The 71,738-nt window shown below is 40.2% G+C and overlaps 2 protein-coding genes and 1 long non-coding RNA gene across 4 annotated transcripts; all 3 read left to right on the forward strand.

The window, feature by feature from the left end:
- The first annotated feature begins 952 nt into the window (after positions 1-952).
- RETREG1 (reticulophagy regulator 1) lies at positions 953-30,853 on the forward strand. 2 transcript variants are annotated; one of them, XM_057428830.1, is made up of 7 exons: positions 953-1,014; positions 19,556-19,682; positions 20,833-20,917; positions 22,289-22,426; positions 24,363-24,427; positions 25,585-25,711; positions 28,573-30,853. In XM_057428830.1, exons 2-7 carry the CDS (start codon positions 19,623-19,625, stop codon positions 29,082-29,084), a joined length of 987 nt encoding a protein of 328 aa, XP_057284813.1. In that variant the 5' UTR covers positions 953-1,014; positions 19,556-19,622; the 3' UTR covers positions 29,085-30,853. The 2 variants fall into 2 exon arrangements, with proteins under 2 accessions (XP_057284813.1, XP_057284812.1); XM_057428829.1 differs by lacking the exon at positions 953-1,014 and adding an exon at positions 7,295-7,527.
- Positions 30,854-36,614: 5,761 nt separating this feature from the next.
- On the forward strand, positions 36,615-43,513 carry ZNF622 (zinc finger protein 622). Its single transcript, XM_057428824.1, has 6 exons — positions 36,615-37,241; positions 39,061-39,315; positions 39,969-40,131; positions 40,925-41,037; positions 41,915-42,058; positions 42,680-43,513. Exons 1-6 carry the CDS (start codon positions 36,635-36,637, stop codon positions 42,805-42,807), a joined length of 1,410 nt encoding a protein of 469 aa, XP_057284807.1. The 5' UTR covers positions 36,615-36,634; the 3' UTR covers positions 42,808-43,513.
- Positions 43,514-45,736: 2,223 nt separating this feature from the next.
- Positions 45,737-46,652, forward strand: LOC130609641 (uncharacterized). The gene is made up of 2 exons (XR_008974834.1): positions 45,737-45,876; positions 45,908-46,652. It is a non-coding gene; the product is annotated as an uncharacterized LOC130609641 (long non-coding RNA).
- Positions 46,653-71,738: the final 25,086 nt, after the last annotated feature.

Consider the following 71,738-nt stretch of genomic DNA (forward strand, 5'->3'; position numbering starts at 1 on the left):
ATTCATCCTTAAGCTTCTAATTCAGAACCGGTGACCTGGACTTAAATCTAGTTATGGCTTGTGATTGCACTAAGCACTCTCTGGTGAGATTTTCTTACACTGCACCAAAGAATAAATTATATGATTAGACAGAAAACTATCTCATACTCTCCTCTTCACAGGATGATGGCAGCCATCAAGTAATGGTGGGCTGTTTTAGCAAACTTTGAGATTACCAGCAAAAGCTTTCAGATGCAGGCATTGTCAGTATGTGGCTCTGGGTGTCCTAATTATCTTAAAGATTCTATATAGCTGAATGTGTTTTTATGTTCTTAATTGAATTAGATATAGAATTGTCTTCTAAATATTCTAATTTTCTTGGTAGCTTGTTGGGAGTCTATTTTTCTTGTTTTGTGCTGCATTTAATTCTTACATTAGAAAACACAATAAACTTTTAAGGATAGTGCTTTAACTATTTGTATTGACACTTGTGAAAAAGATTTTCAAGTCTTCATGTCTTCTTAACAATTTTTAATGTCTTAATCAATTTGTTTGCAAGCTGATTCCATTTTATAGTTATCTTGCTATTTGGTCTGCCGTTCATATAGTTCATGTCTGTTCAATGAGGGAGAATACAATTGCTGAGAAGGAAAAGATTCAGGTTGCTACAGATAAAAAGAGACAGGTGGAGGGGAAAGTTTTGAAGTCTTGAGTAGCGTGTATGCCTAGAAAAAAATTTGCATTTTAATGTGACTTTACTGAATTACAGACATAAGTACTTCCATAGGTCTTGGGACAAATAGGAAATGTGTTATAGTAAACAAAATAATTTCATGAAACAGTATATAAGAAGGCTCTTGAAAAAATTGGCGAAATATTTGGTTATCTTTAGAAATTGCTCAGATAAATGCTTGGTGATGTATTATGTGATTTTATTTTATTTTTTTCCTTCCAAAATCTCTTTCTTTTATAGCTGTTTAGGCAAGATCCCATGGCCAAAAAGTCCCAGAGCAGTTGAGATTTTCACCCTTAGTGGTAAGATCTACCGCCCTGTCTCCAGCTCTTCTGTGTTTGTCACACAAATCCAGCATGATCTATCATATTTGTACCAGAGGAAGATTTGCTATCTTTATGTGACTAAAATGTAGTAATTTGCTTTTAAACTGCAGTTGAAGTGTCTCTTACTTCCTTTAACCTTTCTTTCTCCTTGTGTTAAAAAACTTGGAAATACTGTCATGCATTATGGAACATTATTATGTGTGCCTTATGATGAAACACTAAAACCAAATTGTGACAATTCATTGTTGCTGATGCAAATCAGGTTTTAGTGTCTGTTGATAGTCAGTTTGCTTTTATACTCAAATTTTTATGATTCTTTAAACATACATACTCACGTGCTCTGTTCTGCCCAGTAAATATTTCTTGCATGCAATATCTTGCTTAGCTTTTTGAATGTTGCATTACTTTTTTAATGTCAAAATTGAATGCTGTTTTGTTTGTGGGTTTCGTTCTTTTTGAGTGGGGGGAAGTGTTTGTGTTTGGCTTTGGTTTTTGTTTGCTTGTTTTGTTTGGGAGTATTTTTTCTGAATATGCATCCTGAGAATTAAAAACTGTTTTAACAATTATTTATTTCATGCAAGTACAAAGAAGAGTTCTGCTTAGTGTTCAGGATTCCATGAAGAGAAAAAAGATTTCCTGAGCACTTATTTTGTTTGCTTTTATTAGTCTTTAACTGTGGAAAGATTTTTTTAATTTTTTTTTTTTTTGCCATTCCTACTCCTAGATATAGGTAAATACAAAATTATATTTTGCATGTAATAGGTGTCTTACATATTTTTTTAGGACAGTGCTTAGCTTACCAAGTTGAGGTTATACCTGCTATAATACTTCAGTAGAGAACTAAGCATGTTTATAGGTCTGTCTTGATGATTTTTCATTCATGTTTGTATGAAAGGCTCCCTCTCTTATATAACAAGCTACCTGTGCATATCTTATGGTGTACAAAGACATCTCAAAGTTAGGTAAATATAATAAACGTTTGCAATTTGAAGTCAGCTTTACATAGCCAGAAAGACCTGGGACAAGTACCATTCAGCAAATTTGGATGTTGAAAATATGGGAAAATTGGGTGCACCCTTCAAATTGATGAAATACAGTAAAATGTATACTTATAAATACATAAATATACATGTGCCTGCACACTGCACATGCAAACACACATACCCCCCCCCCCCAAGTGTGACCACTATATTCTGTTTTCTGTACTGAAAAAGGGGTGGAAAATACTTAACTGGGGGGGGGGGGGGGGGGGATGGGGGACGGGACATGACACGGGACGAACGACTTTATCTATGTTATTAACATGAATTATTTCAGTAGCAGAAACATGCATTTCAAATTAGTTTTAATTCTAAACATGCCTTTGACAGTGATGGTAATTTTTAAGCATGCATTCTTGCTGAAAGTAACATCAGCATAAACCATCTACAAAAAGTAAAATGCTAGACTTGTCATTCCTTCTGAATATATGAACTACATACAGAATTTAGGAGTGTGATTTTTTTCTTGCTACGAGTCAGTTGTGGTTTTTTAGGATATCTTTAAGTATACAGTATGGTGTTCATTATTTTTTCATCCACATGATTAGAAGCGAGACCGAATAATTAGAACAAGGTTATGCTTTGAAAGCACCATCTTGCTCTCCTTTTAGACAAGGAGAGACATAGAAGGGACAATGATTGTGACTAGTTCTGGAGCTGGCTGACCAGCTAAAGCGTGCCATGGGTTGACTAATTAAACATCTTTGAAAGCTTGCAGACTGGGTGGGGTACACCATCTACCACACAATACCAGATCATTCCCTTCATATTTCCCATGGACAGCACACTGCCTTTTATCTACCTGCTGAAGTGCTTGAGCAGTATCTGAGTATGGAAAACAGTGAATCTGACACTATTTCTGATCCTCTCAGCTACTCATTAGGGCTGCTTCCTCGTCTCTGGCAAGAACATAGCTTTTATTTTCCTTCTTTTGCTGATGACTGCCTCTGAAATCTTTTGCATTTGCTAAGAAAAGGAATATTTCACATAGATGTCTATACTCTTTGGGGGGGAAGGCAATTTACTTCATCATTATGATACATGTTCAGTCCAAATCTGTACTCAGCAAGAGCAAACCTGGTAAGATTCCCTGATCAAGCAGCATGTCAGGCTAGCAGCTGATCTGTGTGCCAACACATTCTTGGGGGTGTCTTAGTATCTGGTGGTAGAGAGAGACATTAGCAGCTATCAAGGAAGTTTTGAGAAAGGTCTAGAAGAGGTCTCCTTAATTGAAGAACAGGGTAATGGAGATGAACGGAAGTAAGAAGGATTGATTCTTAAAGTTTTCCAAATAAAATAAAGCACTACTTTGTACTCTGGAATATTATGTGTGAAACTGTGGTAATTAGGGCCAACAGATCATGGGGAACACCTCACAGAAAGGGTCAAAATGTGTAAATCAATAGTATGCCCATACCATGAATAGTGGTGTACATTTCCAGTGTCTCTCACCTTAAATCATTTATACTAAACAGGCAGTTTGGAAAAGAGCAGCGAGGATGTTTGAGGACATGCAACAGCTTGTATACATGAAACAAGCAATAAAAATAAGGCTTTTAAAGCTGAATGAGCTGACCAAGAGCAGAGCATGATTGATAGTACCTTCTTCCTTTGTTTACAAAGTCAAGTGCTTTCATGTTCCTTTCAGAAATAACAGGGGTAGGGGCTAGCTCTTTCCGTAAGGTGGAAGGGGTTCTTCCCGTTGAAGAATCAGCGAGCCAAGGGGAGGGAAAAATTCAGAAAATGCTGGATGTGAGAAGTGACAAACGTATCAAGGCTGGAAGATAGCACAAGCAAAGAGGTTGCTGGGAGGAGCAGGGATTAGTCATATGAGTTGAGGCTTCAGAGGTGGCAAGAATGAACTTAAAAGGGAGAGAGAGGACTGACCAAAGTCCCCTGCAATCCAGAAAGTTGTAGTGTTAGCTGCAACTAAGCAACGAAGTTAGAACCACCCTGAAAAATAACATGGGCAGGGTAAGAGGTTTGTTTTTTTTTTTCTTTCTCAGCCTATCACTTCTAGTCACTTTGAGTTTTCCATGTTAAAAACATTTTAAAAGGTATTTTTAGCAATTCTAGTATCAGGCAAGCTCTTTCCTAGGCAGCTCCACCTTTCAATTCTGCAGTCTCATCAAAAATGGTATGATAATGATGTGCAAAAATGCTAAATAGCTGTGAAGAGCCAAAGAAAGTTGACTGTCATCTGCCTGTTCCAGTATAAGACTTCTCAGAAATAAGTTGAAGTGGCTAGATCCAAACAAATGACATTAGATGGGGTTTGGTTGGTTTTTTTGGTTGTCAAACTGCATGTAGTTAAGCTGCAGAAGTCCCTGCCACAAGATGCTATAGATGTTATCACAGGATGGAAATCCACTCAGAGCTAAAAATACAGACATCACTGCTGGTTGAGTAAACTTACGATTGACAAGTTGGAGTCTGGAAGAAGGCAGCAAATTTTCTCTGGGCTGCACTTTTGGACACAGTAGGAGATGCCAGAATCCCTTTGGCCTAATTCAGTACACTACTTTGGCTCACCTGCTCCTGTTCCACCCAGGTGTACTGGGAGAGGTCATTCCATCTTGTGCGACTGTGAAAAAGTCTGGAGCTCGATCTGCTGGAAAGCTTCAGATGGGCCAATACAAGCTTTTAAATCTTTCAGGTGCAGAAGAATTCAGGATCATCAAAAAATTGAGACAAATTTACTGGAGATTCAGTCTTTTTAGTGTGATTGCAGTTCAGCTGATTATGCACTCTTGCTGTTCTGAAGTCTGATTTGCAAAAATGATGAGCAGTGATATCAGTAGAAGCTAATCTTCTGAGTATTGAAGTGTTTTATAAATGCTCTGCTTCCAGGTTAACAGGTCCTTGACATTTCAGTAGAAACTTTTGAACATAAATTGCTTATCAATAAATAAATAGGGTGTTATTATACGCCTTACCTCCCTGAGGGTGGGGAAGAGTTGTGAGGAATTGTAAAAGTAAACAGTGAACCATTTTTCTGCTGTAGCAGTGAACACTGCGTATGGAGTGTGACAAAGAAATGAACAGTCCAAAGGAATACTTGAAGAGTTAGGAATACATCAAATTCCAAGACTGAAATACAGGGATAGACATGATACTGAAAGCTTTTCAGCTCCTGACTGTAATCATCAAATGCATTACAAACGAGTATTTTGTAAAAAGGCATTTTGCATAGTAAATACATGTGGCTATATAAAACTATATTGCAGTGCATGTAAACAAAAGCAACTCAAATTGCACAAGGGGTTTAGTTTTGCTTGCTTTCATCTTTGATGCTCCATTTAAGCTTTGAATGGTGCTTTTGTATGTTTACAGAGTTCAGTTATTTCTTTTGGTGCTTTTCCTGATCGGAGAACTTCAGAATTTTAACTGGAAAATGAAGCTGTCACATAAGTAATTTTATTAATTAAGATTTTTTAATTTAGCGGCTCTTCCTTCAGAGTAAGCTTGAAGGAAATTTAGCTCTAAATATTTCAGCTGTAACTGTCAGAAAAAGAAGTAAAAAAGAGAAGATGAGACTGGAATATGCATATGTAGGTGACCATGGAACATCATTGTTGTGTAGGGCAGAGCTTTTATTAATACATATTTATATATGCCTTGCATGATCCAGGCATAGGACTTTACTCCTGTTTTTCTTCTCTCTCCTTCCTTTTTAAAGTCCAGTATGATCATACTGCTTCAGGAACAACATGTCTTGTGAAAGATTGAGGAAAGCTATGAATACAGATGACTGGATGAGATTAGGAAAAGGAAAAAGGAACTAACTGGAATGTTGGGAGAAGAGTTAAAGGAAGTTGTAGTTCACAAATAGGCAGCATTCCTGTTTTGCTTTTTTTCCTCACCATTTCCTGAGAATTTTCTTAATTCAGATACTCACATAGTACATATAAACCATGTAATTTAAAGTAATAGCTCTGTGATTTTATGGTTTAGGGAATTTTTGCAACTTTTATCTAGATCGTCCTAATCGTTTTGAAGCATTTTACAATTAAATAAGAAGAAATTGATAGAATTTCTTGTAGTTTTGAAAGTTAAGTCATCTTTCCAGTGAATGATGCGTTACCCATAATGCGCCGAATGCAATTTACCAAGTCAAAGGTATGGGATGCTTGTTTTTAATCTGGCGTGCCTTTTGTTACAGGATTACATTTTTTTTTTTTTTTATTTTAAATTTATTTTTATCATTCCCGGGACAATTCATACTATCCCATGCAGGAGAGGCAGGTCTAAATCTTGCTGGTTTCTTTCCTGGGACAAAAGAAAAAAAAAGATTTCTATGCAGGTATCTCTGGATATAACATTTATTTGAAAATATATTAAGAACAATAGCTCAAGCTGTTTAATGGAAGAAGGAAGCCATGTGAAGGAGCAGTCCTGAGCAGTGTGCTGAACAATGTACATATGTGATCCTTGGAGTCTTGAGCTGTGTGACAAAGCATTATCAGCACAGATAAGGTTGGGGGGTGTTGAAAATTAATAGAGACATAGCTGGTGTATCTGGAGTGACAGAATCCCTGTCATGCATGCTGCACAAAGCCATAGGAGGAAAGTGAATTTGTCAATTCATCTCAGGTTGTTCACAGAGGCACTTGAGGTATTTTGGCAGAAAACCTCCTCCTGTCTCCTGTCGGTGGCATACTTTCATTTTGTGGACTCTTCCAGTGCCATTTGCTGGTATCCTTGTGATAGCTAAGACTGCTTGTAGCGGGCAAGCCAGGAATCAGAACTTGAAAACAATGCAGTCAATCTTTCTTTAAAACTCATCTTCCTGATCCTTATTTTAAAAGAGTTACCAAAGTTCATTTTTTTTTATTCTGTGAATGTAGTCAATGGAGAATAATTTTGCTTCTTCTGTCAGCTTGTAACTGACACTTGGGGGCGGGGGGGGGGATTCATATTTTTACAGTTAGAATAAGGTGTTAGATTTTTAAGCAGTTTAAGTTTGAGTCATTTATCTTCCTGGCATTTTGGTTGCTGCTCACTTACACCTGAGAAAACTGGGAGACACTGAGGAAGATTTCCAGTGGAAGCAGAAAAAATAAAATGTACTAACTGGGTGGTGAGCCTCCCTCACATGACCAGAAGAAAAAAGAGCCAACTGTTTTGCTTTTGGCTGTGCTTGCTACTAAACACCCTGTCATAGTGTGTGAGGTGAGTCACGACTTGTTTATTTATAGCCTTAGCCAATCAAAGCTGAATGCTCTGAACTTCATTCAAGACCAGCAAGCACTTAGGATGTCTTGTAAACATTTGCTCTCTGAGCAAGGAGCACTCTTCTCAGCTGCAAACCGGACAGGTGCCCTGGTTGTCACTTCTAAAACACAAAACAGACTAGAAGATCATTGCCTGGATTATCTAGTTTGGTAGAGAAAGAATTCCTTTTTACATCTGAAATGCCAGACAGTGAGGATCTGGGACAAGATGAAAGGTACTGTACGTTCATTCTGATGGCCTTCTCGTGCAGTGCAGTACAGTACAGACCAGGGCTTTGTGTAGTTAATCTGTGTGCGCTCCTGAGTTCTCAGCCTAAAATCAGTTTTCTGTGCATTGTAACAGATCATTCTTGGCAAATTCTTGGGGATTCGCCTCTAATGCTAGCCTAAGGTTTCTTAGTTAATGTCTGCAGAGAGGTTAATTTGTACAGCTCTTGTGTCTTTCTTAAACTAAAGCTGAAGGGAAGAAAACACTAGGTGGTTTCTACCTAGTCACTTTTCCCAACCATGGGACAACTTACAAGCCTGAAAATGTCAGAGACAAATAGTTGAGATGAAGCCACATTACTGACAGAACCATAACTTATTACTGTGAGATAGGGCACTGTGTCCCTTTGAGGTATGCCTGTCTTTCTGAAGTTTAATTTTTATTTTAGATAGTTTATAAAACCATCAGGACAAAAAGCAAGTAGTTGGATCTAAAACTTATTAACAATTTAACAAATACTATATTTTCAAAATATGATCCAGCACATTCCTATGAAATAAATGTGCTAATTAAACTTAGCTAAATAGATTTTAAAATAGATATTTTGAAAGTAGATGTTATTAATGTTTGGCTATGACAGAATTTATAATACAGGATTCTTAAAGTCCACCTGATCTTCCCATAGTTGCAATTTTATTGTCTTGATGCTAATCAAAATGTTGTCTCTAAACTGATGTTAAGGAAATATTTGATACTGGGAGGAGGGGAAAAAAATAGTCATGTATGTGGAAATAGACTTTTTTAAAGTTAATTAGCAAAGTGACAGAATATAGAGGCCAGTGTAAGTACTACACAAATTGGAAGTGAGCATTTCATTATGTCTTCGGATTTGAACATTTCTGTGGATGTTTCTCCAGTATGCATGACAATGTGTTGTTGTAAGATAGAGGAAATACAGAAGACCCTTCTGGTGTCTGTTGTGCAGGCACGGTCACCTAACTGGATGAGCATGGGTGAATGGAACCCCAGTGGCATAATTGGGTCTCTGCAAGGGTGGGGTCACCTACGCATTTCCGATTGCAGAGATCTAAGCTGTGCCCTGTATAAAGTAATTGTAGTAGTAGGTGGTATTTTTTTCTTTTAAGGAAATGTTGACTCATTAGTGATAGCCACCAAAGTGTTAAATGCTGTTCATTACAAAATGTTTAGCTGGATTTCCACTTTGTTGAAGCGTATATTTTTCAATACAGGAAAACAGCAATAGGCATGACACGTTAAAAAAAAAGAGGTTTTAGATCATAATCATATTTTTATTGTGCTTTTGAATCAGTTTTGTAAAGAATATGCAGTCTTTCCTTAAGAAAGTCTTACCAGTTGAGAAGAAAAATAATTTTTTTGTGGGAAAAAAAAATTTGGGTTTGTGGGGGAAAAAAAAACCATCAGTGTTCACCAACATGTGAAAGGATGCAACTGGTGTGCAAAACATACAAGCTTTGTAATACCTAACTTAACCTGTTCACAGTTTTTTTTCTATATAGGCTTGTAGCAAGCTTTGGCAGTTAAATAGTTAAGTAATACTAGGCCTGAACCTGTAAGAGTTCCTCTTTTTTTTTTTTTTTTAATGAATCAAAAATTGTTTCTTTTAAATTAAAAGGATGAACATTTCAAAGCAGTAACCTGGAAAAGTGTGATAATAGGGTCTGCTCTCCTCATTTATTATTTCTGAAGCTGACATTAAATTAATTAACCCTGACCCTAGTCCCTCACTCTTTTGTGCCTTTGCTATTGAGCAAAGAGTTTTGAGAAAATAGTTTAATCAAAAATAGGGTTTTTGTGGAATTCATTTGCCTTTTTGTCTGGGTGCTAACAAATAGGATATAACTGGAGAACATTCCTGCAGAAGTGCTAATGAGATCTGGTGGAGGTCAGAATACTTTGATCCAAGTTAAACAAGAGGCAGTATAAGGAGAAGCTATTGGAACTACACTGGAGCAGTATGGGAACTGTACTGGAGCAATTAATTTTAGAATCACAAAAGAAGAGAGAATAATGTAAATGCACAGATAATGGGGTAATTTTAAGGGCACACTGAATCAAAGCTACTGATTTATATTTTTTAAAATGAAGGGTAGTGGTACTGTAGAAGCTATGGAATGAGCTTTGTTCACTGATTGTTTTCAGTGGACTGCACTCCTCATAGCTCCTTCTCAGATGCAAGCAAATACTTCTTACGTCTTCTCCTGAGTTCATGTCCTACTTCATGAAATATTTAGTATTGCATCACAAATGTATTTCATGAACATTATAACATCGTAGTTAAAGATGTGACATTGGTCAATAGTCTGTTAGTCATAATGTGAATTCATATGTATAATAAGCAAAGGAACATATGCACAAATCCTTAGTAAAGCAAGAAAAAAGCTAGGAGTTGTGAAGATTAGGTACCCACTCATATCTTCTTTTTTGTTTTGTCATATAATCCTGGGCAGTAGCAGGTCAAGAACAGTGAGGAGAGATGTGGTCAGATAAAGGACTGGAAAGTTTAGCATAAAGACAGTATTTCCCCTACTAATTCTTTATCACAAGGTCCCTTATAGTGTTGTGTAAGATGGTATAATTTATTAAAAAAAGACACCTCATGAGGAATCTAATGATGGTGAAGAATATATAAAAGGTACTGTGAATTACAAGTCCTGAAGTGGTGGAAGGACATGGCTGCAGGTGCTTCAACGAGATACTGATGTTTACCTTCCTCTATCAGAACGATGTCTGCTGTGTTCTAATCACTGTTGCCTGCCTATTGAAAAAGATGGTGTACTGGTGCACTAAACCGTCAGCCAGAAACCTTTTGAGTCGGGATAGGGTGAGGAACCCAAAAAAAAAAAAAATGTAGAGAAAGCTAAGTTATTTTGAACAAGTTGATTTTGAGCTGCAGTCTTACAGTGCATGGCCTTTCTAAGTATGTGCTGGGTCTTAGAAAAATGTGGATTCAGTTTAAAGTCAAATCTCCCTATTACTTAGCTATTCAAGGTATGTTGATTTTTAGTTATATAAAAATATTTGTTTCTTCTGCTAGTAGAAAGTATTTGAATTTCCTTTTATGATTGAATTCAGTGCACAAATGTTGGCAACAAGTGATGTGCCAGGAGCTCTCATCAAAGTAGATGATCACCTGTTAATACAATTTACATTAAAACCCACTGAAGAGAATCAGAATGAAGTTCCACACAAGAAGAGTTAAAGCTGCCTTTTTGTGATGCTACACAAAAAGTTGTTTTCATGTTTTTTCAGGTTAAAAGTATTCTTTGTCTGGCACTTGAAAATCCAATTTTCCTTTTTTTGTGCAGCTGCTCTGCTACTCAAGGAATGCTCAGCTCATCTTTCCTAGCTGTTTGACTTTGAGAGGCCTTGAACTAGGAATATCCCATCTGAAGAATGTGGAGGCTGAAGGAGGAAAATCAACTGATTTTTGAAAAAGGGTTAAAAGAGTTTTTGTGGGAGAAAAGTATGAAAGAATTCCAACAGCTGGGCAGAGCTGTTAAAAGTTTTGCAAACAAAACTTTATGCTCCTGTTGATAGAAACAAGGATTCCTTACTTTTTTGACCAAAAAGTACAATAAACATGTCTCTTTTGCATCACCAGTTTCTATTATAAATGGGAAACTGGCCTGGAAGATCCCAGCCCTTGTACTGCCTTGGTAAAAAGACAACAGTGTGTAGCAATAGTATTGTAGTCTTTGTTAAAAAGAAAGTCTATAATAGTATTTATATGGCACCCAGTTTTCATGCAAAGAGGCATTTAAAGAAAAAATCTATGCCAATTGAGTGTCGTGACTTAGGACTAGTAGTACTTGGCTATCAAATCACATTTCACATTTTGAATGACCTCGAACTGGAGTAGCTGGTGTTCTCAGGGGAGCTGGACAGGAGTACAGGTCAAAGGAAGGGTTTCCCGTGAGAGCTGACCTATCAGTTTACTTAGAAGTGTCTGTGTAAAGGAGCTGTTCAGTGTAATGGCCCAGATTTAGTTGCAGTTTATTTTATTTTCATAGGACATTCAGTGAAAAGTGACAACATTTACTCTGCTGTGTCAAGGAACTTGTGTACTGGAATCACATTCAAAAAAGCTGGAGTTAACCAGTCTGATCAGCTAAAGAAAGACAATATATCTCCTTTTTAAGACTTGGGAAGATGACTGAGGCTGTTCTTGGATAGAAGTGAACACATCCCCTCAAAATCCTGGCAGTAATGGGTCTTTTTTTTTTCTTTTTTTTTAGGCAACCTGTAGGACAAGATGAGTTCCCCTCCCCCTTTGCAGAACACTAGAGTGCATTTGTGCACCAATAGGATTGCTTTAATCTTTGAAAAGTTTGTTCTTGACTAGTAATATAAGAAAAAAACCCCAACCCTTTGTGTATGGGATTGATGTTGTTTAGCAACACACCAGTGGTAAAAAGTTCCGATGTCATTTGAAGAGAAGAAAATATTATTATGACTTAACATACTGTGCAAGAAGCATATAGAGTCAGGGATGAAAGGTTGCTTGTATTATGTTTTGTTGAAAGTCACATGTCCTGACCAGTCTGCTGTGCAGTCTATTGACAAAACTACATCCAACCTTATCAAGTGCTTATGATTTAAACATATTTCTTATACAGTAATATTACCAAAATATTCTTGGTCAAGAAATAGAAGGGGTATGCATGCTGCTGAAAGCTGTGAAATGAGTTCTTTTTTCAGCTTTTTATTGCATACGTTCCCCTGGAAAAGAAAAAAAAAACAAACAAACCACCAAAAAACAGTAACAGCAAATTAGACTGACTCACTGTTAATAAAAAGCAGAAAACTGAAGTGTCACATGAAGACAGATGATGTCAGAAAGGAAACACTTTAAAAGCTTGAGAAGCAGTATTGCTCAGCATTAACAGAATTCATTTAGTTCTTAGAAATTATGTATTTGGACTACAGGAGGGATGATAATTAAAGGAGACTTTTTGGATTGGCAAATGTTAGTTACTCTTTAAGGTTGATGACTACATTCTCCAGTTTCAATTTAAAAACAGTATCTGTCTAACTTTGTATATATCAGAGATTCTAAGTGTGCCCAAGCCTTAACATCGAAGGGATGCCAGTTGTGATCAGCTAAAGCCTATTTGTCACAGTAGTAGTAGTTGTTGGTAAAAGCCTAAACCTGTGCAGCAGCTATAGATTAGCAGTGGGAAATAAAGTGCATATGGGTATCTATAAGCTGGAGAGATGTCTATTAGAAAAGCTTTGTAGAGTTTATAGGAAAAAGGTTGTAGAAGATTCTCCCTAAAGTCTGAGTAGAGGAGTATTTGTGGATGCTTCCTGTGTTCCTTATTTGCTCAGTAATACAGCATCCTTTTGTGGGCTTCTTTGAAGCCAGCAGAGTTTTACCTGGTGCCCCAGTGATTCATTTAAACTGCAAGTTTTGTTGACTTTGTCATAGCCACATGACACAAATATAATTATTTGGTATATTTAAAAATTGCATGGGATCCCAAAGTGGTACAGAATAAAGCACAATTCTACATAATCACCTTTTAAAATAGCCACATAGGTCATTAAGATGCTATGCTGTGAGTTCAGTGGACTCACTGTTCCATCTTTACACATAGGGCACATAACATTCACAAATTTGTTACATTGTATTACAATGAGGTTAATCAATATTATGTTGTTTCCTACAGGTTTTGCCTTTGGTACTTTAATGGACTTAACTGTAATATATGCTTTTTACACTAATTTGTATTTGGGGGGGGGAAGGTTATTTTCGAGTATGTCATCAGCTGAAATTTAAATGTAAAAAAATAAATAATTTTAAATGTTTTCACAATCTTTTTTATCTAAATGCTGTTCTATATTCATCATCTCTGTACCTGAACAATTTAGAAGACAAATTTTAAAATATTAAAATATATTTTTGGCATAGACCTTAAGGTATAAAATGTTTGTTTCAAAGAAAGGTAACTACATCATTATAACCATTCTCTTCTGCGCTGTGGTGATTCCTTTCCTCAGCAGAGGTGACAGCAGAGACCTGTGAAAGCTCTGAAAAAGTAAACCTGCTTCACTGGGTTTGCTGACGGTTCGCACCCTTGATCTCATTTGGTCAAGCTTCGTACTTAACTCCTGGTTGCCTATAAGTTTTGTCCTTAGACAGACATCCACATCTCTTACAGTTGCATCATTCTATAAGCTCTAGATACTACTTTTTGAAAGACTAGAAAATAGCCGTATTACCTATATTTTGATTTATGTATCTTTGGGAATGTAACTTTCAGTTCTTCCACCTTGACTAACATTCTAAAGGTAACTTACATTCTAAGTTACCTTTAAAATTACAGAGTCTGCACAGGTTTAAAGCATGTGTGGTTACAGTTGGGAAATCAGGAAGGTTCAGAAGCTTTGTAATTACTACCTCTTTGTTTATGTAGGTGCAATCCTTCAGATCCACCACATCATGGTGTACTTTGTCACTGCTGCAGTTCTGAGTAGCACATCTACATATAAAACCATGTACACATAATTAAAAAAAATCCAGTACATCACAAAGAGATCTTTAAGCCAGTAACCTGAGAGCTACTGACCTTTCTGAGAAATGTGACAGGGTTTGCTTGAACAGATGTCTAGATACAAAATGAGATCATGACACCATCTGTCATTTTTAGAGGCCATGACTCTTTTGGCCAGAGTTTGTGACTGTGATGGGTTGAAGCATCTGGGGTAGGAGGGTGTTCTGGTTTGGTCTGGGTTTGTTGTCTTATTTTTTTGCAGCTACTAGGTAACAGTTCATGTATTTGCTCAGTTTTAGAAATGATGCAGGTGGTCAGAAGATTATGAGTAATTTTCTCTGTTGACACCTTCATTCTTACTGACAGTTTTAGAATAGATGTGTAGTACTTTATATCAAACCCAGGGGAATTGATGGGAGCATGAAACCTTATTCTTTCTAAATTATGCACAAAAACCTTTGAAAATGTTCAGAGAGAGCTGATGGCTTATATCCTCAAAGGAGCACCTGAACAAGAGTCCCAAAAGCTGTTTCTGCAGAAAGTACAGGGCTCATATTTAAGCCATTTATTAAGGTTCTGTAAGTAACTCTACTAATACTATGCTGAAGTGGGTTTTTGTGTTACAGTCATGAGTTCCACATCCATCATCTACATCACTTAATGTATCTTTTTTCCTTTTTGTCTTTAAATGTGATCATGGAAGAATTAATTTGTCTGGAATATGCAGTTATGTATCTGTTAGCTTTTGATCTAACAGAGATTTAATGTTTATATCTGTTTTTCCAAGGGCATGATATAACTTTTCTGTCTTTGTGTACATGCAACTATAGTTTGTACCTCCTTTCTTTCTCACCCCTCCTTCACCAGGAGCCTCGCTACTGCTCCCTTGTTCCAACCCTCTGGGCCCAGGGTAACACTGCCTCTCAAGTGGGCCCTGGGGACAGGGCCAGAAGGGACAGATGTTATCGGGGCTGGTAGATGTTGAGAGGTGTGAACAAGAAGTGGCAGCATGTGCATCTGATTGTCGCACTGAAGATTAGCAAGATGACTTTCTTATACTGTTAGTAGCCCAAGATCAGAATAAGGTTTCAGAATAGGCCCTGTTCCGTAGAAAAGTGTGTAGTAGAACTGATAAAGGTGTCTCATGGTGTCTTGTGGTCTATAAGAATCTGCTAAGTATTCTTTTGTGAAGCAAGGTTAATAGTGGGTTTGTAATGTCTTGAAACAAACTTAACCTGTACCATTCACGTTTCTTGCTTGGCTGCTTCTTTGTCAATGCACTATATGTGAACCACTGGACTAAACCTCTAGCGGTACATTTTATCTGCACTGCATCTTATGTTTTCAACAACTTTTCAGGTTTGCAAAAGAAAGCATTATTAACAGCCAAGAGAAGCAGCTCCAGATAACTTTCCCTGCAGATGTGCCATTTTTCTGCATAACTTGCATGTTTTTTCTCAATTGTTAAGAGTCATCCCTGTGTGCCGCCTTGTATCTCCTCTTTATATTAGTGGTTAGTGTATATGAAAGTAGTTTGCATTTTTGTTGTAGCTTATGCTTTCATCTCCCACATTGCCCCCCCCCCCCATTTTTGCTATTAAAGTTAGTAAGCTAGCAGTCTACATTTATCTTATGTATTTCTAAGCTCTGTTATGATAGGAGGCATCGGGCTTACCTGTTTTCGTGCTTCCATGAAGTTCCACTTTGTTTGTCAACAATTTTAAATAAAGGGTAGGAGTTAGTAAAAGGATTTTGTAATTCAGAAGACTGTTACAATAAGTAGTTTTCAACACTAGAATAAACAAGCAACTCTTAAAATACATTAATGCTGCAAATGGTTTTCCAAAGCTAGAAACAGTGTTTAAGGAGAGTGGCCTATCCATAATAATTTTGTTTTTCTTAAGACAAAACCCTTGTACACTACTTTTCTCAATCTGCTAATTATCAGAGGGGATGCAAATTTAAATTGCTGTCGTGGATGGGAGGTGGACAGAAAGTTCTGTGTGACACTGCTAATTCCTCCTGCTGTGTACCTGCAGTGTTCTCCATGAATTATTTAATGGTTTTATTTTACACCCCCTGTCAGAGACAAATAACTGCATTTAGTGCCATGAATGGCTGGAAAATGTGTTGCATTTTCTCTGACTTTCAAAGGTCACCTAGTCCAAGAGATGGGACTCTCATCCTATGAATTTCAGATACACTATTTTAAATTGTTTATGGTTTCTCCTTGAAGGGGGGAAAGGAGAACCCTCACACTGAATATTTTATAGTGTAAAAGGCAATCACACTACCGCGGTACTGGAAATACTGTAATATAATAAAGTCAGGAATACAGCAACAATTTGGGGTTTTAACTTTAATCAGTTTCACACTATAGCAGAAGTACTAGGTTTTCTGTAAGTCATGTTCTGCACTCCACTATATATACGATAGTTTGAATATGAATCCCTCATGCGTGCTATTTATGTTCTATATGAAATGGCTCCCAAACCTTGCTCTAATACCAGTGTTGCTGTGTCACCACCTCGTGGTGAAATTACTGTACAGTAGTTAAATATACGCATAAAGTTGAGGTTTCTCCGTGTGTGTTTAAGATGTATAACTAGACATTTTTGACCAAAATTATTCCTGACTTTTTACAAAAATGAAGACTGTGTATCTGAAAAGAAGGTGGTTAACCTCCATTATGTTAGGAAAGCTGCTTCCAAGTAGTCAATGTGTCTGCAGTTCAACAGAAAAGTAGGTATTTAACATTTCCAATGTAGAATAAAAACGGGTCTCTTGTGTGTGGAAGACCACTTATTTCTGGCTTAAATATAAGTATCTAAAAATTCACAAGTTTAAATGTGGTCAGCAGTTGACCAAAGTGTACAATTCAACAGAAACCTGAAATCCTCTTACTCTGTGTATTTAGGAGAAACAATAGCAAAGATTTACAACTGGGAGAAAAAGTGGCTTTGGAGCTTGCTGAATTGGATGTCAGACATAATGTCTGGAGTTTGACTGAAATGCCAGTTTTAAAGAGATTTTAAGGAGAACTTAAGTTCGGTGTTCTTTTTGCCAAGACATTGAATTTGAAATTCAGAGTTTGATTTGTCCTTTTATCATAGTTTGTATAACAGAACTGATATATTTTGGGGTTTATATAACTCAAAATTTATAAATAGTTTGTTGGGGGTTTTTTTAATTTTGTTTTGTTTTAACTGGGAAATAAAGTGAAGTGATAGAGACGTTTCTATATATAGTTACTTGCCATTTGCCTAGTTTTGCTGGTAACCTGTTACCAGAAACCTGCAGTAATAATGTAATCCCAAACTTTTTGTTTGATGTTATAATAAACAATGTGGGCTGCATTTTTTTACTTGTATCACGATTCATTGATCAAAGCTTCTGCCTAATTTAGGCCACTTGAACCTTTCGATAACCACCCCTTCAGTGCTATGCTAGTATATCTTGCATGTTAACCATTTGATAGATCACTTCCCTTTCTGTGCAGAATCTGCACACAGCCCCAGCCCTACAAAGAGAAGCAAGTCAGAAGCTTATCCTTTTAGGAAAAATCAATATATCTTCTTGTAGTCCAGTGCAATTATAGATGTAACTTTCAAAGAAATAATTTCCAGATTTCAAATCTGGTTTTCCTTCAACCGATATCTCCTTGGTCTGTGTAAATAAACCAGTTGGTCTTGTTAGAAAGATCTGCATTGCAGTTCTTGGTGCAAGTATAATGTCAACTCATGCCTGTATAAAAACATTACTGTACCGTACTGTACACTTTTTTTATGTCAAAAAATGAGACATTTTACAAGTTCATGTCCTAAAACATCATCACACCTTGTTAGTAAGGATGAACATTAAATCACAGCTAGTAAATTACAATACAGCAAAGCAAAGCTAGGTTGTGCATGTGTCCTTAGTAGAGAAGGTAGACAAAATCAATGTTCTAACCAGCTTTCAACTGAAAAAAGTCCAAATGCTCATGATGGCTTTTGATTTTTACATTGTGTGAAAATGAAAATGACTAAGCAATCTGTTGTGGAACAGATACTAATGTGGAAGCTACGGGTATTTTTACAAGTGAGGATAGATGATTTTTCTGATATATATATTTTTTTTTAGTCTTACATTCATTAAAAAAATAAATTATATCTTGTTATTCCTGATGTTAAATCAAATGTTTAACTATTACTTTTGAACACTAAGTTTATCCAGGGTAAAGTTTGAACAGCAAAAGTCTCGTCAGTCACTTACTGATGCTTGCTAACACTGAAGTTGTCCCAGGGAGCTATCTCAAGGGCATTTGTCTTCTGAATAACAAGAACAACTGCTATCAGGGCCTTGTGTGTTTTAGTAGCTAAAGAGCAGAGTCATTATTTGGAAATATGAATTGGCAGTTTGATCTATGTGTACGTCCTTATTGCTGCACATTGACCCTTATACATTCGTTCTTTTCATAATGCCATTTTTGATTTATCCTGTAATTTGATCTGCCTATGCCAAAATGTTTGCTATCAATGCCATGATGCATTGGACATTTAACGGATTATGTATCCAAATAAAATGACTGCGGGATTGTTTATGGCTTACTTGCATTCACTGGGATCAAAGCTCTGTGTACTGAGCCGGGAGCTATGTGGAAGATAGTAAAACTAGTGCAGAACTTACTTCAGTTAATCAGTAATTGCATGGTGGTACATCCATACTTTGTACCAATTTGATTTGACATTGACTGGCCTGTGTATGTTTTCCTTTTCGTTTGTTGTTTCATAAAACATCTTTGTTGTAGATGTTTTGTCTACTCTGAAAAGGTGCATGATATAATAATTTGAACTGGTTATTGTCTAAGCTGATCAGACCCAACTTAGACACATGTGTTTTCTCATGTTTTTCAGCAAATTCTTCAGTACAGGGGCTTTTTAATTGTATTTAAAGGACTGACTGATCATAAGCTAAGCTTTAGAAACAGTCCTTTCAATACAATAGAGAAATAAAAGTTCAGTAAGGGAATTAATATAGACATCAAGACTTCAAAAGCAATTATTTTTTTTTTTGCAGTTAGCTAACAACCTCTTATGGATCATCATAGTTTGCAGAACAGGACAAAAATTAGAAAAGGAAAAGCACATTTTTATTTTATTTTTTTTTAAGGAAAATAATATTAGGAAACAAGTTTGTGCTTCAGTTGCTTAATTTAGATGACAGCTGTGCCTTGAATTCAGTATTTTCATATTGCCAGAATGAATAAGCAGTAATTTCTTCCATAACTGCTTATATGGACTGAGCATTGCTACTACTGAACAGATACTTTCTTAATATTGAAATAGATTAAATTAGCCCAATAGAAAATATGTGGAAACAAGCACAGGTTTCTGTAGCATAGCAGTAGCCATTGGATTGCTGAAGGCTATAGCTTTACAACATGTTGTTTTCAACCAGTTTCAACTTTCATATGAGCTATAACCAAAGCTGTTGGGTATTTTTCTTTGTTTTACTCAGCTGGAAAGTCATCAGTTCCAGGCAAGACTACAGACCCAGGATAAATCAGTGCATTTCAGAAGCACTGATGAATTTATTTGTATTTCTTCAAGAAATGTCCCACTTCAAGGAACAAAACCCTGGCAAGGTAAGCACTCCCAAATGTTCAATATTACTTAATAAAAATGTGAGAAAAATTAAAACCAAAACCAAGCCACATTCAGTTATGAGTTTCTGCTAATTTTTTTGCTATGGAGATCACAGGTAGGTCATCAGTGAGTGAAGGTGCTCACAGTAGAGTTTATAGCAATACAGTCTCACCTTTTACAGCTGTTGGAACGTCACCAGTCATTCCATGGAAAGGAACTTTAAAACATCACAATTTAATAACAACTTGGAAAAAACCCAAAACGTAGCTAAAAAATACACAGTTCCTAGATATACATTTCCCCAAATAACTAATCTTCAGGAATACTTGCACAAGTGTTACATGATAGAGGAGAATTTCCTATATTTAATTGTGATAATTTTTCTTCTATATGGATATAGTTGGTGGGTTTGATTTTTGTTTTGTTCTGTTTTTACTGGAAAAACTGAGCTGGAGAATTAACCATTTTATTGCAATTCAGCTCCAAAAGCAAACTGATTCTTTCTGAAAACTTTCAACAGATCAATTCTGTACTCAGCATTGTGCAGTTATGGAAGATGCACTGTATGTCTTAGTCACAGCAAAGGCCAAATCCCAGGTTTTACGTAGAAAATTCAGCTCAGTCTTGTCTTTAGGGATGCTAGAGTAGCCAAAAAGCATCAAAAGAGTTCTTGTCAACATATAAAACAGTTTCTTGAAGCAACACAACAGAGGAGAGATGTGTATTTACAGGAAAGATTTTCTTGCTTTTCTAAGCATCCAGCATGCATGCATTGCAGTAATTAAATTAGTAATTTGGGTTTTTTCCTGCATATCAGCTGTTCAGTGGGTTTTTTTGTGTAATGAAAGTGAAGTAATTTCTAGTAATTTCTGAAAAAACCACGAGCTTGTTAAATCTTAATAGTAAATGAATAAAAATAGCATATTTTTATAACAGAAGAGAGGGTACATCCTAGTTAGCCAAAATTAACTGTGTACACCATAAGTGTTAAAGATTTCCTTATATAAAAAATCAAACCAAAACCAACAAAACCTTCAATTTTCTACTCCATTCTAGATCTCATTTAGCATGCAGCATTTTTCTTTTGCAAAATTATCTAATGATTTAAGCAGTAGAAGTGTTAATAGCCAATTCTAATGTTTTTGCCAGTTTTGCCTACTGGTCTGCAGTGTATGTACATTTTTCACTGTCTTGGGAAGTTACATTCCTGGAGTTGTCCTCTCCTATGTCCTGTGTAAGTAGAATCTCTTTTTCAATTATCATGTATGTACGTGGTTTGTTCATTATTTGGTCTTTGTATAGGGAGTATTTATTTATTTATATTTCCACACATGTGCAAGTTTGCAGATGACACCAAGCTGAGTGGTGCAGTTGACACACCTGAGGGACGGGATGCCATCCAGAGGGACCTGGACAAGGTCAAGAAGTGGGCCTGTGTGAACCTCATGAGGTTCAATAAGGCCAGGTGTAAGGTCCTTCATCTGAGTTTGGGCAACACCTCTGGGACCCCTAGAATGAGAAGGACATAGACCTGTTGGAGCAAGCCAGAGGGCCATGAAGACGATCAGAGAGCTGGAGCTCCCCTTCTGTGAGGAAAGGCTGAAAGAGTTGGGGTTGTTCAGCATGAAGAGAAGGCTCCAGGGAGACTTTATTGCAGCCTTTCAAGGCTTAAAGGTGTCTTATAAGAAAGATAGGGACAAACTTTTTACCTGAGTCTGTTGTGACAGGACAAGGGGGAATGGCTTTAAATTCAAAGAGTGGAGATTCAGACTAAATACAAGGAAGGTGGTTTTTATGATGAGAGTAGTGAAACACTGGAACAGGTTGCCCAGAAAGGTGGTAGATGTCCCATCCCTGGCAACATTTCAAGGCCACATTTGAGCAACCTGGTCTAGTGGAAGATGTCCCTGCACATGGCAGGGGGGTTGGATGATCTTTAAGGTCAGTTCCAACCCAAACTATTCTATGGCTCTGCGATACATATACATATATATGTAGGTTCTGACAAGTGTTTTTTGTCATATGGAACTCAGAAGTTTTTTCAGCATCTTGATTCTGGCATATTACATAGTCATGTGTCTCAGGTAGAGATACCAAAATCAGACTAGCTCGAGATGATAAATGTTATAGTGATCGTAAACTGGGCCTTAAAGGAAGTAAAAAATGTGTCCATTGATATGAATACAGTGGTATGTTCTGCAACGAGTAGTAGTGGCTCCTAGAAACTGGACTGGACGTTAACAGTTTGTCTCACATGGTCCTTTGTCCTGGTTTCAGCTGGGATAGTCACTGGCAGAGGACGAGACTGAAAAGTCCTTGATCAGAGTAAGTGCTACTGAGCAACAACTAAAACAGCAGTGTGTTATCAGCATTGTTCTCAGACTGAAGCCAAAACACAGCACTGCACCAGTTACTAAGGAAGAAAAATAACTATCCCAGCTGAAAACAGAACAGTATTTAACAGGGTGTTTTTATGTAAAGCTAATGATATTATGTAAAATTAGTAGTTAACGTATATAAATGCATTGTTTAAGCTTTATTGAGTAACTTCACATAAAGCAATATTTCAATACAATTTTTCTCTCTGTCTTCATTTTTATCACAGTATTGTGTGCCTTTTTATGTCCCTTCCTTAAGTGCAATGAATTTGGACAGAAAGTATACAACAAAATTAAGACTGTTCTGACGAAACTAGATTTTGGAATAGTGGAATATATCAACCAGAGGCAAAAAGAGAGATCTGGTGAGTAATTAAGTATAGTTTCAAGTAATGTATTTCCATATTCAGAGAAGATTTTATTCACTTCACAGACAGTTTGGTTTGTTCTGTGAAGCTAATTGTAGAGGTATTTCCTGCAATATTCCTATTAAACCTGGCTACTGTTCTTAGCTTTATACGGAGTAATAATGTATGTTGGATCTTTGGGTATGGTAAAAAGATGCTATTTCATTGAAGGAAACAAGGCAAGACAGATGGTTCCCTTCATACTTGATTAAATGTAATGCTTTTAGGTTTTTAGAGAAAAATACTTGCTGTAAGTATGGCAATGGTTGTCTCTGTTTAGCTATGGTAAATGTACCCAGGAGAGAGATTCACTCAAGAACACAAAATAAGTACATAACAGAATTCTTTTTCAGAGATTGAACTCTATTCCAGTATCTAAATCCACCTTGTTTTCACTCCGAACAGCAACAAGAATTTTTCTTCCCCAGATACTCAAAAGCCATTTAAGAATTGCTGTTAAGACAGTAGCTACAAATTAATCAAAATTTTTAGTTAGCAGGGAAGAAATCAGTTTAAAACAAACTCCCAGTTATCTTGCCTGAAATCTTTGTAACATTGGAAACTTTGAGATTTTAATTATTAAAGCTGTTCCAAGAAAAATACTTACATGAACAATGTTACCTTTAGTTTGCTTTTTGTGTGTTCTACAGTTTTGGTAATCAAACCTTTATAGGGTAGTCACATTACTTGCAGGTAGCCTACCCTATTTAGTTAGTATTACATCAGTAGATTTCACCTCTGCTTTAAAACATGTATTTCTTGTAACCATTTTCATAGTATTCTGTTCCTAGACACAGTGAGAGGAACCATCTGCTTTTTCGTCTTCTCTTACATGTAATGCAGTAGTTATTGAAATAAGGACTAATGCATTGAAAATCTTCTTTTGTGTATTATTCGCTTTGTTCTACTTTTAAGTGAAACTAGCAGAGAGAGAGATCAGAGTATTGTTTCATGAGTTTCTGTCGTGGTTTAAACCCAGTCAGGTAACTTGTTCACTCACTCCCAGTGAGTGGTGCCGAGCTGACAACAATCAAGGTCCGTGTCCGTCTCCCCCCCCTGTCAGGGTAAACATCACTTAGCAACAACCGACAACATCGGCTTCACCAACGCTGTTCTCAAACTAGAAGTCAAAACACAGCACTGCACCGGTTAACACAAAGGAAAAAACATGACTGCTACTGCTGAACCCAGGACAGTTTCATAAGCCAGACTGGGAAAATGGTTGAGGTTAGGTTTGTTCTTTTCTGCCTCTCACCCTCCAGTTTAATTTAACCCAGAGAAGTTCCTGACTCTGCTTTCCCACTTGGGTTCACCACATGGATTCATAAATCCTTGTAATGGCACAAGAGAGGAAACAGAAAGTTGCAAAAAATAGGCAACCAGGAATAATATGCCTGTTTTTCAGGTCATATTGGTTTAAAATATTCATGAGGCTTTTCTCAGTGTCCTTTAACCTGTAAGGAGCAACATCTTACCAGACCTCAGAGGATGTTTTGTATGCATATTTGCATAGAAATATGGATGCAGGGTAGATGGGTGCAAAGAAGAAGGGGTTTGTGAATGACAGTTACATGCAATTATGTAGAAAATTGCATTAACACACAACAACAGAGACTTCTGAAGTAAGTACAATGCAGGTAAATAAATCTGTTAGAATATATTTCAGAGCAATATTCTGTCTCCTGCTTTGGCTGCTGCACAATACATTTTGATAAATATCTAGCCTCTCAGTCAGCCTTGTTTCCCTCACCTTAGTAGCGTATTACATGAATGATGCATTGTATCAACAGGTGAAAGTTTACAGTACTGTGCAAGCTGTTTGACAGAGAACACACACTGAACCTGGAAGTCCATTGTTATGAGTAGGATAAAAAATATTTTTCTTTTCTTTCAGAAACAGCAAAAACAAAACCCACAGAAGATGACAGTGAATTAGACATATCAGCTCTGTGTCCTAAGGTGACTTTTTTTCAGTCAGCCCTGTCTTGCTTTTAGAAATCTATATAGATAATGGAGAGTATCTAGACTACTGTCTCTGTTCTTCTGTGGAAGACTTTATCCTGCCCAGGAGGCTGTGTTCCTGAACTAAGCAGTATGCTTTCAAAGTGATTCATGGTCTCCATCTTTAGGCTTATACTAATTAACTTAAACTTTTGTGACTTCTGGCCTTCAAGGTAATGGTTTCCTTGGCCTACTAAACTAAGACACTGTTTACTTTGTATTGGCTGTAGAATGATTAAACTAGAATTTAATAGCGAAGTTGGCTATTTTTATTTGCAACAGTGAAATTGCAGTTAATTTTTTATCAAAATATAAAGGGAAACATTCATAGAAAACCTGAATAATTTGTCAGATACTTTTGTATCACTTGTCTGATCATATTCAGTGATAGTACAAATCAGTATATTACCTATAAATATCTTTCTAAATATGTATGAGAACACAGTAATATCTCATTTCTATCTTAATATTCTTAATAACTGTATGGCAAAATATTTTCCATTATAGTCAGAACACTGGTTGGTATAAAAAAGTTCAGGTTTATAGGAATTTTTAGGCAGTATTGGATCAATAGTCATTAGAGCCTGACTTTGACAGTGATCACTTTGAACTTATTGTGAAAAAAATTGTATTCTAAAAAATAATAAATTCTATCACATGGGCTAAATATTTATAGCTGACACAATTTAATATTGTTGGATAAATTCATAAAGGATAATGATTTTTTTATTTAGGTAATTTCTGACAGTTATAGATAATGGGCTTGGGTTTTGAACCAAGTTTATGTATTTCTTTACATTTATATGTGTATTTTGTATTTGCAGGCACATTCTGCTTTCCTTACAGTAGGAATTTCAGAATGAATAACTGGAATTTTCTGGGCTTTAGTATAATATAGCTATCAGTTATTACAGAGAGGAATGCTTCACTTCTAAGTATTATATTCTACTCTTATTTTCATATTTCTGCAACTAAACTTAAATAGGAGGCAATTTATATTGCTATGACATGAAAGAGACTTCTTTTTCAGTGCCTAAGCACTGGCTTCCTGTACTGTGATTGTTGGTTTTTTCTTTAGTGTAAGAATGCCATGTATGGGCCTTTTTTCTGTGTAGGTTAATCCTGCAGTTGTTGCCAAAGAGCTGTCAGTGTCTGACACAGATGTATCGGAAGTATCCTGGACCGATAACGGGACCTTTAACTTATCTGAAGGGTACTCTCCACAGACAGACACATCTGATGGTATGTAATGGCTTCATCTATTTCATGGATGAGTTGCAGTCATGTAAGTTACCTGAAAATGATTAGAAACTTTGAGGACAAGTTTTTGGGGTTGTTGTTTTTTGTTTGTTCGTTTGTTTGTTTTTCTGTACAATGAATTTAACATTAATTCCAGTCTTTTATATAATTTTGGATAACATCTTGTGTAAGAACTGTCCTCATCTTAAAAGTAATAAAGTACATCAGGAAGTTGATGTATAAGTGATGTATAAGAAATACTTCTAAATAAGTAAGTAGTGGTGGGTAAACCAGACATATTAAGTAAGTGCCAGACTCAGCTCTCCCACCAAAACTTTCAAGCAAGTAAACCTTTGAATTTAGTACCAAAGCTCTTGTGGGTGACCTATGCAAATAAAAGCTGAGGAAGAAAAAGTAATACTTTGAACTGCTCAACAACCAATTAAAGAAAATATTATTAGGTTTTGTTATTAGAATGCTAATGGAGACAGCCAGCAATAAGCATAAATTAGGTGTGAAGACTAAGGAAAAGATCCTCAAGCACTTGTCTTGATCTTGACCAGATCTTTAAGTTCTTTTTACAAACCAAGCTTTCAGTGAGCACTTTGCCTGAATTAAGGACATCGCTAGTTTGGTGTAATCTTGTCTGTGTATCTGGATTTGTTACTCTGCTTGTCTTGCATTTCTTTTCTTCTAGGAAAAGTTCACTGTAAATGAAAAATAAGGTGATATTACTTAATGACATTATACAGACGAAATTCGTACTTTATTTTGTTAATATTTCAGGTTGTAAATAGACAGCTTTATATGATCACAGAATCAGAAGTTGGAGTGAGCCGTTGTCATTCATCTCATTTAACCTCTTATTCAGAGCAGGCTCAACTTCATGAAGTCGTTCAGGGCTGTAACCAGTTTGAAACTTCAGCACCCCCAGTGGTAGAGATTGAGCAACCTGCCTGGACAGCCTTTTTCAGTATTTGCTCATCCTCATCATGAAAAAGTTTGTTTCTGGTCAAAAATTTCCCATGTTCTAGCTTGTGTCAATTTAATCCCCTCCTTCCACTGTGCACCTTTAAGAAGAGTCAGGCCCCATCTTCTCTTTATCTTCCCATTCAGTAGTTAAGGACAGGTATGTGATCTTCCCTTTCCACCTTCTCTTAAGGCCAAACAAAGCCTCAGTATCTCCTCATACTTCCTGTTCTCCGGCACCCTAGTAATTGTGCTGGCCTTCTGAGTGACTCACTCCAGTCCTTCATTGTCTGTCTTGTACTAGAGAGGTCAAAACTGGACGAAGTACTCCAAATGTGTGCTCTCAGGTACTGAAGAGAGGGGGGATATTACTTCCATTGACTTTTTGACTTCAGTTTTTTTTAGTAAAGCTCAGTCTGTGGTTGGCCTTCCTTGCTTTAAGGGCTTGCCACTGAATGGCTGTCCATGGGTCTTTTTCTTGGAAGTTGCTTTTTGTCTCATTGCCCCAACCTGTACTGCTGCACAGGTTATTCCATCCCAGATGCAGGGCTTCACATTTGCTTCTGTTGAATTTCATGATGTTTCTTTTCAGCCTGTTCATTTCGCCAGCCTGTTGTGGTCCCCCTGAGGGCACCCTGCCCTCCAGAATATCAGACACCTGACCTACAGCAGTTCCTTTCTGCCCATGAACTTGCTGAGAGTGCACTCCATCCTCTCATCCCTGTCATTAACATACAATGAACAGTGGTGATTTCAGTAGCTTTAGAAGACACCGCTAGTAACTGGCCTCCAGTTGTACCCTGTATCACTGATCACAGCTGTTTGACCTTGGCACTCTCCTTTACTGTTCACTTACCCACTTTGCTAACCAATTTGGCTGTAAGGATAATGTGAGAAACTGTGTTAAAAGGCATTACTAAGAGAAAAATAAACAACATCCACTCTTCTCCCCCACGGAGCATTTCAGCAAATGGGACATACACAAGAGTGCAAGACCAGACGGGATGCATCCAAGGACTGGCTCATCTCCTGTGAAAGCTCTGTGCACTCTGCATACAGCACAACCCTTCCTCCTCACCTTCCCAGCCTGTTTTTCCCAAAGAAAATGGAGAAAATGACATGAGACATTTGTAGGATTCAGTTCCTTAGCCCTTATGAATGCTCCTATTGCTTGTTTTCATAGAAAGTAAGTTCAAAGTGATTATTCTTTACCTTCTCATTCAAATATTAGATCAGAGTATTCCCTTACGCTCATTTAGGGCTCTTCCACAGGCAATGTACTGTAGCGTATGTTTTACACATTTCTAATAACAAATACCATGCCATCAATGCAGCTATTTAACTATAATATTTTTTGTTTGTTTACATTCTGCTTTTTACCCACTTGAAAACATGAAGCAGTTCTGGTCACATGTAGTTTCCATTTCCCATTTCCTATTTATTACAACCATTGGCCAAGAAAGAAAAAGTTATAAATTGAGCCTTTACATTGGTTTTATCTATTTACACAGATAAGCTTTTCTTTTTTTTTTTTTTTTTCTACAAGTGTATTAAAAGCTTGTAATATTTCTTATTTACATACATTGTGAAGAAAAAGAGTTGAGAGACCTGTTGTCACCTTATAAATCTTAGGACTATGTGGTTGGTCTATTTAGAACTATCTGTGGTAAAGATTTACATGGGTTGTTTCATGTACAGCTAGATACCACTTAAGGAAGATACTTTGCTCACATAACTTCCTGTGTTAGGTTGATACCAGGTGATTTGTGACACGAGATTTAAGACATCAGTAAATGTATTCAAAGGAACACTTTCAGCATTTTTACATTTGGCTGCTTTTTGGGGAGACCTGTTGCGTTTGCTAACACTGTTTCCTTCTGTTAACCCTGTAATAGATTTTGACCGACCTAGTGATCATGAAGAAGCATTTGCTAGAGATCTATCAGAATTTCCTTCTTTAGAGAATGGTGCCGGAACAAATGATGACGATGACTCCAGCATCGGTATGCCCATCCAGCAGAAACAAAAAAAGGAACACACGTACTTCAAGGTGGAACATGCTTCCAGACAGAGTAAAGACAGACCGTCCACTGCGGGGCTCTCCTTGCCTTTGACCAGTGACCAAACCTTTAATTTAATGAGTGGAATTGCTGGGGATGTTATCGCAGCTGCGGTGTCTGCTGCCATCAAAGACCAGTTGCAGTCTGCGCAGCAAGCTCCCTCACACGCAGCGCCCAGTTTGAGCGAGGAGACAGACACAGAGGAAGCTGATGATTTTGAACTGCTTGACCAGTCTGAGCTTGAGCAGATTGAGAAAGAGTTGGGACTTTCACAAAGCCAAGAAGCAGAATCACAGGAAAAGAAGAAGTCTTCAGGCTTCCTTTCAAATCTGCTTGGAAATCATTAACCTGAAATCACAGCTGGTAATCTAGAAGAAATAAAAATAAAACACAAAAAAAAATCAAATGCAAAAAAAAAAAAAAAAAGAAAATTCTTAACTGTAAGCTTTAACTATCCCTTTAGATGTGTTGTAATAATAATTTCTCTTATGCAGAGTGAATTAACTGGATAAATTTCAGCTGATACTGATACTTTAATGTTTCTGGTAGTTATACTTCAATGTAATAGCATGGAAATGAATTATCTATCCACTGTTCGATTGCAGATAAGTGTTGGAGGTCAGTTGTTCAAAAGAGTTGAGGGAGAGGATTTTTTTATCTTTTTGCCAACCATGTATTTTGGGGTCCTGAGCCAAATTTTCCACATGGGCGGTTTATTTGCCCTGGATTGCCAACCATGTAATACAATTAATGATTCACACAGCGAGCGTACTTTATCAGAGAATTGCCATGAGATTGAACTAAATCTCACCTCTTTCAATCATACCGAAAAGTATAAACCCCTGCAGTTAGCATTATGTATGGTACATCTAGTATAGATGAAACACATTAACCAGCACAACTCTAGTTTAAACATACGTGCAACACTATCAAAGAACTTGATTTCATTCTTAAGACCTTTAAATTATTTTGGATATGATGATGCATTTCCAAGGTTTTTTTGCTGTTTTAGGCTTGTAGAATTGTAAAGTGGTATGCTATTCAACTGACTATCTGCTGCATTCCTTGATAGTGTGGTCCTTGGCAGTATTGCCCATGTTAAGTCAGCCAGATTTTTTTATTAAAAACTTAGCATCATGTAAACCAAACCACATTTTTGGTTGGGAGCAGGTGAGGGGAGGAATTGTTTGGAATATAAATTAGAGATTTAAAAAAAAAAAAAAAGAGAGGCATTTTTAGATGCCACTTCCTTAATTCCAGATTCTGTGGGGTTCGTTTTTTTCCCCAGGATAGCTGCCATTGCTTGCAACAAAAGTTGTGTTGCAAGGTGAATATTTTAAAATTGTATTTTAAGAATTTATTAAGAAAGCATTTGGTGAGGTCATTTGATATGAAAGACACTCAGAATCTTCTTCTTGGCATGTAATTTAAGCAAAAAAAGACCTTCTTGAAATTATTTGCCAGTTTAAACTCCATGCATGCTGAGTGAATGGCCTAGGAACTTAAGAAGGTAACTTAATTTTTTCTAAGGCTTTTTTTTTGTTCACCTGTGATGAAATTGAATTGCAATACCAAGCAATAGTAATCAAAGAAATAGGAAGAAGTAAAGCTATTGTTTTTAATGTGATGTAAGTCGTTAGCAAAGTTGAGGGACCATGTCAGCTGCTACTACTACTGAAGTGATTTTCCATTTGCTGGCATTTGAAGAGGTGAATACCGTCATTTAGGACCCTCAGAAAGTACAGCAACAGACGATAAAATTCTTTCACTAACATGTATGTGTAGGCAAACCTGTGTTTAAAGTTAACTCCATTTTATTTTATTTTATTTTGAGGTGAAAAACAGGCAGATGGCCAAAAAGAGTGTAGCAAAATGGAAAATGCTGGGAATTTTTGACACTAGCTTTATTGTTGCTTGTGCATTTGTGTCAGTAATGCATATTGATCGTGTTTGCTGTCCTTTGCCAGTCAAAAAAGTGAGCCTGTGCCTTCATTATCAAATCCATTATGAACTTAGTGGATGCTGGATACAGATCCAAGATGCAGCTTTTGAAATTACATCATCTTAACATTTAAAGCAAGTTTCTGGAAATGATTGAAAAAACATGGCCATGTCACTTCCACAGCATTGGTTGCAGTTTCTTTTTTAGCTTTCCCCAGACCTTCCCATTTGAAAAACAAAAACAAAAATAAGGTTTTCCTGGGAAATGAGTAAGTTTAAAGGCCATTTAAATTTCTCAGATGAGTTAAAATGCTTATTCCTTGCTGCATGATTAGGACAATCTATACAGTCAGAAGAGCCCAACTTCTAAGTTGCTGGTGAAACTTTGTAGGACACCCAAACAACTGTGTACTTCCTCGTATAGGAGTATACTGCTGCCAGGAGGGAAACAGGCTACAGCACAGGGAGAGGTGGGAGGGAGAGAGCAGAGCCTAGCCTAGCTTTTCTGGGGTGGATTGATGGGATGGACTAGCTGCCTGTCAGTTATGGCATTGTAACAGCGTGCACTTTATTGTTGTTTTATGAAGAATACTTGTGGTCATAAAAATGTGTAAAGCAGGGGCACTCTTCTAGGGTAACAGTTTAGATCAAGAAGGAAAAGCAGTTGGAGGAGTTTCCTGGACTTTTTGTAAATAATCCATTTTCTGGTTTCAAGATAGAAGACAGATTGATTTTTTTCTCTGGTACGAGTCTTTTTTTCAGAAAGAAAAACAGCGCAAAACTTGAACAAGCAATCATTAAAGTTTAGGGGCATAATTTTGAAAGAGATTTGAGTATCTTTAGGATTTTATTTTTATTTTCTCATGATAGTCAAATCCATTCAAGTCCCTAAATACTGTGTAATGGGAATGAGCTAATACTGTAACATTTAGTATTCTTCCTCAGCTAGTGGAAGGGTGTTTAATATTCTGCAGGAAATCACCTCTTTTCTCCCAAAGAAGCACACATAAGAAATACTTTGCTTGGACACAATACATTCCAATGACAGCAGTTTGACAGCAAAAAACACAAAATATTTCTCTCCTTTCTGAGATCCCTTGCACACTGCCCAGTTGGAAATCCCTCAAGACACCTTCACCTTGATGTATGCTAGCAGCTGCCACAAAATGGCCCTGTCACAGTGGTCCACAGCATCTTTTCTACCGAGCACTGTCATCACCTTCTCATCTTCCAAAACTGAATACACAGGCAAGAAGAAAGGCAAGTGAGCTTTGAAATATGCTTCTGTTCCATGGAAAGCCTGCTGGTGTGCCATTTTCAGTCAAAAGGCAGCACAGGCAGCAAGAGGGCATAGATTAGGGTGTGGACATATGAGCATGGGATAACAGAGTATGATCTTGCTATTGAATCAGTACTGCTTGTGTAGCCTGCTGTGCTCTCACCTAGCAGTAAATGGAGGAAGCCATGTATTTCTGCAGTAGTGGGGTTGAAGTGCTCCCCCTCCCGTGCCATGCAGTGGCTTCCTCACACTGTGTGTCAGGAGTGTGTGTCTGTGGGATGCAGTTCAGTCCTTAGTACTCATGAAATTTCCCCTTGTGTTAGTACGTCTGAGTGACAGAGGGATATCCTTTTGGCCAGTGGGTGGCTTTCACTGTGCCAAATCCAGAATAAAGGCACCTGTTTTCGGCACACACAGCTTTCTGTGTATAGGTATTACACAACTATTTACTGTTCTTCAGTTTGTTCGGAGGAAAAAACATATTCCATGCAGAGGAGGGGAGATCATGCTAACCCAAAGTAATAGGATCTGAAGAAATACTCGTTTTACTTGGGTTTTGCCCGTTTTGCACTTTTCCCAGGCTGTCTAAGCCTTCTGAACAATTTCCCTGTAGTCTCCTTGTCTGTTCTCAGCATACAAGCAGCGTCAACAGTCTGTGAGTAGCACCTGTCCAGGTAACCAGAAACTGGAAAATTACAAAAATGTCTTTATTTAAAGTATTTTGCAGCACTTTACCTAGCCTGATTACTATTTTGTAAACATGAAATTATTATATTGATTGTTTGTAAAACCATTTAATAAATGTTAGTTTCTATCTTTCATCCTGTTGAATTGTATGTTTGTTCCCAAAGTAGGAAAAAAACATGACCAAACCCCACAAGGACAACACCAGACCCCCTTAGCAGGGTTCTGCTGATGTGTGTTTTCAGCCTGACCTGGGCTCACACCCCCGAACCTGTCTGACAACGTTACACAGTATTATGTAAAGGAAAAGGACCTGAGGTGCTGACTGACAGCCACTGAACATGAGCCAGCCTGTGCCCGGGCAGCCAAGAAGGCCAACAGCATCCTGGCCTGTATCAGAAACAGTGTGGCCAGCAGGGCCAGGGCAGTGATCATCCATCCCCCTGTACTCGGCGCTGGTGAGGCCGCACCTTGAATCCTGTGCTCAGTTCTGGGGCCCCTCACTGCAAGAGAGGCACTGAGGTGCTGGAGTGGGTCCAGAGAAGGGCAGCGGAGCTGTTGAAGGGTCTGGAGCCCAAGTGTGAGGAGGAGCAGCCAAGGGAACTGGGGTTGTTCAGTCCAGAGAAAAAGAGGGTCATGGGGGACCTTACCACTCTGTACAACTGCCTGCAAGGAGGCTGTAGTGAGGTGGGGGTCAGTCTCTTCTCCCAGGTAATAAGTAATAGGACAAGGGATAGTGGCCTCAAGCTGCACCAGGGGAGGTTTAGACTGGATATTAGGAAAAATTTCTTCACAGAGAGGGTGATCAGGCATTGGAACAGGCTGTCCAGGGAAGTGGTGGAATCACCGTCCCTGGAAGCGTTCAAAAACCGCGTATGTGAGGCACGCAGTGACATGGTTCAGTGGTGATCTTGGCAGTCCTGGGATAATGGTTGGATTTGATGATCTTAATGGTCTTCTCCAACCCCGCTGATTCTCCTGGAGCCAGGCTGCAGGAGAGCTGTTTACAGCCGGACAGTACCGGCGGCAGGAGCGGCACAGGGCCCCCCAACGGCACCGCCATCTCCCTGTGGCGGCGCAGAGGGCAGTATGGCGGGCCGTGGGGCCTCCGCGGCGGTAGGGGGCGGCAGCGGCGCGGGGCGGGGTTTCCTTGCCGGAAGAAGGGGGCCTTGTTCATCTGCGTGGGAGAGCGTGGCGTGTTCCTGCTCCGGTGGTAGTGGCACGCAGGGGCCTTTCCCCCTGCGGGTGGCAGGTGGGGATCCCGTGGGGCTGGGGGGCGGGAGGGGCCGCGGGGAGGCGGTTCGGTTCGGTTCGGTTCGGTTCGGCTCGGCTCGGCCCTGCCCGGCCCGGCCCACCTCCGCTCTATCAGGAGTGGCGGGGGAAGGGCGAGGCCCTGTCCCAGCTGCAGCGGGTGGGCCGGGGGTGCGGATCGGGCTCCCGTGAGGCGGATCCCCTTTGTGGTGCTGGTTCGGGTCACGTCTGGCGGCAGCGGCAGGCTCCGTGCTGCTTTGGTTTAGTTTATTTCAGTCGTTCATGGCTCCCCGGGTGTAAGCAGTGCGGTCAGTTTTCGTGTCCGGCTGGTCAGCTCCGGCCTGTCTTGTGTCAGTCTTATGGACACCGGATCAATTCAGATTCACATAAAAGCGACTAAAAGGAGGCGTCGTAAAGGCCCTGTGGGGAGAACCAGCCTGGGGCTGAGGACTTGTGAGTGCCTCGGGCCTTGTTTTCTTGAGCCTCAGTGCTTTGGGTTTGTGGGTGAGAATATCCCGGAATAAGGGGCAGAGCTGGCGAAACCTCGCGGGGCTGTGCAGGGCCTTTTTCTGCTTTACGCAGCTGGAGTGGTAAACGTTATTTCTCCACTCAGTAATCAGACATGGAGGTTTATGCGTTTAGATCCTCTCAGTTACATACCTTTTCTGGCCTGTTTTGGGTTTCCTTATTTTCAGTTAACCTCAGGGTAATCTAGTGTGTAGCAGCTGTCTGCCTGTAGTCATAAAATGTAGTCATGGTTTGGGTTGGAGAGGACCTTAAGATCAGCTAGTTTCAGCTCCCTGCCAAAATAGACCAGACTGTTCTGTCCCTGAGGTTTCTGTAAGGATTTTGTGATAAACAGCATAATTCCGTGTCCATTGATTTATGGCAGTAAAATACCTGCTTGGACTGGGAAAGGGATAGGGAGCTCTGCTGGTGGGAGGAGAGTGCTTCAAGGAGCAGTCGGGATCCTTTGGAAGGCAGAGAATATATTTTCCTCTGAAACAAATTGCATCTGTTACACTGGAAGGATGAGTAACACTATTTCAAATAAAATATCTTGGCTTTTATTTTCTGTTAATGTGTCCTTTGTCACCATAGGATTACGGATAGCGCAGCAGTGAAGTCCAGTTCTTCCAGGGAGCAAGCGTTTCATAAGGTACCTTTCAATCCTGCATATTTGTGTCTTTAATTGCTGCTTCTCCCTGTTCTTGGAGGGCTGCCATTCCTCTGCCTGCTTTCAGACCTCCTCCTCCTGATTTATTAGCTGGGTTTGGGTTTTTTTTCAGATTAAAACACAATTTTTCTAAATCACTTAAAGGATGGGGTGGCTTTAGTTATCTCCAGTTAGAATGTGGTTTTTTGCTCTTTGCCTTCAGAGTGTTCAAGAGATTCCACCAACTTTGTTTAAAAGGAAGAAAAGGTCAAGTTTCATTAAGCACTGAAAAGGAAGGAAGGAAACTTGTGGGTTTGGAAAAGACAGCATCAGACACAGGCCACTGCCCTCCAGCTCTCCTTTGACAGCCAAAGTAGCACAGCTGAGATGAATGGTGGGAAGTGGAGGAATACCAGGAGTGGGAGTGGCTTCAGGCACTACATGTAGGCACAGCTGACCGTATTTCCAGATTAACAGTTCTGCAGTGTGAAGTTTTGTTAACGGAACGTGCACTGTACTGAAATAGCTGAAAGGGTTGTATTTTTAAATGTGATACCTTTTTTCCCATCTGATTAGGCTGCAGAAAATGGGAAGTGGGCATGAAAGCATGTTTTCCCATTTTTACCCTTGTTCTGGAGCAGTCACTGGTCTCTTCAAAATCCTATAATTGGCAGAACAGAAGCTTGATAAGAAACATTAGTTTCTCATTCTCAGTAAAAAGTGCAGAGCTTTTGAAGCACTGCTGGCAAGGCTGGGAACCCTCTCATCCTGTGTCTTAACCTGGATGAGCACAGTGGGTGCTAAGTCCAGAGCTGGGATCATCTTGCAGCTGCTGTGGTATGACTAATCCCTGATAACTGTATCAAAGTCTTTTTCTTTTTTCTTCCCTTGTCCTGGTTTCAGTACGTAACATGCTGATTGGTCATCACTGGTAATCATAGAACCATACAATAGTTAGGGTTGGAAAGGACCTTAAGATCATCTAGTTCTAACCTCCCTGCCACAGGCAGGGACACCTCGCACTCTGTCCAACCTGGCCTTGAACACTGCCGGGGTGAAACATTCACAACTTCCTTGGGCAACCCATTCCAGTGCCCCACCACCTTCACATTAAAGAACTTCCTCCATATATCCAATCTAAACTTCCCCTGTTTAAGTTTGAACCCATTATCCCATGTCTTATCACTACAGTCCCTAATGAAGATTCCCTCTCTAGCATCCTTATAGGCCCCCTTCAGTTACTGGAAGGCTCCTTCTCTTCTCCAGGCTAAACAGCCCCAACTTTCTCAGCCCATCTTCATACGCGAGGTGCTCCAGTCCTCTGGTCGTCCTCGTGGCCCTTCTCTGGACTTGTTCCAACAGTTCCATGGCCTTTTTATATTGAGGACACCGGAACTGTACACAGCACTCCAAGTGGGATCTCAGGACAGCAGAGTAGTTGTCTAATAAATTTAACTCTGTACAAGAACTGTATATACTTGTGCTGCCTTACATGGGTGCTGCCAGCATGTTGTGTTTGGGGTTTTTTGCAACTGTTACTTGCCTTTTTTGCCATGATTATTATTTTTTTCCCCCTGTTTCTAGTAATGGCAACCTACACTTGCATCACTTGCCGTGTGGCTTTCAAGGATGCGGACATTCAGCGTGCCCATTACAAAACCGACTGGCATAGATATAACCTGAAGCGTAAGGTTGCTGACATGCCTCCTGTCACAGCTGAGAACTTTGAAGAGAGAGTCCTAGCGCAGAGAGCAGTGGCAGAGGAGCAGAACAAAATCACTGCCACTTACTGCACAGTTTGCAGCAAGAGATTCTCCACTTTCAATACCTATGAGAATCACTTGAAGTCCAAGAAGCACTTAGAGTTGGAGAAGAAAGCTGTCCAAGCTGTCAGCAAGAAGGTGAAAATACTAAATGAAAAGAACCTGGAAAAGGGGCTGGCTCCAGAGAGTGTAAACAAAGATGAAATGAATGCAGCTATTCAGCAAGCCATCAGAGCTCAGCCGTCTTCCTCTCCAAAGAAGATGCCTTTGCCTCGTAGTGATGCAAGTAGCTCTCCTGTTTCTATGGTAAGTGCCAGCTTATCACAGAGTAGAGAACGATCGGAAAAACCTCCACGGCTACAGTGGTTTGAACAGCAAGCGAAGAAGCTGGCCAAACAACAGGCAGAGGAGGAAGAGGATACGGAAGAAGGTAAGGCAGCAAACATTCTGACAATAGATAGCTTGGGTTAAAAAATTCTGCATAAAAACCTCTGTATATTTTTCCAGTAGTACAGCATTTTCCATCACAAAAGGTCTTCCTGTTCAGTAAATTAACAAAGGAGTTAAGGTTGGCCCATGGTTGCTGTCAAGGACTCTGTGTCAGTGTCTGAACTGCCAGCTGTCAAGATATTAATGCTTGTGAAGGTTGAATATAAGCAGTTACTAACCTGAGCACTGTTTCCCATGTGAGAATCCAGGGGCAGTTTCATTTAAGGAAGGCTAACATAAAAGGTTACCCTAAAACTACTTCTGAAAAATAGATGAACAAAAATCCAATCATGATCATTTGCTGTTGTCCCACCAATCACTTCATTGATCTGTTGAAGGAGGTGGGGCAGATTTTGCTTTTCTCTGCCTATCAAGACCAGTGGAGTAGGTCTGCCTTACGCTGTGTGGCATAGCTTCTTAGCATGTCAGCATCTGTATTAAAACTGGTTCAGGAGTTGCCACCCCAACTGCCTTTTCCTGCTGCTTTTCCCTCACCACTTGTGTGGAGACAGGTCGTTGTTGGAGGTCAGCCTAGAAAGGAGACAACTGAAAACATCAGAGCTTAAGATTTCCCAGAAAAGGCTTATTTGTAACCTGGATGCTTTCAGTGCTGTAATTTACAGTGCAGCTCCAAATGCATCTGTCTGAGCAGCCCAGTGGGGTGATTAAGCTGCAGCAAGGGGGCAGGCGTGAATGGAGTGGGACCATACTACTCCAGCTCCATTACTGAAACCATTGTGTCATGTTATTACATCTGTTACAGCAGTTTTGTGCTGGTGAAATTTGAGTTGCAGTTCAGGGAATCTGTTCTACAGAAGTAGAAACATATACCTCTGAACATGCTTTTTAACATCTAAAGAAGGAGCCAACTTGCACCTGTTTTGTATTAACATGTTAGTCATAAACTGTAATGCTAAAATCCTGGTAGTTTTCTGAATGTTAATTTTTTCCTTTTAAGTGTTTGTCCAGGAATGTTTCCTGCAAGTCCTGTTAATTCAGTGTGAGTCTTTTAAAATTACTGAGCTATTTCCTATAGCAAAGTTCTCTAATTATCATCCTACCCCACTGGGGAGCACCATGTTCCGTGTTCACAGACACTGTGCACATAGCAGTCGAAAGGGGACCAGTAGGAATAGAGTACTGCAAAATGCTCACTGCCCCACGTCTGAACTCCTTAAACCAGATTTCTAGACCCCTCTGGAACTATAATCAGATTGCTGGTTTGTTTATCCTTAATCAGCTCTGCAGTAATCTTGCAATTGTGTAAAATTGTTAGTATATCTTGGTGTATACTAACATATAGTTTGTCTGTGGCAGCTGGCTTTGTTCTTTGTTGTTAAAGGTGTGTGTGTGAACAGGAGTGTGGTTCCCCTCACTTCTGGAAATGAGTATTTGCATGATTCTGGCAGAGTTGTATTGTTTTTAATGAGCCATGCTTGCATTCTTGTGCTGTGGTGAATTAAATTTAAGGCTTCATAACAGCAGTAAAGTGTTAATAGTCAAGAAAATGGAGGGGAAAAAATACTAGAATTGCCAGCTTTTTTTATGAGCAGACTTAATCTTTGATATGCATCTTACAAGAAATGATGTTTTACTGGCAGTTGTTTATTCTTGCACCTGGAAGTGACTGTGTGGCACTTAACCGTAAGAATAGAAAATGCAGTATTTTCTGTGATAACTTTTTCTAGATTAATTGGAACTCCTTTTGCTTGGGACAAGTAATCATATAAATAATTTTGTTTTAAAACTTCCTTTTAAAGACTGGGAAGATATGGATTCTGATGAAGAGATTGGTTCTGAAGAAGAGATGGAAAGTGTGGGAGGAGAAGAGGAGAGACAGGCAGAAGCTGAAAGCACTCCTGCTGCTGGGGCCATACCAGTCACAGACTGCTTATTCTGTCCCCACCATTCCAGATCTCTCACAAAAAATGTGGCACATATGACAAAAGCTCATAGTTTCTTCATTCCAGATATAGAGTACCTTGTGGATCTCAGAGGACTAATCAAGTACCTGGGTATGCCTGCAAATGTTCTCCAATTTCTTTATTGCTTACTTTCACTTGGATATGACTTTAAAAGTTTTGGGTGGTTTTTTTTTTTTAGTGTAAAAATCTGAGTGCTGTCCAGTATTTTGATCATGAACAAGACCACAGTCTTTCTGGGGAGAGTAAGAGAAAACCTCACTAAGCAAACGTGGTCTTGTACCTGTATCGGTTTTCTAATGCTGAGAAAGCTGTCCAACCACATGTAATCTAGGACAAAACTCTGTTACTGAAGTGTGCACATAAACTACTAATGGGTCACAAGTATTTGCCTCATTGTAAGTGACCTAAAAGCCATAAAAAAAATGTATCTTCCTTGAAGCTTACGTATAATGGAGAGTAAAAGAATTTTGTAGTATTAGATGGAAAACTGTTGGAAATATGAAATTTGTTGGTGAGAATACATCTTGATCAATACCTTGTCATAAGGAACCTTTAAATGCACAGATTTGTCCTTGATGGAGCCATATGGTCAAGGCATAGGAACAGCGGGGTTGTTGTAGAAATGAAGGGCTCAAGGCTCTTGCTCAGTCTGTCTGCAAGCTGGGAAGCTACACTACAGTAATGTTAATTATTGACAAGGGAGGCTCTGTTCAGACCAATAGAAGTGTTAATGTTTTCTACAGGAGAGAAAGTTGGCATTGGGAAAATCTGCATCTGGTGCAATGAAAAAGGGAAATCCTTCTACTCTACAGAAGCAGTACAGGCTCACATGAATGATAAAAGCCACTGCAAACTCTTCACAGATGGAGATGCTGCCCTGGAATTTGCAGACTTCTATGATTTTAGGTGAGAAAGCCTTTCTTTGAGTGGAGCACAGACTGGGACAGACGAAAGGACAGCTGAATATTACATCAGAAACTATTATTAATTCTTAAAATTTCATCCTGTTTCTGGTTCTGATGCTTATTTTGCATAGCTGGTTCATCACTTTTCTAGGTAAGCATTACATGATGATTGCTTATCCTCTCCTGTGACCACTAATGCCAGTTCTACATGAAAATATATTTCAAATTCTGTTTTGTATGTTTGCTGTTACTGAGTTTAGATTTCAGTTCAGCAGCAAAGACCATAAAAGGGTGTAACTGTCTCTTGCGTTTTAGGCAGATTATGGACTTAATATGTACTATGGATTTTTTTAATAGCCAGAGTTAAACAGGACTGCTGAGATTTAAAGGCTTTTTGTTCAGCTTCCCATAGCATATCCTAAGCTGTGTTCATTTTGGTCAGAAATACCTCCTATTATGGTAACAGATTTAGTGGAGCTTCTTGGAGCACTCATTTAATGGTTGTGCAGAGCAGGTGGGCTGCACAGTGGTGGCTTTTCAGCCTAATGTGCTGTTAAGTGTGCAGCAGCAGAACCATGCTGAGTTCTGCACATAGAACCAGGTGAAGGATGGGTGGACTTTGTCTTCACCCTGTGTTCAGGGTAGGGTGGTGCTGGAAAGTGCTCTCAGACTAAGATAAGTGAAACTTAACGGTATCTGTTGCTTGCTGCAGCTGTGTGGCAATTCTGTGTAGTGGTTCTGGGTAGTTGTGGCTGCTCACCATGTACAAACAATGTACTGCTACTCTTCCACAGGAGCAGTTACCCCGATCACAAGGATGGGGAAGATGTGGAGGTGCCTGGAGAGTGCCCAACAGAGAGAGAGTTGGATTATGATGATGACACCATGGAGCTGATCCTTCCTTCAGGTAGTTCAGGCATAGTATTTGTGTTAAAATGTACTTTCTACACTTCTTACAGCTGCAGCTTTTTCCTGCAGCATAGGTCACTGTTTTTTCCTTTGTTGAGAGAAAGTAATTTTGCATTTGTCTTTGGGGTTTTGTCCTCATCTTTCATTGTTTCCATTACCAAGTAGTTCAGCTTTTTCAGCATTAATGTGTATGTGGACTGAGGCAGGGGGGGTTCCTTTGCTCACTTTACATCTTCATTGACATGTGACTCTCATGGTGTACTCCCAGCATTTCTGTGTCTTGCTTCAGTGCAACTTGGAGAAGCTCTAACTGAAGTTATCTAGTGTAGGTATTTTTCAGGGACGCAGCTGATAACTAATTTAGTAAACTAGTTCAGAAAAATTATTTTTTTTTTTTTCAGAAACCTTTCTCTTGCCTTGTGTAGCATTTGGCTTTTTTGCTTACTTATATTTGGTTGGTTGGTTTGGTGGGTTTTGTATGATGGGACCTCAGTCCTTTCATTCTGAAAAGTGCTGCCAACTATGTAGTTACAGAAGACTTCCTGAATGTCAGCAAGTTACTTCCCTGGTTACTTTGAAACAGCATTGCCAGTATGCTCCTTCTCCTAATTAAAATACAGTTTTCTGATAGCTTCCTGTTTGTAGCTAAGGCCGTCTTGAACATCATCATTGTTTGGTTTTGTTTCTTCAAGATAGAGTGCAGTATGGCAGCTCTTACGGTAATTACATTAAGTTCCTAATAGTCCTAAAGCTTTTAAGAATTTTTAAAAGCATTTCTCAGCACAGGTATTTTCTACAGTTTTCATAATATGCTGAGTCCTACATTTCAGAAGCTGCTTCGTTATACATAATAAGATGTCCCCTCCTCTGAGCAGGTGCAAGAGTGGGTCATCGTTCTTTAATGAGATACTACAAGCAACGATTTGGTCTGTCAAGAGCAGTGACTGTAGCAAACCACAAGAAAACAGTGGGTCGGGTGTTGCAGCAGTACAGAGCTTTGGGCTGGACAAGTCAGACAGGTGAGTGACAATGTGGGGTTTTTGCAGAGGAAGAAGTTGTAGGGAGTCATCACTCTGCAATTAAATAGGTTGAATTTGAGGTTTTATGCAGTATCCCTTATATTTAGTTCCCTTATATTTAGTTCCCTTTCATTCCTGACATCCAAACAGAATAAGTTAGAGGAAGCTGTATGCATCTAAAATCCATTGCAACTTCTGTGCAAGCGTTTCAGTGCATTAGCATGTGTGTTTTGGTATTTGGTGACTTCGTAAGATTTGTTAGTTTCTGCCATCAAAACCACTGCTCTTGCTATTTAATAATGTTAACATGAACCAGTCTTTCTTTGACAGTAGGATACTTTTCCGATTGGGGAGCAGTGATGTGGTCTATATCCACTTTTGAAACAGAAGAATCACACCCACCTATACCAGTACTGGAATGCAAAACAACCTTTTCCTTTAATCACAGTTGTGAATATTCATAGAGGGAACTTACTTTGCCCAAGAGAAAAGTGAAAAGAAACATGCCAGTAGGGGAAGGAAAACATATAGCTGACTGCTGCTGTAAATGGACAGATGTGCTGGTTTGCATAGAAGTTGCTTACACTTACCCATCTTTCTCTTCCTCCTCTCTCCCTGAAGGGGCAGCCTATGCTCAGCAGCGTGATATGCAGTACCTGCAGAGGATGAAGTCGAAGTGGTTGCTCAAGACAGGAATGAGTAACAATGCTACAAAGCAGATGCACTTCCGAGTGCAAGTGAGATTCTGAGTTCCCAAGAGAGCTGCATGCAGCTGTTTTCTGGAAAGAGGGATTTAATGGCTTCTGGCTTCAGGATTCTGTTGCTAAAATGGACTCGGTACTTATCAAATGGGATGTGTACGCTGGTGTGCCTTCCTGTTTATGGGAAGAGCAGGGAGCTTGTCTCTTCCGGTGAGATGAAGGTTGGCTTAACTTAAAAAATAAAATATCTTAAATGAGATATGTGGCAAAGTAGTCCCAGCTGTTAACTGTGGGGCAGTTGACATTGTCATTTGTCTGAATATCTTCATTTTCCAGTTCTGCAAAATGCCAAGGGAAGATCCTAGGCCTGGGAGGCTGAGATGCAGTGTGTTGAATGTTTTCACTGGTAGTACCATATGTAAGTTAGCTGGGTGTTTTGGACTATCTAACTGGCACTAAAGAGGTGAAAACTTGAGATTGTGGGATGGTTAAGTGGTAATTGGTTGAAGAAATGCACTGATGAAAAATAGAACTCCAGGATTAATACTGTCCTCAGAAGTTGACTGTACTTGCTTAATGCTCCATCTCAGGGCTGGATTAATAATTTACAATGAAGTTGTTTTATATTGAATTTACTCAATTTTTCTACCTAAAATCTGCTCAAAAGTACCATAACATCTAGATCAATGTCAGTCAAAATTTCAGATCTTCTAAAGATTTGCTGATTAAAACTCTAAATTTACTGTTGATTTCAGCTTTGGTTGCTCCTATCGAGTACTGGTGTTTCATATGGTCTTGCTGGAGGAAGGTGACCCCAGGAGACATGTATTGGCTAGAATGGAGGCATGGTTTCCCACTGAAGTAGGTGAACTGTTACAGGCAGGTGTAGACAAAATCTGCCTGTTAAACAGCTGAGGCAGCAGCTCTGGTGTTGGTCCTGGTGTTGTATGTGTTTAAAAGCTTCCATGACCTTACCAGTTCCTCTGACCTCATGTAAGGAGGTGACACACAAAAAGGCGTAGACTTGCTCATGAAGCCCCTAGCTGTAGCATGCTGAACACTGTGAGTGTATGATGCCACAGGCAAATTGCTGTTTGCTTGGCTATGCATTCATCATTAAGGCATTTGCAAGTGGTTACAGTCAGATTGCACTGCTGCATTTTAGGATGACTCTGGATTCCCTGGTAGTGACTTTCATTGGCATGACTTTTATATAAATTTTTCTGCCTCTCTTGTGAACGGGGTGTGCATAATATCGATGGGAATGACAGGAGGAGACTTTGCCAGTTAACATTGTATTTTGGCTTCTTAAAATAATCCACTAAGGTCTTCTTAAGAAGTAAATTCAGGAAAAGTAGTATTGTTGGCATATCAGCGCTTCTGAAAGAGCAGGATATTTATGGGACTCTTAGGAAAGCAATCATTTCACAATGGAGGTGCATCCTGTGTATGTTCACATTTCAGTTTTTTTCTAGTGGGTTTTGTTTGGGTTATTTGGCTTTACTGTCAAAGTTAGAAGGAGATCTAGTCTTAATTATGTGACTGAAACTATGTGGATTTTAAGGCATTGTATCCTTTATTATACTTATAGCCTGGCCCAACTTGCAGTTATGGCATGGATTTCTGGCACCGAGGGTATATCCTACTTGTATTTGTCAGGCTTCAACATCTAGCCCTTGAACTGCTTGTATCTCATTCTTTGGAGTTAGAGATTACTATCAAAGGGTCTTATACTCATGGACAAGTTAGATTGTCTTTACGCATGGAGCAAAATGAAATGCCACAAAAATGTAGAATTAGAAGGGTTAGATTTCTTAATCAGAATCTTAACTTGAAGCCTGCTGAAACGGCTTTGAATACCAGTCTAAGTCAGCAGTGAGCATCAGAGCAGTTGCTATTTGGTCTGGAGCTTTTAGAAAACAGGCATGGGATATCCAAAACTTACATTAAAGACAGTACAATTATCCTGGAAAAGTCTTGCGTAACCTAGTACAGTTGCTAAAGTCCTAGAGGCAGGTGTTAAAGGAGTCTTGGCAGTGAAGGCAGAATTACAAAGAGATAATTGGTCTGATGACAGATGACGTTGGGTCTGTAAGGTTCAGTCTGAAGGTAGGCTGAGTTTGCTGCTCTCCACAGTGTGAAAGGGCAAGCAAAGGAAACTTCTGTTCTCTGTGCACACTTGCTCAAAGAGCCTGCTGCTTGTAAAAAGACGGGGATTACCTGAATTTCCCAAACAGTCTAGTTCTCAAATAAATGCAAGCAAGCAAAAATAAGAATTGGTAGTCATTTGCCAACTCACAGGGAAGCTGAAGGAGGCATGTATGTACATATGATTCTGTTCTATATGTCTTCCTTCAATTTAATCAGAAGAAAATGGAGAAGTATGGAAGCTACTGGTATTTTACGGGAAGATTTTAACTCTAAGCTGAAACTGGGTGCCTTGGAAAACCAGCAGAGGGCATAGGAAAGCCTTTCCCAGAATTGTTTACTATGAAAATAAAGCCTAGTAAGAGTACATTCATGCACAGTGAGAAAGCAGATCTTGCCGCTGACATGAGTTAGGAGTGGCACCGGACTTCCCCGAGATGAACTGCTATTGGTATCTTTATGTGGGTCCAGGGGGAGCATTGCTAGCAAAGGGTAGCTAAGAACCAGTATGCAGATTGTCTGCAGTATTCAGCAACAACGCTGCAGTCTGCACAGCTTGTAGGTAACTCCAGCTATGTCAAAGCATCTGACAGTATTTTTACTAAACACTCTTAACAGTGTTACAGTTTAGCCTTTTACCTCCCTGACTAAATCCTAAAGATTGTATGAAGGATAGCTAAGGGCAGTTTTCATTTCCTAAAGGAAATGAAGGTCACTGCTTCCAGCTGTGACCTAGCCTTGCGCTTATGCTCCTTCACTCTGACCTCACATTTTCTGGCTCTTGGGATCCAAATGAGAAGGAAGTAAAGTCCAGAGGCAACCAGAGACAGTCTCTGGATATAGTGGGTACTCTGGAACAAGAATTTCATAGTATGATTGCAATTCAGTGGGTGTGCTGTTCCCAGAGGAGAAGATGATCTCAAGCTGGTGCATTCATATTGGGAAAGGCTGAGAAACAGCATAGAAAAGGTGTTGTGTTTTGGACAAGATAGGGAAGGAGTTTTGTTTTGGACAAAGTTGGGGTTCTGCGTGCCTGTCCATCCAGCAGTAGCTGAATGTTGAAGGGGTCCCAGTGCTGTGTCAGGTTATTGCAGAATGAATCAGCAGAATGAAAGAATTGATGAAGCTGGTAAGAGTATCTGCCATCTCCTTTTGGAAGTAGTGCATCTGTTCTGTACACTTAAATTACCTAAAAGCGACCCAGGTGGTACTAGCGGGAAAAAAGATGTACCCATTATCTGGAAGGGAGAGGTTAGGAAGGAGAGAGAAGCCTAGGGGCTGTAGAGTGGCAGAGACACAGGAGGCTCAGATATGTAAAAAATCCAAACAGCTTATTACACTGAAGCTGCAAGTCAACAGGTAAAGATCTATTTAAGGTGAGCACTCCCTTTAAGAGTGAGTTATTGATCCCTAATTGGTTTCCACAAGGTCAAGGGCCTGAAACATAAAGGAGTTGGGCCATTGCCCAGCTGACATCTGATGCTGAGAGGCATCTGAGTAAGATTCTTTGCAACAACTTCTAAGAGTTATTTTTGAACTATTAAAACTGAGGCATCCTGTGCTATGGGCTCCATCTGCTCAGGGGTTTGGTCATCTTCCTCCACACTACCTGCATAAAGCTGCTGATGGAGCACTGCACTTCAGAGACCCAAGTGGCTTTATACTGTTATGACCTGTAATAGATGAGAGGCTAGAGATAAGCTTTAGGGCACACCTGACTGAAAATGAAGTGTGTATCTTAAATGCTTTGAATCTTACTGATTTAATTGCTTTAGTCCAACTGACCGCTCTTCTGCAGCTGGAGAGTAGCAGTCACCAGGCTGTCATCAAATCCTGAATCCTCAGCAGCCGGCAGAGCCTGGATAGTTAAGATGACCAACTGATGGCACCTCATGTGTCAGAGCAAGCTAGGGATCTGACCCAGAGGAAACTTCTTTCTCCTACCACATCTCACACTACACCCCATAAGATGCAGTAGACTGGCATTTCAGAAGCTACAGAAACACTAACGGGAAACCTGTAGCCAGTTTTGGGAGAAGGATTTCTGCATATGTCTAGGATATCAAGACTAAAGTCAGAGGGAATAAATGCGAGCTGAACCAGGAAGGGGGTAGAATCACTCTCCTAAAACTAGTCAGCACTTTTGAGTGTAGTTATGTGGCTCTTCCCAAAAGCAAAAAGGGATCATTGAACAAGCTTTAAATAATATTAGCAAACAAACATTTATGTCTTTGTACAGTTCTTTGATGCAAGGAAAAGGGTAGTCTGACTTTGAGACATATTTTCTAACATTCACTACACTTCCTGTGTTGGATCCTTATCTGCTTCCCACTTCACTGGATTTATTTTTTCAACTTTTCTTTCTTTGCTGAGAATTTACAGTGTTAAATTCTGTAACTTTGGATATGGAAGTAAAAGGTTTGCTCTTCCTGGATCATGTTTATAGACAAAAGTGAACGTGTACCAGGACTCAGAAGAAGTGCATATTCACATCATCATATGACTTTATGTATTAATGTTCTTTTCTTGAAGGATCTTCAGGAAACAGGTCTGGGTAGGAATTACAATCAGTAACCTGAATAACATCATTAATGGCAGCAAATGCTATTGGTTGAAGAGGGGAAACAAAAGAAATCTTTACATTTCTTATGAGCTCTAGAGGCCGCAAAGAATAACCTAATGTTTTACAAAATGAAATTTGCTGCCGGATACATTTCTCCTTGGAACATTTCTTTCTTTATTCTGCCAGCTCAATGAGAAACTTAATTTTTAAATTATTATTTAATAATTAAAGCATGCCTGGAAGAATTTAGATAGATATTTACAAAACAAAGTGGCTCAGTGCATTGTCACCACACCAACAGGAGTTGTATTTTTACAACAAATGGGTAAACCAAGCACCTCAGAAGAGTAAGAGCCCTGTAAGAAGAGCACTGCGGGACAGGCGAGCACTCAGCTCCAGGGATGTTTTCCAGCAAACTGGGAGGGAGAAAGGAGTCTGCCTGAGCATATGATCCGTGGCACATGAGTTGCAGTGCTCCGGAGAGGATTTTGGCCTTTGCAGTGTCCTAGTGTCAGGCTCTGCAAACACACACAGGTGCAGCCCCAAATACCTGCTGAGGCCCAACCGTGGTGTCCTTACCTCACTTTCCTCTGTTACTTTGGCTCTTTTAAGCTAGTGAAGAGGACATGCTTGTAAACTTCAAGGTCAGTTTGCCTTACTGTGTTTCAACCAAATCCCACCACACAAAACCAATTTCACATTTCCTAACCCTGCCAACAGCTGTTAATGGTTTGGCAAGGTTTATACAGTCATCTATAGGTATGTTGGCTTCTTTTTTTCTGGTTTGGGTAGCTGTCCACCCTTAAATATCTGCTCTTGACAGATGTGAAAGCAGTCTCTTTTTCCTGGGCAAGAAGTGTCGTTGGTCTTGCACGATTCTGCTACACTAACCACCACTAATGCCTTAACAGGTAGGGCAACTGTGTGTTCATTTATATTACATGCTCTGAAAATCTTGATAAAATATTCACTGAGGTGCTTCAAAATCCAGACATTTTCTGACATCTTTCATAGGTGCAGTCATACTTAATTCCTTGTAGGCATGGTATTTCAATAAATACTGCCCTTCAAGTTGCCGTATTCTAGCTAAATTATGCTGATGAAGTGCATATGTCCAAAACACAGCAGCTGAAGAATTATTTCAAGGTTAGTTTTTTTTTCACTAAGTGTTAAGCAAAGCCAACTGAAATTACCTGAAACTGGCTATAGACCAGTGATAAACCCGGTCTGTTATTTTTATTCAAATGATACAGGTTAAATTGATTCCACATTGAAGTGCCTGGTAAATGGCATCATCTTTCTTCATCTTTAATGTAGGATGCTTGCCAGCTGCATTTGCTGTCCTGCTAGTAGAAGGTCCATTGTCCCACAGAGAATGGAACAGTAACCTGTAAGGTGCAGAGCTCTGTCCATTATACTCATATGATTTAGAAATTGGCTGAATAGTGTCAGAAGTCCCATAGTTCATTGTTCAGTCTATTTTTGTTTGCTTACTTGTCTGCTTAGCTGAGCCAAGCCTGCCATAGCTGCATGAGAGAAAGCATGTTACGCTGGTTTGTCCTTGACTCAGATTCCAATACCTAAGTCACCATAGTTCTTCCTACAGCACAGTTCCTGACAGAAAAACAGCATTTTATAGGAGAGGGGAGGAGCAGGGCAGTCATGGCTTAATCCAGTCAGTACTTACAGAACACAAAATGAAGATTAGGTGGCTCAGCTGTGGCCACAGTTCTCTAGCAAGGAGCTACCAAGAACTGATCAACAGGATCTAATGCAACATTTCTCCTTACTGCAAAGTCTGGGTACCAATCTTCAGCCATAATCTGGAGCAGAGAGTCCTCTCCTGAGAGCAGGTGCTTTTCAGGTAACTGACCAGAACTGTTCTGAAGGTTTAAGTGCTTGCAAGAGGGTGCCTACTTCTTAGTTAATAGGCTGGCTGTTCAAATTCTTTGTTACTAGGCAGTTAAATATAGAAATCAGCTAAATGCCTTTGAAGTTTTATTTTAAATGACTCAGTCTTTTGGCCCCGTGAATCATCCACTTTTTTTTTTTCCTGTACTGTGGCATAGCTCCAATAAGCGATCCCACTACAGCCATTAAGAATAGGTGAGGTACTTTGAATGGGATTACAGCCAAAGCTGTACGTGCATACCTAAGTTAGTCAGGGTCCTGTGTATGGGAAATTAGTGCCAGAAACTGCAGTCAGCCCACCTCAAACATTCATCATGTCTCAGCGGAGGTCACCAAGCACTGAATAGTTTGGAAATCCACCTGTTCTTGCTGATGGTTATATACCCTTGCACTGTACACTTGTTTTGCTGCTGCTTGTATCACCTTGTTCCTAGGGTATCTTCAGCTGTCTAGTAGCTTCCAGAGCTCCCAAATCTATGTTCCTTGTTCCTTGGCACCAGCCCTCCTACAAGATTGAACTCCAAGTAAAAGAAGCCCCTTGATAACTGTAGCAATGAACTAAAGGAAATCTAATAGCAAAATAACTTTTTAGATGTCTGTCTTCCTGCAGTTTGTGTCAGCAGGAGCAGATCACAGCTCACATTCTTGCATGCTTGCTTAAGCCAGGCATTCCAGCATGCAGGCTCTTGAACTTCCAAGCCCATTTATAAGCCTATCTGTGACAGCTGCAGCTATTAACAGCAAATCATTCAAGCAGAGAGAATAAATAAATCCTCTGTTATTCTGTATGATATTTTACTGGCTCAGTGATTGTGAGGAAGTAATCCTGTTTTACTGGCTCAGTTGTTTGATGTTCAGTGGCAAGGGCAAGAAATCACCAGGCGTAGGATTGAAGGTCATACAGATCCATTAAATCATGAGTCAGGAGTATCCAGTTAAACCATGCCCTGCCTGCCCATGTGGTCAGTAGCTCTTATGAACAGTTTTCCCCTAGGGCTTCCAAACCTGCACACAAAAAACTACCAGAAGAAGACTAAAATGTTCCCTCGATACACCTGATCAAATCCTGCTCTGTTTTTGTTTACAAGCAACATTATGAGAGCAGTCTGTGGGCTTTCCTCCCTCATCAGCATTCCATTCTTGCTAAGACCTTGCATCTTCAATTAAATCTTTGCTTCTCAGTTTTATTGTGTACCAGTTACAACTGGGATGCTTCCAAGGTCTGCATGACCAAGGAATTCATAACTCTTGGCTGCTATCTCAAAAGGAATCTCTACAGAATATTCTCAGGAATAGACACATGATTATCTTCCCTGTTTTAAGTCATTAGTTGCCTAACAGCACCTCTCAAGGTTATCAGAGCAAAAAGAATACAGCACAGCGTGCATGGCTTGGAGGAAAAGAAAATCATAGTATGATAAAGAGAGGAGATTTTGTACAGTCCAAGACCCCTGCATACTGAATGTATAAAGGTTTGCAACTGGAAGATGAGTCCCAATGGATCGTTAGAGGATAAAATATACAAAGTAGTTGCTTAATGTTCTTATAGTCCCTTGAAGAAGCAGGTGAGCTATTTGTATAAACTAACCAAATGCCTCCAGAAAATATTAGCTATAGCTATGTCAGCATTTTTCAGCTATGGCTGCTTCTCAAGTAGATGTCATTTATTTGATTTAGTTCCTTTTAGTTCTTAGTCATCATGTACACAGGGCTTTTGCTTTTTTCTTATCTTTCTACTGTGCTATGACTATTTTATGGAGCTATTGAAGACTAAACTTGAACTTACTTCATTAATACAACAGCATCAATTTATGAATGAGTATCCAAGAGGTTTCAAAAGACTGTCTTCCTCCTTGACAAAGGTGATGATACTGCAGAAAGCCTCCACATTCTTGCACATCTGTCCATCTTCCTAGGAGCCCTCGCTGGAGTTTAGCTACAGGTCAAGGTTACAGCAGGAAAGATGTAAATGTATCCAGACAGAAGGAAAAATAAATCTTACAGTAGGGACCAGGGTCCATTCTACAGCTTGGAGGGACACACAACACTGGGGATGTTCTCCCTAAAAGCTTAGCTTCTTGGAAGGGTTCTGACTCCACTGATACCTGAGGTTGGCATGACATAATTTGTATTATTTTCAAACAGGATTTTAGTTGCTCAGTACCATTGGTTAACATGGGATATGCTATCACCTGATTGCTTTCCTCTTCCTCTTACCTGTTGTCTGCGTAAGTCCCGTATTTGGAGACTCAAATACAAAGAAACCCTGCTGGTTCAGTCATCAGATCAGTCCCTTGGGCAGCATCAATCTTTAAACTTGCTTTCAACAGTGTCTCCTATCCATTCTGTTACAGAAGATACTCATCTTTGCAAGGACCTGGTACATGCAGAATGGCTTCAGAAGGGTTGAACCATTGCTTGCTTTTGCTATAGCTGAGTTCAGTGCCTCACTTGGAGACAGAGCTTTCTTCTCACATCCAAAACTTTGTTACAGTTTTGACCAGAGCTGTAAAACTTCATGGACAGCACATCAGCCTCACCGAAAATGCCAGCTCCTCTCCACATCCAATGGCAAACACACAAATTGCCTTAAATTCAAATATAGCCCCCAACAGCAACAAGACAACAGGGCAGACCATTTCTTTTCGTGATACAGTGTTCTGTAGTGCAGCTATGAAAAAGCAAAAACACTTCTGTCATGGGGATAAGTTGTCTTCAGAAGTCACCCACCACAAAGTGAACCACAGCCAGCTGACTGGAAGCAGCTCAGTCCAGTTTATTGGGAGTACCTTGTACCTGTACCTTGACAGCTTTCACCGAAATCCAGCTTCCATCACAGCCCGTTACACTGCAGAATGTGTGTTTGAGGTGGAAAACAATCTCTCCTGCAGCCCTGGGGAAGCCTGAAGCACCCCGCAGAGCTAAGGGGCCTGTATAGGAAATCCCCCTTCTGCTTCCAACCCAGGCTGTGGGAGAATCCAGTGGAGGCTGCTGCCTAATGCTGGATCTCCTGGGTTTCAGATCTTTGTGCAGAAAGCAGGTGATCTGACTTTCCTGAATCTGTGATTGAATCTGCACTTGAGTTGTGAGCAAACATTTTAATAAGGGAGAATTTTCACTAAGAGCCCTGAGGCAAGCAGGTAAAAAGAGGGAATGGGGCAGAACGTGCAAGGAAAACCACAGCTAGAGAAACACAAGTCTGTGCACCGTGGTAAAGACCACCTCACCTTTATTCATCCACTGTGACTGCACTTCTGCCTAGCAGAGAGACACGGCCAGGACTTCAGGCCAGTCACCGTGCCCATTTCAGCTGACGCATCAGTGTTGCTCTGGACACAGGAGTGATTGATTGACAGGCCAAGCTCTTTGCCACTGTGACAGAAACCAGCCTTCAGTGAGCAGTACCAAGGCAGGTGTTTCAGAAAGCGTGGACACCAGTTGTGATGCCGGGCTGGCAAATGAAGCTGGCAGGAGTCTCGAGGACAGAGTCTCCACTCTTCTCTCTCTGCTTTCACTAGGCTGTTAGCCCTGGAACTCCTTCCAGCTTCCCCTCATATGGGCGCTGCACCGGGCAGATGGCATGCGGGGGCAAGTGGATGAAGAACTTCACATTTGCTAGGAGCAGCCTTGCTACGTTTCCCTGAGCTGGTACTTTGCACAAGCCGAATGCTTCTAATGTTAGATCAGGCACCATATGGGTGGGAAGTATTGAGGCTTCCTGCACGGAGCCAGAGGAACCTGCTTTCGGCAGCTCACGTGCTCCTTCTGGCACCCGCTCTGTGGGACCCTCTCAGCCATGCCACCTGCGCTCCTCTTTTCATGCGTAGGGTCTCTACCTGCCCCTCTGCACTGCTGCTCTGCAGCCTGTCCACAGCCAGGTTTAAGCTCCAGCTGAGTGCAAGCCTCTAGGATTTTCAGCTGAGAAGCACCAAGGGTTAGCCTTTGCATTCCAGGCAGAGCTGTGTGCAAGGTCAGAGGAATAACAAATGGACCTGATGGTCTGAATCCAGGAGTCATAAACCCTGTGTAATCTTAAAGGAGACAACAGCCTCTCTGTCCAGCAGACCTTCCCCTGCTGAACTGAGACAACTTTTGGATTTGTCGCCTGCTCACAAATGCCCTTTTTTCCTCTTTACCTCCTCTCAATACTGACATCTTGTATGATTAATAGCGTAGCTGTATGAGATCTAGCTAGCTCAGTAGTACAGCATATGCTGATTCACCTAGGCTTGCTTTTTATTTGGCTCCTAAATGCAGAAGTCCAGCTCATCAGCATCAAGAGCTTTATTAACAATATTCATGACCTCAAGTTTTTTTCTCACTTGGAGCCACACTCTGTAAATGATAATGAACTTTACAATGTTCATATTGAGAAGATGTCCTGGGTTCAGCAGTAGCAGTCATGTTTCTCCTTCTTGGTAGCTGGTGCAGTGCAGTGTTTTGACTTTCAGCCTGGGAACAGAGCTGATAACAATGATGTTTTGGTTTGGCCAAGGACTTTGTGAGCCTCATGCTCTGCCAGGGAGGAAGGGAAGCTGGGAGGAAGCAGAGACAGGACACCTGACCCAAACTGACCGAAGAGGTATTCCATACCACAGCACGTCATGCCCAGGATGTAACTGGGAGTTAGCCGGAAGGGCTGGGAGACTGCAGGGTTGGAGGAGGTGTCGGTCGGTGCTTGGTCGGGCTTGGGGGGTGAGTTCTTGGTTGGCTGGTGGTGAGGTGTTGTATTCTCTTCCCTTGTTATTTCCTTTATCATTGTTATTATTGGTGGTAGCAGTAGTGATTTGTGTTATACCTTAGTTACTAAACTGTTCTTATCGCAACCCGTGGGAGTTGCATTCTTTTTGACTCTCCGTCCCTCTGGGAGCAGGGGGAGGGAAAGAAGTGGGGGGAAGTGAGTGAACAAATTGCCTGACTGGGTTTAAACCATGACAGAAGGTAGCTATGTAAATCAAAACCTTTTTTGCACGTTATTAATACAGTTAAACAAGCTCAAAGCAGTTAATGATGGAACGGAAGAAGAGCAGCATACAGAATATCAAGAGTGACGCTGATCCGTCTAATCAGCATGAGTTATTTTTGCATGGGAATTGCACTAAATACCCTGTCGCAGTAGACACAATGTTGTGGACTGAGTGCCAACATGCTCCCTTGTGCCAGGGCCTTTTCATGTACATCCTTGATAGCATCTTCCATTATTTGGGCAGATAAGCAGGCTCCATGCTCAGCAGTAGAGCTTTGTCCACTACCTTAATTTTTCCTCTGCATCATTTCTGTAGGTGTAAGACAGTATGGGGACTCTTGGGAAAGGGAAAGCAGAAAGTGCTATCCATCCAGCCTAGAGCCTGGTTATCCTTAGGATCAACAGGAAAACCCCTCAACCACACTGAAAAGTCTCCTCTTCTGAAATACGGGCTGAAGTCCAGAACAAAAGCCCAAGATATTTTACAGCATTTTAGCAACATTTTGCTTACTGATGGCTGCTTTTGGCAAGCAAACATCCCTGAGAGAGTGACAGAACAGCAAGGGACATGATCATTGATCAACGGGACTAAAATTAATATGTTAATCCAAAGAATCAGCCTCACATACAGCATTACATGTGATGTATATTTTTGTGGAAAGTCTGTTCTTTACAAGCCCGCAGGCTTAATATGCAATTGGAGGAGTGCCAAGGCAAGGGAGAGGAATATTAATTTTCTTACTACAGTCTACTTTAAAGTGCATTGGTACTGCAGCTTGAATGATGAGTCCAAACTTCAGGTTTTGATTGTTTTCCTTTTTAATGGGAAGAACTCAGTGCTCTTGTCTTAATGGACTAGTCTGTCCCGTTGAACTTTATATTCTTTAGAATGCATAACTGCAGCAGTGGAAGAGGTTCAATCCTTTCGGAAGAGAGGCCACAAAAGATTGCTTTCATCTTTCTCACATTACTGTAGAGACTAACAAAAGTCAACATTGAACAGACGAATGATGCACCCGATGCAGTTCCCTGTCTTGGTGGTGCTCGAGTCCCTGTGTGTGCTGGCAATAGCAGCTCTGTGCCACCTTCTCCACTCTCCAGATCTTGTTTTATTTTTCTTTTTTCAACTGGGAAAAAAGGGAAACATGGCAGAAAAGTTGCAAGAACCCTTTAAAGAATTTTCCTGCATAGTTGTATTAACTTCTTTCCATTTAAAATGCACTGTGAAAAACCATGAAGAACAGAGGAGGCCCCAGTGTCACTGAAGCAGTTTTTCATAGGAATCATGAGTCTTATCTCAGTCCCCACTGGAATGCCAAACCCTTCCCTACAGCAAAAGGAGGCACATCCAACCCTCATCTCCTTCCTGCAGGAGGGACCTCTAGGATGCATGCGGATTGTATTTCTAAGCTCCTCTGCAAATAAGGGAGAAAGAGCTGTTATTAGCTGTCCCTCTCTCAGCCCAATGCTGTTTAATGTCTTCATAAATGATCTGGATTATGGAATCAGGTGTACCCTGATGAAGTTTGGTGATGATATGAAACAAGGTAAGAAGTAGTCTGTGAGCCTGGCCATTTTCAATGATCCCTTCTCCTCACACTTCCTCAGCAATCATACTTTTTCAATAGCAGTGTTGAAGATCCATCCCTGCGTATTGCCTCTGTTACCTCTACATAGTCCATGAACTTGTCTTTGAACCAACAACTGCCTGTGGTAAGTTTCATAGCTAACCTGTGAAATAACCTCCCACATCTCCGAACTGAAGCCCCAGCCTCCATTAGTGTCTTCTTACAAAGACAGGTGCTTATTTCCTTGTCTTTTGCTAAACCACCTCTGACTCTACTGCGCCCTTTCTTGAGATGCAGGGAACAGGACTGTGCACGTGTCATGTTTTAAACCCAGTCAGCCACACAGTTTCTACTCCCCCCATTCCCTGTCCCCCTGCCCTCTTTCTTTCCTTCCCTGTCCCCCCCGCCCCGTCTCCCCCCCGCCAGCTCCTGGAGGGGTGGGGAGGAGAATCAAAAGAATGTAACTCCCACTGGTTCAGATAAGAACAGTCCAGTAACTAAGGTGTAACACAAATCACTGCTGCTACCACCAATAATAATAATGATAAGGGAAACAACAAGGAAAGATAATATAATACCACCTGCTGAAATGAGCCTGACCGAGAAGAGAGTGCAATTCTGGTTAACTCCCAGTTACCTCCCTGGGCATGATGTGTTGTGGTATGGAATACCCCTTTGGCTAGCTCGGGTCAGGTGTCCTGTCTCTGCTTCCTCCCAGCTTCCCCTCCTCCCTGGCAGAGCATGAGACTCACAAAGTCCTTGGTCAGACTAAACATCGGTGTTATCAGCTCTGTTCCCAGGCTGAAGGTCAAAACACAGCACTGCACCAGCTACCAAGAAGGAGAAACATGACTGCTACTGCTGAACCCAGAACAGCACATTACTTAAGACAGTTGTGGTTGTACATTCATGATGGTTCCCCACATTTTGTTGGCTAAATGTGCAGCCATCAAAAGTCAGTTTCAGAGAGCTGTCAGTGATGGCTCCAAGATCCCTCTTGAGTTATAACTGCAGGTTCCAAGGTCAGCATCATAGACATGTGGGTTATTTTCCCCCTAGATGTGTAACGTATTTATCTACACCGAAGCCCATCTGTCTCCACTCCCACCACACAGACACACAGTTTTACAAGGTCCTAGCCATCAGGATGGCATTTTGCTACTGGAAAGATTCTCATTACCTCCATGGTTCTGAAGATTTCAGTGTCACTTTCCTGGAAAGTTGATGAAGCTATTGAAAAATACTGATCTCGACATTGGTTCTTAGGTGAGCCCTTCAGTACTCCATTAAGAAGTCACCATAGAATCATAGAATAGTTAGGCTTGGAAAGGACCTTAAGATCATCTAGTTCCAACCCCCCTGCCATGGGCAGGGAAACCTCACACTATACCATATCACCCAAGGCCTCGTCCAACCTGGCTTTGAACACCACCAGGGATGGAGCATTCACAACCTCCCTGGGCAACCCATTCCAGTGCCTCACCACCCTAACAGGAAAGAATTTCCTTCTTATATCCAATCTAAACTTCCCTGTTTAAGTTTTAATCTGTTACACCTTGTCCTATCACTACAGTCCCTAATGAAGTGTCCCTCTCCAGCATCCCTATAGGCCCCCCCTTCAGACACTGGAAGGCTGCTATGAGGTCTCCACGCAGCCTTCTCTTCTCCAGGCTGAACAGCCCCAACTTTCTCAGCCTGTCTTCATACGGGAGGTGCTCCATTAAGCTAACCCTTTGCTTTCTTTAAGCATCTTTAAACAGCTTTGGCAGAGAACCTTGTAAATACTTTTTGAAAATCCAAATGTATGAGATCGACTGGGTCTCCCTTACCCACATGCTTACTGACACTCCCACAGAGGTCCTGCAGTCTGGAGCAGAGGTTTTCCATAACAGAAGCCATGCTGGCTCTTTCACAGCTGGCTGTGTCCATCCCATCCTCTAGGATCCTATTTTCTAAAACAGAGACCCTCTTACAGTGGTGGGAGGGAGCTCACCAGTCTGTGGTTCCCAGAACCTCCTCTGCACTGTATTTTGGGATGGCACTCATCCCGGCAGATGTGTGCATGACAGTGCAGCATTGCAGCATTGTTGGTCAAGGTATGGGATATGTTGCACAGCCACATTCCCAGCTGACTTCCAGGGGAACATCGACTGGTCCTGGTGACTTGTTAACATTGACTTACTTGTCTCAGCTAATGCTTACTGTTGGTTTACCTTCTATCAAGATAGTTTCTCTGACCTATCTGCTACATGGAGCAGGCTGGGAGCAGGCATCTCCCCACCATCTTCATCCGCAAACAGAAAAGCAGAGAATTAACTGAGCTTCTCTGCTATGGCTTTTTCATTCTTGAATGTCCTTTTTACACCTTGATCATCCAACCACATCCCAATTCCTAGGGCTTCCTGCCTTTGATCATTTACATAACTTTTCTTCTGTCATCATGATCAATGCATCCATTCCAAGGTGTTCTTTTTTAGCCCTCTGAATTTCCTGTTTACATTTGACCTGACTTGCTTTATGGCCATTCTTGTTCTCATTTGAGTATTTCCATTTTTAAGTATTGACTTCCCCTGCCCTTCCCAATGGTAACCTCCCTGACTTTTCTGTTGAGTCTTTTCTATTTTCTGCTTCTGTCCAGGGGTTTTATTGTTCTCTTTTTTACTTGTGCTATACCATCTACTTGGGTTTCTGATATAGTATCTTTGAACAGTCTCCAGGCTCCTGGAAGGCATTTGAATTGGTCTTTATACGTCTGATCAATTCCCTCATTTCTACATAGCTCTCTTATTTGCAATTGAATAGCTACGGCTTGATGCTATTTGGCTTGTTCTTTCCCACTGTAGTGTTAAACCTAGTAGCTCTCTGGGTGCTATTACAGAGCAGCCCTTTAGCTAGTATATCATGAACCAGATCCCACACCCCTTGGGGAGTCTAGGAAAAGGTTATTTAAGTGCTTCCTGAAAATTCTTTTTCTGTGTCTCATCCTGATGATGCATTTATTCACTCTGTGTAGAGGTAACTTAAGACTAGAGTCACCAGTCATAAATTCTCAGGTTTTCTGACCTGAGATTGCATTTCATAAATGTTATCATCAGCCTGATCGTGGTGTTAGCACCATCACAGTATTTCAACCCACGAGGATACTACATTGAATCTCTTTCCTGTGATATATTTCTTCTATTACAGTTCATATAGTCTTTCACGTACCTTGTCACTCCCCCATCTATATGTCCTACCCTATCATTCCTGTAAAGTGGATAGCATGGCAGAGCTACCATTATCTTCCTCCCACTGCATCCCCAAGGTGCAGGACAGATGAGGATTGCCATTTAATGCCAAGTGTTCTGGCTCCCTCATGCCATTTTTAGACTTCTAGTGTTGATGTAGATGTACTTGCAAGTACTGCCCTTGCTCTGTCACTCAGTAATGGCATTGCAGGCAGTTTGATTTTTTATGTTCATTTTCATTGTGCTATTTATTTCCCTTCTGGACTTTTCAGAGGCCTAGTGAGTATTGGCCACTTCCCTTCTGATGAGTGTACCGCCTGTAAAAAGAGAATGTTCCATGCCCATCAGCTCCCTCAGCTCTGGCTTCCTGCACCAGGAAATTGGCTTTGTTTCTGTTAAGGTATAACTCATCTGTCCTTTACAGGTTCTTCCTGTCTTCTGGTATTGACAGGCATAAATCCCTTCTTTCCCTCCACACACTGTCACTCAGGACCTCAAGCTGCCCCCAGGGTCTCTCCCAGGAAACCTGAAGTATTCAGAAAAAGGTCAGGATAGATGTCTTGGACATCTCTTTCTTAACAATCAGCCCTTATTCTAAGCTTACCTTGCTATCCTTCCCACCATTTAGAACCAGCATACCTACATACATGCAAGTTCATTATTGCACTTGCAAGTATCCTCCCCAGGCATCAAGCTTCACTGCCTTGATGCCAAGTAAGCAAGTTGCCATGCTGTCCTCTCAGCTGCCACAAAACCAGCTGTTGGTTTCCAGTCATAAACCCACAACCACCACCACTTTCTTCCTGTTGTTGATGGTCCCCTTTCTCAATGGATTGTATTTAGTGCAAGAGGACACTAACGTGAACTGGAAGGCAAATCTAATCAAAGGCAATAGATCTTTCCTTCCACCAGGATGTCTGTCTCCCTGGAGAAATTGCTCAAAAGCCTGACAAGAACAAAGGTTCCCAGGGGACCAGTGGGAGAGCATCTGTACCCATACTACAGTTAACAACCAAACAGTATAAACCACTCATGCTCCACAGAGTTGACTCTCTTCAAACAATGGGCTTTTCTGTTCAGATGCATACATGATGGTGATTCTCTCCAGTGTTCAATGTTCCTAATGTGCACTGCTCAATAGCACATGTGGCCTACCCCAGCGTTTCACTGACACAGTACACAGAGTGCCATTTGACTGATCTTTTATTAAATGCTCCTCCTGAGACCACTGTTCTTGGTATAGTGCCATTGCAGAGCAGTCTTTTCAGGATTTTTTCTTTATTTATTTTTCAAGTCAACTATAGATTTTATGGAAGTTATCCTGGCAAATAAAGCCAGGAATAATAGTAAATGGGCTTCACAGCCAGACTACGCAGTGAAAAGATGTTCTTGCACTTTTTAAGCGTTTTAATTTTATGGACCTTTTTTTTTTCCTCCTTGCTTGAAAGGATTCTTATTTCTCATCTGATAGCAAAGCAATGTTTGGTCCTCTCTGTGCATTCATCACCATGGTACCAAAGTGCCTTACAGGGAAATAAGGCAGGCAGTTGGCAGTCTTTTCCTTAAGACTTCCAATAGGAGAAATGGCCCTTGCAGGATTATGACAGCCTGCTCATGCCAACCCGTTATTATTATTATTGCATTGGCACATATACATCAATGAAACAAACGTAAGTATTTCTGAGCTGCCTGGATGCCACTGTAACAGATGGCTGGGAGTAGGAAAACAGCCCAGAAAGCATTTCTGCTTGCAGTAGTCTGCTAGTTGAAAGCAACCTGAAAGTGTTCACCCTGAGAACATTTGCCGACGCTTTAGAGGATGTACCTGTCACTGATAACGTGACCAGTTTAATGAAGTACGAAATTTTTGTCAGTTTCAGAGACAGGTTTCAAATGTCTTGAGCTGAGCTTGTTACTTAAGGGAGAAAATAGCATGGATATATTGCAGTCCCCATGAGAGGCTACTCTCTATCCATCATCATCATCAGGGGAGCAAGTTCCTTTGGACTGAGAGACAGGACAGACTTTCCCAGCAGCACGTGAATGTACACACTTACATTTGTGAAAGTCAGTAACAAGAAGTCAGAAACACAGCCCCAATAATGAATGGGAACTCTTTTTAATCAAGATTAACTTACCTGGTTCTCTTTCTCCTTCACCACCCCTCCCATGCACACTTATTTTTCCTTTCCATCCCTGCCTGCCAGCTTTTCCAGTGGTTTCTGGGGTGCTGTGTAATCAGTACACAGAATTTAAGTAGCTCTTTCCATTCTGCTAATTCCAGTTGACTGCAGATACTTGTAACAAGAGGGCCCATTCGTTTTCATACATGTAACAACAGCGCTCATGCCATTTCATGAGCAAAGAGAGGATGCTGTAATGTATTTTCTGAAAGAAGAACTCTTTTATTATGCTTTGAGCTCATCTGGCTGAAGTCAGACCTTGAGCTTATAGGTATTTCTATTTATCACTGTCCTTCCCTTTCCATCCTAAAGCTATTTCTTTTCTTCCAGGAGCCACAGTGTGGATAAAGTGCCACAGGATTAAATCTAATGACAGTTCAGTTTCCAGAAGATGGAAACAGTTCACTTTCCAGCAGAGGATGGATATGCAGCTCTGGTGGAAACAACAACTAGTCAGAGGAGAAACGCACATGTCTTCATCTGCAAGATATCCTTTTTTTAGTTAGGCAACACCAACACGGATATAAAGGAGCAAACACCTTCGGAGAAAGAAAATACCTGGCATGAAATTTACCCTTGCAGATATAAATACCAAATACATCATATGTTTGGAGAACAGGTTATATTACCCCCTTACCACCAACATATGCTAAAATGGTAGAAAGCCCTTTTTACCTGATCCTGTATGAAACATGAGCAAGAGAAGGATTAGAAAAAAAGAAAAGCATCATCTTAAATTTTCAGAGAATTCTTTAAAGCCTTGGCACCACGTCAGGCAGCATGTGGTATATATTACAGACAGCTCAGTTGCATCTTACAAATATATCTTAAAGACTTGATTTTTCCACATACCATTTAGCAACAGCTGGTGTGTTTACTTTGTTTCATTTTTTTCTCCCTTACTAATACAAAGTTCTTGAGTGGGTTGGTTGTGCACCCGCATCTTTATAAGCAGTTAAGAACCAAATTCTGCTTTTTTCCCCCCATTTTGAAGGGCTGGATGTGAGACACGTTGGAGAACTGAGCTGTGAGAATTAATGTCTGCATTTGATGGGCAGCTGGGTTATGGTGAGATCTGGAGTGGTCCTGTGAAGAGATGAACATTAACAGTATCTCTTCATGAAATGACGTCTCTCCTTTTAAGAATGGGAAGAAACACTAGAGCCATTGACACAAAAGTCACTCTGGATCTCAGCCCACTGAGAATCAGGCACTTCCATTCTCCCCATGCCAACAGAAAGGAGGACAACCCTGGAACTGGGCAGAAAACCAGCAGGAAAGTAGACAGGTTTCTAGCAGAATGCCTGACAAATTCCAGTGAAATCATGTAATCTACAGAAATTATTGTATCTGAAAGAATCAGCAAATCTGATGAAAGCATGTCTGTTTCTGAGCAGACCTAGCTGGACTGATATATGTTATAGCAGCTCTTAACAGTCTCCCCTCCCTGCAAATATCTTGCATGTGTCAGCATATCTCCTCCTTTTATGAAGGATGTTTTTATTCTTGTTTTAGCTCTGTTAGCACTGTGCAAATGGAGAAAATCAGGCTGGGTATCAGGACTTTCCCAGCCTTAGCTGAGAGAAAGATTTAGAAGGGAAAAGTGAAGATGGTCAGCTTAAGGGGGGGCACACAAGTGGGTTTCCATTCTTGAATGACATTCCACTTTAGGCAGAGAAACTGTGAAAATGGCACTCCAGATCCTGAGGAAGAGTCCCCAAGTAGATTAACTGGTCCAAAATCCAAGGGAATGAAACTCATGCTTGAAGACAATGGGATGGGAAGAAGGGAGCCTGCTTCGACACCCAAGCGAGGTTCATTTTGACCGGTGCCAATCCGGTGAGTAGCAAGCACAATCATAAGTATATTTCTAAAGAAGAATTTTAGAAGGTTGATAAACATCACAGTAACGTAAGCTTCCTGGTTACTTAGAAACAGAGTTGAGTGATTCAGAGCCATTTCTTAAACATATCTTTGATTGATATAGTCCCTCCGATGCAGGTAATAGAAGACTGATTCAATCTATCTGGCACAGACTATCAGGTCTGTACTTCCCTCTTTCACCTCCATCTCCTCCATTTCCTTCTCTGAATCAATGTATTTGTGAATCTTGGACTGGATCCCAGCCAGGAATATCTGAAAATGATCAGTCTCATATTGCCCAGATCTATAAAGAGGAAACTATTCAGACGAATGATGCACCTTAAGGACAGAACATTAAATTGAGCCTTTGGCAAGGAACACCATGTGTAACTTTACACAGCAGTTCCCATAAATACTAATAAGATTATCAGCCAAAGCATACATTATCTAGAGCTGTGGTTTTGTTTTAGGAGCAGCTATGAGGATAACAGTCTGTATTGTGTGCAAGCACTTGCACTGTCTGTATGCTCCCCCTACTCTCCCTCAAGCTGTGCTTTAAGACGAGCTCATGGCAACGCATCGTCATGTATATCTGAGGTGGTTGCATGACTGAAGCAGGGCGAATCATCCGGTGGAAACAGCACTATCAGATAATCAGACCTGCTGCTGCCCTAAGCAAGCAGAAGGGAAGTAGCTGTTGCTTCCTATATCTCCCATTATCTTTATCTAAACGTCGGAAGACCTCAGGGTAAGTTGTGTGGGGTCTTTATGGAGCACTCTGAGTTTTGATTCCCCTCCTGCATTTTCTCAGTTGAGCGAGTGGCCCACTTACCACCACTGTAACACTGTGTTCCAGCTGCCCCCTTCTCATCCCCCAGATGCTTTCCAATCTACCAGCACTGAAAGGCAGAATATATGCAGCTGTGTATACATGTAGAGTTGCATATTTGCTCACATACACGCTACAGATCTGAGTTACAGTTTGACAGTCCTAACTAGGCCATATCCCGAGTTGCCTGCATAATTCTGCAGAAAGTTACTGTTCCCCAAACCAATTTTGGAATTTAAATTTTATATAAACGAGCTTTGAAAAGAGCATTTTCTATACATATATAAATTTTAAGGAGTCTTTAAAAATAGCATATATTATTTAGCATGCTTTCCTGGAAACCCTTCTGGCTGCCACTATACACACTTTCATGGAACAAGAGTTTTCCTCTGTTTGAGAAAGATAAACATGACTTCAGGTTTTTCACCATATTATTTCTGACTCTATTCTAATGCGCATTTTGCCTCTTGGCCTGTCTTTGGAGACTGGTTACCTATGGACCCATAGAGTAGCCTGAAGACATTCACTCTGATGGAATATTATTTGTGATCAGTATGAATAAAATGTTCATTTTCACTCTGGATGTGGGGTACACTTACATAAACATTTATATATACACATTAACAAATATGCACAGCCATTTTTTTTACTTGCTTTTAAGTGCTAGGTAATAACGGCACACAATGTCATTGTCTGTGCCAACTTCCACTACTACTGGAATGGTTCTCTAAGTTTTTAAGTTGCTGCTCCATCTGGTACAAGAAACACATCACCGTCTATTCGTGAATGCCTATGGATAAAGACAGTCACCCAATTAGAATAATAGCCGAACCCAAAGTTTCAGAGTTAAAAATTACTATGCGTGTTGTCAGGGCCAAAAGTGACAATTTGAAGCCTTAACATGTTATTACAGGCTTGTTTCCACTCTTATGGTGGTTATTTGAGTTTGTTTAAGAAAATGTTTTGGAAAGAGAGAGCAACCCTTACTTCCACGTTACCTCCAGGTCTTTATTGTAACAGGCGAGACTCATACTGACAGCAGGAACATGTTCACATGGTTTCCAACAGGGAAACACAGGGCATCCTCTTGTGAGTAACTGACAGGTAGAAGACTTGCATGTTTTCCCATCCTTTTCATTTCAAATAATAGCTACGTAAAAACTTGCCTGCAAACACTTGCCATATTAAATAGTAGTTTTCTTTTTAGACTTTTGCACAAATAAATATTAATGAACTGGACTAATTTAATGGACTAAAAGACACATTCTAAGGGTTGCTCAAATACCGTTTGTGCCCCTGTCAGAATATGACAACTTGTTGAGCATAATTTTGCCAGCTCGTACCCATAAAAAGTCAAAACAAGCTTCAAGCAAATATTGCAGATACTGCCAGACTCCTACATGAATTGTGGTGGGGAAAATTATGCTCCAAGGTGTAAATTCTGCAAATTAAAAGTTCTTTTAACCTTTTAATCAAAAAAAGAGGAATAAAAGAATTTAGTGCATGCAGCATGATCTATCACTGCACCACACCAAGGAAAACCTTAATTTTTTGCTTTCTTTAACTCTTTCCTAACTGAGGGTCTGATGTGAAGTTCACAGAAACCAGCAGAGATTTCCCCAGGACTTCAGAAGAGTCTGTATTAGATCCCTATTCTCTGAGTTACCCTTCATTACGAAAAATAATTTTCTAATCTAACACTTAACAGTGATGTGCCACAGAAGGTACAAAAGGCAATGTTAACTGCTTCTCTCAGCTGTGACATCCAAGCTGGTAAATGATAGCACAGCTCCAGTGAAATTGCTAAAATTCAGTGTCTTTTTGGGGCTTTGAGTACCTTCTGAAAGCTTCACAAGTCCTGACTTGAAAAGGGCACTAAGTAGATTTCCTCTGTTCACGTACATTCCTCTAGGGATGCATAAGCCGCAAGAGACGCAGAGACATGGATCAACTTCAGTGCTGCAACTGAAGTTCTCATGATCAGCAAGTCTAGATGGCAGGTTCAGAAATCTTATGATACAGCCCTTCAGGTTTAGGTAGGTTGGTATTATCTGCATTTTCAAATTCCTGCTGCACCTGAAATCAGGAATAACATTGCTGGGAAATTCCACCCTCAGAAGGTTACCAACTTTCTCCTTATGTACATTGTGAAGGATAAGGACACATTTTCTTATTCAGACTGATTCATCTTTCCCTAACACAAGGCATGGAAGGAGTTAAAATCTCAGTCTAGTAAAGACTGAGGTCTTGCCAATCTTTTTTTTTTTTTCAAGCTGCCAGACATAAAAATAAAGGAGATGTATCAGCATACTTCCTTAGAAGCTGAGCTTCCTGATTAAGAATAAATGCAGGATATACAGTGTATTTCATGCTGAAATGCATTCCCTGCTACAATTTCATGAATACAATTAGCCATTAGCAACATCTCTACACACAGAGAGGATTCGTATCAGGAAATAATAGAAACAGCCACATACTGCTAAAATGTGGAGAGGGAGAAAACCACAAAACGAGAGCCAACTCTTGAGCTAGTGTTGTCCTGACGCTGCTCCATTTCTGACTCTAGTCAGGCTGAGGAGAGGGAATGAGCAACTGTGTTGTAAAATGCTCAGCAGGAACTGCGATGCAGTGGGTTTGTGCTCCTTATTACTGTGCAGCAGTGATAGTTAATCCCAGAATGCTGCATTTTACCAGTTTAGCCCAGGGTACCTATACATCGCTGCTTTTAGATGCTACAAATACTGGTGAAGAACCTGAGCACTCAAGTGTGAAACTTAATCAGTAGGCTCCCTACATTTGGTGCTGCTTAGGGCCATCTCAGTGTACAGGAACATTTTCTGTTTGTTTCTTTTGTGATTTCTTTTCCCTTGCAACATTTTCCTTCTTGGGCATAGGAAAAACTTCTATTAGATTGGCAAGTGCAGCATTTGCATGTGGCCTTGTTCTAAGCTTCCCTCACTAGTTGCCTGTGAAATATAAGTAACAGCTACTCTCTTTGCAGAATCTTTACATCTATGGTGTATACAGAATCTGGCTGCTGCCAGGCTTAAACATAGGTTTTGGCAATCAAGTGTGCTTCAGGATTCTTTGGTGCTTGAGGCTAGCTTGCAGTGTGGTTACCTGAATTTGGTGCTTTCAGGAAAGTCTTTGCTTCTCTTTCTACCTTCTGTTCAGTTAGTTGCAATGTTCTCCATTTTAATCTGTAACACAACTGAAGACTGTATCTTCCAAAAGTAATTTGAGGTATCTCTGACACCCTGGTGAGGAGCCAGATTCTATCATGTTAGGCCTAAAATGAGTAGAAACACTTTGGCTTTGTGTCTCTGGTGGCTGGATTTGTGAGGTAGCATCATAGCTTGGACTGAGTACTGTAAAACGAAAGACGTGAAGTTGGTATGAAGCATCCACTCTGCTTATTTCAAGGTTCTAAAGGGATAGTTTCAGAAGACGTTCTGATATCCAATCAAAACTTGACAGCAAATAAAGACCAATCATTACAGATTTACAACTTTCCCTCCATAAACTACAAGGAAACATCTCCCCACATATTTATGATTTTTTTTTTTAATTGGGAATTAATTTTATTGTTTGTGTTTTAGTGCTACAGCTGGTTCTTATGGCTGAGGAATTTTTTTCTCCTCCCACTGAGTCTAATTTCCTCAAAACTGAAACAAATCATAATTCTCTCCATGATCATTCTGCACCGATGTTGTCATATTTATTTTAATCTTCTCTTGAACAAGCCATATTAAATAGTGAATATTGTAAGGCTCTTTAATTTAGGCTTAATTGGCAATGTGAAGCTTACTAACATTTTTTTACCATTCATCATAATGACTTTAAGATGCACTCTGCTTAAATGCTGGGTCCAGTAAATCAGGAACAGGGCATAGCTCTAGGAAAAGACAGAGGCCTGAGGAGGAAAGTAAAACCTCTAGGTAGAACCTTCTTGAGATGCAGCCACGTTCCTATAGTGAGGCAAGGCTGAGAAATTACTTCCCCAGTAGTAAATCGTAGTGTTCATTTCTAAAGAAATCTCTGGTGGACAGATCAGCTGAACAGACATTGTAAAGGTTTGGGGGAGTTTGCTGCTTTTATTGAGAAGGGAAAAGAAACACATTGCTGAGCAGTCATGCTTGCACACTGAATAGTCACACCTTCTTGTTTAAATGTTCAAGACTTTGTATGAATATGCAGGGTGCAGAAATTGCTTCCCTCCCACCCCACACTGAGATCAGTGTATACCAGACTGGAGAAAGATACTGTCTTTTCTAAAGTTTAGGTTTAAAACTGAAGTTTACTTCAATGTCTTTGTTGTCCTGGACTTGGATTACCATGTCCCTCCTTGGTTTATTTAACTGGCCCTAATATAAGTTCTGTTTGAGGACTTCAGAACTACATATAAAATGTAGTACATAAACATGCCCAAAAGAAAAGAAAGTTAAAGTATCTGATTTAAGCTGGCCCTAACGAAGGCTATTGTGCTGCCTGTAGATTAATTGGTACAATGCATATATATATACATATATATTTATGTTTTACTGTATGACCCTAAGGCTCAGACCCTTATCAACAGACTCTGATCAACAGACTCTTTGTAAACTTCTTTCGGAAGCAGCTTTTGCTTTAGTTTACTCAAAATCTGAAAACAGCAACAAGGGTTAGAGCAATCTGAAATTCATCATCTACAGCTCCTCAAGTGTGAATTTAATATGAGAGTAAAGCTGACAGTATTATTGCTGCCAGGGTGCATGACTCTGAAATCATTCAGCAGGGCCAAAATGAATTAGGTTTCTATCTGAAAAGGATGCCTATTGACAAAAATGCTCCAACCCATTTCTCAAGGGAAAATCAAAACCATTCTTTTCCAGGATTCACATGCAGAGCTTTGGAAAGCATTTATTTTACAAACAAAACCAGACATATTGCTTCCTCTTTGTGCTGTACTCGTCATCTCAATATTCTAATAGATTTAACAAGAGGCACTAGTAAAAAACATGGTTTGAGCTGTGAAAATTATTTATAATTAATACCTTACAAAACAGATTAATTTAATCTCATTCCCCTTAAAGCAACTGGTTTCCCTATGGTGGTGTTTGACCTTACTTTGTAAGCAGGCCCATTGCTAAGAATGGAAAAGCTACCTTTCAGAATGGCTATGAGTAACCAGCTCCATCAGAGTTGCATTCAGATAGAATTATTTATCTTACTGCTTCCTTCTTCTTCCTATTGCTATTGGAGTAGTTGCCTTAAAGTGCTTGAGATTTTATTATCTGAACTATGGGATCACTTATAATTCATGTGAAATTGTTTGTTTCCTGGCAGGATGATGCCACGTCTGGGTATATGGGTAAACTGATTGTGATGACTCTGTTTCTCCCTTTGGATGAGGAAAAGTTGGAAGAAAAGTTGAGGAAGACACATCTGCTTTTATTCCCTCAGTAAATTGTGGTGATTTAAAGTCAGGTAGCAAAGAGAGTTACAGAACTTAAATTAATAATATTGATTTTCATTTCTGGAACACACAGCCCCTCTCCAAAACATTGTTCTGAGAAAAAATATTAGGCATCTGTCCCTATAGCTGGGCTTAGCACAAGTATTTGTGTTACTCTTGAACTGAATTAAGCAGGGTGACAGAAATACACAGCAATAATGATATGTTCTACTAATTTTCACCATCACTACAGTTATTCCTGTAATGTTATACATACTGAAATTGCAAAGATTTAGTAGGGGCCCTAATATTGTCTTTTAAGCTTCTAGAAGCTACTTCTGCATGTCTCAGAAAACATGTTTATATAGTTACATATATATGTTCCTGTCTGTATTTTTGTAAGTCTTTAATGTATTTTTAAAAATTGGATGGAAAAAGAGTATAGTAAAAAAAGGCCCAATTTCTTTCTCCATTTGCGAGAACACGGTCAGAATCTACTGAGCTGTAATAAAACCACTGATCAAAGCAGCTGCAAAATTGCATGTAAGCCAGGATTCACAGTTTCAAGGACTTTGATAATCTTTCATCTTCTTTTATCTTCTCTGGATAAGATGAGGAGTACCCACGAGAGCACACTCTTAGAGTGTACCCTTAGCAGGTTTGCTGCTGATGCACAACTGGGAGAAGTGGCTGACACACCAGAGAGTTGTGCTGCCATCAGGAGACACCTGGGCAGGCTGGAGAAATGGGCTGAAAGTAACCTCCTGGGTTTTGACAAGGAGAAGTGCACCTGGAATGTTGTGTCCATGTCTGCGCTCCTCATACAAGAGGTATGTAGACATACTGGAGAGAATCTAATGAAGGACCATGAAGATGATGAAGGGACCATGAGAAAAACCTGAGATGTGTGACTGCCTGGAAAAGAACAGGTTAGGTGGGATTTTATTAATGTATATAAGTACCTGGAGGGGAGGTACAAAGAGGACACAGCCAGGCCGTTTTCAGTGGTGCCCAGTAACAGGACCAGTGGCAACCTGTGCAAACTGAAACACAGGAGGTTCCCTCTGAACATCAGGACACACTGTTTCACCATAAGGTGAAGCACTGGCACCCAGGCAGCCCAGGGAGGTTGTAGGGTCTCCATCCTTGGGGATAATCAACAGCTGTCTGGACACAGCACTGGGCAGACACACCACTGCTTGAACAGTGGGGCCGGACCAGATGACCTCCAGAGATACTTTCCAACCTCAGCCTCCTGTGATTCTACAGGAATCATAGACCAGACTGGCCTAGTTAGGATGCCAAAATAGCCTCTTGGTTGCCATCTCATTAAGCAGGTGACTTCTGCTTGAGGGCCTGTTGATGGGAGCAGAATGGGAGGGAGGAAGAGGTCTAGGACTGCCTGAATGTCTATGTGTTCAAGACACTAAGTGACGTGGCTCTTGGAGTGAGAATGAAAAGGGTAGGAACCTAGAAGAGATCATAATAACTGCCAGCAGCTCTAAAGGGCAGATAAAAAGAACTGCATAGAGCCTGCCCACAAGGCCTGTTGCTAAACCATATTCTCTCATGCAGGCAGTTCAATGAGATCAGGCACCACGTCTCTACAGCTTCCCAAACAGCACTATCTTAATGCTTGAGTGATGTCCTGGGGCTCACTTCCTTTATACTTGCCATTTCTTCACTATATTGATTATGGGAGCGTAATAAAAGGAGCAGCAAGTTCCAGTGAAAGAAAAGACTTGCTGGTTATGCTGTAGAAGCGGTACTTGGAGGAGGAGGTGACAGCAGCTTGTAGACCTTGAAGACATGATGAGGGAAACACAAGATTTTCTTTTTATTAAAAAAACAAAACAGATTTGTACAAACAGACCCCTCATGCTGCTCTGAAACCATATTTAACAACAGAATTCAAAGGGTCACTGATACAGAAGTTTCATTAAAAAGGTTCTGCAAGCATGTGAGAAGACCTGTTTCAGCAAGATGACAAAGAGGAGTAAAATTAGAGGAGAAAATGAAGGTTTTTTGTTTTTTTTTTTTGTCAGGAATATAAAAAGAAATTTTGCTGCAGACTTTCACTGCTTTGCACCTTATTCTGCTCATGTTAGGCTTAGATGTCTGATAAAACCATTTGATTCCCATTTCTGTACTAGTTTTTGGTATTGCTACAACTGGGAGAGAACTTCCCTAGCAAAAGAGTTACAAGTGCAGAGTACAGACCAAGCTTACCTTAGCCCTTGCTACCTGTGTAAAATGCTGTCAGGTCAGAATGGCATCCTTTACATCC

This window comes from Pezoporus wallicus, unplaced genomic scaffold (assembly GCF_028554395.1).
Source record: "Pezoporus wallicus isolate ANWC-B61680 ecotype Strahan unplaced genomic scaffold, APGP_CSIRO_Pwel_v1 contig_6658, whole genome shotgun sequence".
In the NCBI taxonomy this organism is placed as follows: domain Eukaryota; kingdom Metazoa; phylum Chordata; class Aves; order Psittaciformes; family Psittacidae; genus Pezoporus; species Pezoporus wallicus.

Coding starts and splice junctions, on each gene's coding strand:
- ZNF622 (XM_057428824.1), top strand. CDS start 36,635: ATGGCAACCTACACTTGCATCACTTGCCGTGTGGCTTTCAAGGATGCG. Junction 40,132..40,924: donor GCAGACTTCTATGATTTTAG/GTGAGAAAGCCT, acceptor ACTCTTCCACAG/GAGCAGTTACCCCGATCACA. Junction 41,038..41,914: donor GGAGCTGATCCTTCCTTCAG/GTAGTTCAGGCA, acceptor TCCTCTGAGCAG/GTGCAAGAGTGGGTCATCGT.
- RETREG1 (XM_057428829.1), top strand. CDS start 7,493: ATGCCAGACAGTGAGGATCTGGGACAAGATGAAAG. Junction 7,528..19,555: donor GATCTGGGACAAGATGAAAG/GTACTGTACGTT, acceptor TGTTTTACTCAG/CTGGAAAGTCATCAGTTCCA. Junction 24,428..25,584: donor TATCAGCTCTGTGTCCTAAG/GTGACTTTTTTT, acceptor TTTTCTGTGTAG/GTTAATCCTGCAGTTGTTGC.